General features: G+C 48.5%; 20 protein-coding genes across 20 annotated transcripts; 9 read left to right on the forward strand and 11 right to left on the reverse strand.

The window, feature by feature from the left end:
* Positions 1-1,247: 1,247 nt before the first annotated feature.
* On the forward strand, positions 1,248-2,526 carry EDB91DRAFT_1338455 (uncharacterized protein; the record flags this gene model as incomplete). Its single annotated transcript, XM_041325623.1, has 6 exons — positions 1,248-1,407; positions 1,494-1,518; positions 1,621-1,712; positions 1,767-1,847; positions 2,229-2,285; positions 2,424-2,526. Coding segments are annotated over 6 exons (518 nt in total), but the record flags the coding sequence as incomplete, so codon positions are not given.
* Positions 2,527-4,538: 2,012 nt separating this feature from the next.
* Positions 4,539-7,949, reverse strand: EDB91DRAFT_1058426 (CHAT domain-containing protein; the record flags this gene model as incomplete). The annotated part of the gene is made up of 2 exons (XM_041314161.1): positions 4,539-6,090; positions 6,235-7,949. The coding sequence occupies 2 exons, from the start codon at positions 7,947-7,949 to the stop codon at positions 4,539-4,541; spliced, it is 3,267 nt and encodes a 1,088-aa protein (XP_041173643.1).
* Positions 7,950-10,242: 2,293 nt separating this feature from the next.
* On the reverse strand, positions 10,243-11,070 carry EDB91DRAFT_1238863 (UbiA prenyltransferase family; the record flags this gene model as incomplete). The annotated part of the gene is made up of 3 exons (XM_041321772.1): positions 10,243-10,277; positions 10,430-10,632; positions 10,691-11,070. The coding sequence occupies 3 exons, from the start codon at positions 11,068-11,070 to the stop codon at positions 10,243-10,245; spliced, it is 618 nt and encodes a 205-aa protein (XP_041173644.1).
* A 785-nt stretch (positions 11,071-11,855) lies between these two features.
* On the forward strand, positions 11,856-13,471 carry EDB91DRAFT_1153051 (uncharacterized protein). Its single transcript, XM_041319504.1, has 7 exons — positions 11,856-12,001; positions 12,053-12,290; positions 12,350-12,558; positions 12,612-12,826; positions 12,882-13,095; positions 13,145-13,211; positions 13,264-13,471. Exons 2-7 carry the CDS (start codon positions 12,201-12,203, stop codon positions 13,336-13,338), a joined length of 870 nt encoding a protein of 289 aa, XP_041173645.1. The 5' UTR covers positions 11,856-12,001; positions 12,053-12,200; the 3' UTR covers positions 13,339-13,471.
* EDB91DRAFT_1153054 (uncharacterized protein) lies at positions 13,432-14,924 on the forward strand. Its single transcript, XM_041319505.1, has 6 exons — positions 13,432-13,715; positions 13,771-13,979; positions 14,045-14,262; positions 14,311-14,518; positions 14,577-14,643; positions 14,698-14,924. Exons 1-6 carry the CDS (start codon positions 13,626-13,628, stop codon positions 14,767-14,769), a joined length of 864 nt encoding a protein of 287 aa, XP_041173646.1. The 5' UTR covers positions 13,432-13,625; the 3' UTR covers positions 14,770-14,924.
* Positions 14,925-15,088: 164 nt separating this feature from the next.
* Positions 15,089-16,592, forward strand: EDB91DRAFT_1153062 (DHS-like NAD/FAD-binding domain-containing protein). The gene is given in 6 exon segments (XM_041319506.1): positions 15,089-15,210; positions 15,327-15,378; positions 15,494-15,573; positions 15,628-15,956; positions 16,008-16,429; positions 16,449-16,592. The coding sequence occupies 6 exon segments, from the start codon at positions 15,099-15,101 to the stop codon at positions 16,501-16,503; spliced, it is 1,050 nt and encodes a 349-aa protein (XP_041173647.1). The 5' UTR covers positions 15,089-15,098; the 3' UTR covers positions 16,504-16,592.
* A 1,306-nt stretch (positions 16,593-17,898) lies between these two features.
* EDB91DRAFT_1206295 (armadillo-type protein) lies at positions 17,899-21,679 on the forward strand. The gene is made up of 14 exons (XM_041320708.1): positions 17,899-18,168; positions 18,219-18,312; positions 18,368-18,772; positions 18,826-19,359; positions 19,414-19,611; positions 19,668-19,699; positions 19,751-19,813; positions 19,864-19,888; positions 19,941-20,014; positions 20,080-20,293; positions 20,351-20,456; positions 20,504-20,794; positions 20,842-21,079; positions 21,131-21,679. The coding sequence occupies exons 1-14, from the start codon at positions 18,080-18,082 to the stop codon at positions 21,576-21,578; spliced, it is 2,811 nt and encodes a 936-aa protein (XP_041173648.1). The 5' UTR covers positions 17,899-18,079; the 3' UTR covers positions 21,579-21,679.
* On the reverse strand, positions 21,680-23,872 carry EDB91DRAFT_1153078 (heterotrimeric G protein alpha subunit). Its single transcript, XM_041319507.1, has 9 exons — positions 23,442-23,872; positions 23,100-23,284; positions 22,891-23,051; positions 22,715-22,837; positions 22,530-22,665; positions 22,362-22,481; positions 22,194-22,312; positions 22,013-22,148; positions 21,680-21,963 (listed from the first exon to the last, which is right to left on the reverse strand). Exons 1-8 carry the CDS (start codon positions 23,557-23,559, stop codon positions 22,049-22,051), a joined length of 1,062 nt encoding a protein of 353 aa, XP_041173649.1. The 5' UTR covers positions 23,560-23,872; the 3' UTR covers positions 21,680-21,963; positions 22,013-22,048.
* Positions 23,873-24,467: 595 nt separating this feature from the next.
* On the reverse strand, positions 24,468-25,639 carry EDB91DRAFT_1153082 (uncharacterized protein). The gene is made up of 5 exons (XM_041319508.1): positions 25,240-25,639; positions 25,166-25,181; positions 25,053-25,137; positions 24,955-24,969; positions 24,468-24,896 (listed from the first exon to the last, which is right to left on the reverse strand). Exons 1-5 carry the CDS (start codon positions 25,365-25,367, stop codon positions 24,643-24,645), a joined length of 498 nt encoding a protein of 165 aa, XP_041173650.1. The 5' UTR covers positions 25,368-25,639; the 3' UTR covers positions 24,468-24,642.
* Positions 25,640-25,643: 4 nt separating this feature from the next.
* On the reverse strand, positions 25,644-26,829 carry EDB91DRAFT_707350 (uncharacterized protein). Its single transcript, XM_041328159.1, has 3 exons — positions 26,394-26,829; positions 26,205-26,332; positions 25,644-26,158 (listed from the first exon to the last, which is right to left on the reverse strand). Exons 1-3 carry the CDS (start codon positions 26,606-26,608, stop codon positions 25,905-25,907), a joined length of 597 nt encoding a protein of 198 aa, XP_041173651.1. The 5' UTR covers positions 26,609-26,829; the 3' UTR covers positions 25,644-25,904.
* A 2,782-nt stretch (positions 26,830-29,611) lies between these two features.
* Positions 29,612-31,252, forward strand: EDB91DRAFT_1084908 (Rho GTPase activation protein; the record flags this gene model as incomplete). The annotated part of the gene is made up of 3 exons (XM_041315825.1): positions 29,612-30,404; positions 30,445-30,567; positions 30,615-31,252. 3 exons carry the CDS (start codon positions 29,612-29,614, stop codon positions 31,250-31,252), a joined length of 1,554 nt encoding a protein of 517 aa, XP_041173652.1.
* A 929-nt stretch (positions 31,253-32,181) lies between these two features.
* On the reverse strand, positions 32,182-33,530 carry EDB91DRAFT_707621 (uncharacterized protein). Its single transcript, XM_041328161.1, has 5 exons — positions 33,441-33,530; positions 33,203-33,392; positions 33,062-33,137; positions 32,678-32,987; positions 32,182-32,624 (listed from the first exon to the last, which is right to left on the reverse strand). The coding sequence occupies exons 3-5, from the start codon at positions 33,070-33,072 to the stop codon at positions 32,346-32,348; spliced, it is 600 nt and encodes a 199-aa protein (XP_041173653.1). The 5' UTR covers positions 33,073-33,137; positions 33,203-33,392; positions 33,441-33,530; the 3' UTR covers positions 32,182-32,345.
* A 938-nt stretch (positions 33,531-34,468) lies between these two features.
* Positions 34,469-36,608, reverse strand: EDB91DRAFT_707800 (glycoside hydrolase family 16 protein). The gene is made up of 11 exons (XM_041328162.1): positions 36,164-36,608; positions 35,944-36,108; positions 35,826-35,877; positions 35,634-35,660; positions 35,519-35,588; positions 35,424-35,457; positions 35,252-35,365; positions 35,087-35,201; positions 34,949-35,036; positions 34,828-34,890; positions 34,469-34,773 (listed from the first exon to the last, which is right to left on the reverse strand). Exons 1-11 carry the CDS (start codon positions 36,313-36,315, stop codon positions 34,700-34,702), a joined length of 954 nt encoding a protein of 317 aa, XP_041173654.1. The 5' UTR covers positions 36,316-36,608; the 3' UTR covers positions 34,469-34,699.
* Positions 36,012-37,179, reverse strand: EDB91DRAFT_707539 (uncharacterized protein). Its single transcript, XM_041328160.1, has 4 exons — positions 37,100-37,179; positions 36,821-36,921; positions 36,164-36,754; positions 36,012-36,108 (listed from the first exon to the last, which is right to left on the reverse strand). Exons 2-3 carry the CDS (start codon positions 36,882-36,884, stop codon positions 36,351-36,353), a joined length of 468 nt encoding a protein of 155 aa, XP_041173655.1. The 5' UTR covers positions 36,885-36,921; positions 37,100-37,179; the 3' UTR covers positions 36,012-36,108; positions 36,164-36,350.
* A 119-nt stretch (positions 37,180-37,298) lies between these two features.
* Positions 37,299-38,057, forward strand: EDB91DRAFT_1153145 (uncharacterized protein). Its single transcript, XM_041319509.1, has 3 exons — positions 37,299-37,818; positions 37,840-37,931; positions 37,989-38,057. Exon 1 carries the CDS (start codon positions 37,528-37,530, stop codon positions 37,759-37,761), a length of 234 nt encoding a protein of 77 aa, XP_041173656.1. The 5' UTR covers positions 37,299-37,527; the 3' UTR covers positions 37,762-37,818; positions 37,840-37,931; positions 37,989-38,057.
* Positions 38,058-38,147: 90 nt separating this feature from the next.
* Positions 38,148-38,534, forward strand: EDB91DRAFT_1058460 (uncharacterized protein; the record flags this gene model as incomplete). Its single annotated transcript, XM_041314163.1, has 2 exons — positions 38,148-38,273; positions 38,328-38,534. Coding segments are annotated over 2 exons (333 nt in total), but the record flags the coding sequence as incomplete, so codon positions are not given.
* Positions 38,535-39,498: 964 nt separating this feature from the next.
* Positions 39,499-41,021, forward strand: EDB91DRAFT_707876 (Lactonase, 7-bladed beta-propeller-domain-containing protein). Its single transcript, XM_041328163.1, has 3 exons — positions 39,499-40,067; positions 40,146-40,449; positions 40,498-41,021. Exons 1-3 carry the CDS (start codon positions 39,744-39,746, stop codon positions 40,974-40,976), a joined length of 1,107 nt encoding a protein of 368 aa, XP_041173658.1. The 5' UTR covers positions 39,499-39,743; the 3' UTR covers positions 40,977-41,021.
* Positions 41,022-44,969: 3,948 nt separating this feature from the next.
* Positions 44,970-46,614, reverse strand: EDB91DRAFT_1153182 (CoA-transferase family III domain-containing protein). Its single transcript, XM_041319510.1, has 7 exons — positions 46,529-46,614; positions 46,321-46,482; positions 46,211-46,269; positions 45,900-46,159; positions 45,771-45,853; positions 45,675-45,726; positions 44,970-45,623 (listed from the first exon to the last, which is right to left on the reverse strand). Exons 4-7 carry the CDS (start codon positions 46,119-46,121, stop codon positions 45,063-45,065), a joined length of 918 nt encoding a protein of 305 aa, XP_041173659.1. The 5' UTR covers positions 46,122-46,159; positions 46,211-46,269; positions 46,321-46,482; positions 46,529-46,614; the 3' UTR covers positions 44,970-45,062.
* EDB91DRAFT_707957 (uncharacterized protein) lies at positions 46,265-46,925 on the reverse strand. Its single transcript, XM_041328164.1, has 5 exons — positions 46,892-46,925; positions 46,724-46,835; positions 46,529-46,660; positions 46,321-46,468; positions 46,265-46,269 (listed from the first exon to the last, which is right to left on the reverse strand). Exons 2-4 carry the CDS (start codon positions 46,816-46,818, stop codon positions 46,408-46,410), a joined length of 288 nt encoding a protein of 95 aa, XP_041173660.1. The 5' UTR covers positions 46,819-46,835; positions 46,892-46,925; the 3' UTR covers positions 46,265-46,269; positions 46,321-46,407.
* A 771-nt stretch (positions 46,926-47,696) lies between these two features.
* On the reverse strand, positions 47,697-48,995 carry EDB91DRAFT_1153200 (uncharacterized protein). The gene is made up of 5 exons (XM_041319511.1): positions 48,912-48,995; positions 48,825-48,853; positions 48,689-48,776; positions 48,579-48,643; positions 47,697-48,526 (listed from the first exon to the last, which is right to left on the reverse strand). Exons 2-5 carry the CDS (start codon positions 48,851-48,853, stop codon positions 48,040-48,042), a joined length of 669 nt encoding a protein of 222 aa, XP_041173661.1. The 5' UTR covers positions 48,912-48,995; the 3' UTR covers positions 47,697-48,039.
* Positions 48,996-63,812: the final 14,817 nt, after the last annotated feature.

Raw genomic sequence — 63,812 nt, forward strand, 5'->3', positions numbered from 1 at the left:
CCCCCTCTCTATTGCACACCGCAATGCTGGCTCACCCGTCCTGATTTCACCTGGTCAACCAACCTACCCATCTCTACTGCACCCCGTAGCCCCGGCCCACCTGTCTTGATTTCACCTGGTTGACCGGCCCCACCCGTCTCCACTGCACCCCATAGCCCCGGCCCACCCGGCTCAATTTCACCTCCTTTACCGGCCCACCCGTCTTGATTTCACCTGGTTGACCAGCCCACCCGTCCTGATTTCACCTGGTCCACCGGCCCACCCGTCTCCACTGCACCCCATAGCCCCGGCCCACCCAGCTCAATTTCACCTCCTTTACCGGCCCACCCGTCTTGATTTCACCTGTTCTACCGGCCCACCCGTCTGCACTGCACCCCGTAACCCCGGCCCACCCGGCTCGATTTCACCTCGTTTACCGGCCCACCCGTCTCCATTGCACCCCGTAACACCGGCCCACCCGTCTCAATTTCACCTCATTTACCGGCCTACCCGTCTCCACTGCACCCTGTAACACCGGCCCCCTCGTCTACATTACATTTCATCTTCCGGCCCACCTGTCTCCATTGCACCCTGTAACACCGGCCCACCCATCTCCATTGCACCCCATATGGCCGGCCCACCCGTCTCAATTTCACCTCATTCACCGGCCTACCCGTCTCCACTGCACCCCGTAACACCGGCCCCCTCGTCTACATTACATTTCATCTTCCGGCCCACCCGTCTCCATTGCACCCTGTAACACCGGCCCACCCATCTCCATTGCACCCCATACGGCTGGCCCACCCGTCTCCATTGCACCCTATTCCCCGGCCTCCTCGTCTCCATTGCACCCCATTCCCCGGCCCCCTCGTCTCCATTGCATCTCATCTACCGGCCCCCTCGTCTCCATTGTGCCTTATTTACCGGCCCACTCGCTATCACACACTGGATTCACCACCATTCATAATCACCTATATAGTACATTGCTATACTACCATGTATACTATATACCCCCGGCCCATCCGTTTGCCTCGGATACACCACACCCTCGGCCCACTCGTCTATCACGGTACAATTATTGCCACCGGCCCACACCGGATGGCTCGTCTCTATCGGTACATTGTCACGCCCGGCTGCCCGTCTCAGACGGGTGAATTCACTGAAGGGGCTCGCTAACTTGCCATTGCCGCTGTACAACCAACACATAACTTCGGCGAGTGCAGCAAGCAGCACTCAATATGTGGTGTCATCTTCAATACCTCCGTGCGTCATGCCTGTTCCATGCATTCCCCAGCGACATGACTCGCTCCAGACCTCTTCGCTCGCAAATGTTGGTAACAGATTCTCTTCCAATGCCCCCGGCATCACCCCCCATTTTGTGCCATTCGCTGCGAATGATGTTTCACGATACGATAATCGTCTTCTTGTGTACGTACAACACTTGATCTTAATTGTGGATGGCGTTGAGGAGTCGCTCTCCAGAGATAAATCTCGCAAGTGTGATAGAATTCCAGCGCTCATGAGGAAACTCCCCAACGAGTGAGTGAATCAGGTCATATTTAAATGGGGATGAGTCGATGACAAAAAGCGGCAAGTCATCATCATTACGTCCATCGCTACTATGCTAACTAGTCTACTTAGGCTGAATTCCTCTCAAATTTGACGGGTACATTTTTTGGAGTGAAAGCCCTCGCAACGGTTTACAGCCTGCCATACGTAACGCTTATGTGGGGGTAAGTGGATCGATACTCTTTAATCAGGCTAATGGTCACCTTACCCTTGACCAGGATGATCTACTTTGCAATCGCCCTTCTGTACAACGTGTTCAAATCTACGACGACGGCCATGCCAGCATCAGTTGCCAGCGGGTGCGTAGTCGTCACCATGTTCATATTATGGTTTATCTGGGCTGCAAGAGAGGCTCATATTTTCAGGCGACTGGCTAAGCTCATTCTTTCCTCCGTGTTTGTAAAAGATACCCAACCTTAGCGCTTTGGGATTTTATCACCGTCAACTTTCCATACAATGGTATTGGCAGGAGTCTTAAGATACACTGAATCTGTTATCTCCTTAGCACTGCATTTCGAGGGAGTATCTTAGTCATTACGCTCTTCGGTGTGCAAGCACTAGCAGATCAAACATATATCGAGGACAAGATCATGATGCACATGTTTCTCATCTGTAAACTTAGATGATTGTAATTCGTAACTCGGTGCACTACGTTTTCATCATTGATTTCTCCTATTCAGCAAAAGATATGGACAAGGATTTGTTGTGACTCCTGCGAGCCCTGATCAGCACGTACCGTATGTGATAGTGTGCATGAGGAAACATAATTGGAAGGAATTTTCAACCACGCTTGTAGTACTCGCCAGCAGCATGTAGCAGCAAGAAGAACTCGGGCACCATCATTTTCTGGGTCTTTGTCGTGCAAATCTGCGCAGGCTGCCGACTACAACTTCAGAGTCATTCTCGCACTATATGTCGACAGCAGGCAAAACTGCCGCGTGGACCGGTCGCGTGCCAGGATTAGATATCATGTATTAGTTATGCGAATGCCCTGCGACGCGAGAGGGAAACCCACAAAGTGCTGCATCAAGCACGGCAGATTCATCGGCATGTGGTGCGATCTCCATTGAAATATGGTAGACTCGGGCGCCAAGAAATGTAGAACACGGATGCTTACTCGCCAACAGCTGCTTAGCCACGGTTGACGTCGCGTCGGAGTTGGCACTGAGGACAGCCTTGAAGCGTCTGTGTACCATCCTTCCAAAATTTAATCATACTACGCCTTTCCTTGCTGAGAGGCTTTCGAGAGAGTCTTGTCTGCTGGTGAGCTGTTGAAGATTTAGGGTAAGGAGAGAACCGAATCTGTTTTGTATTCGTAATTAGACGTTCGTTATTACATTTCAATTTGAGGGCACGGTGAACGAGAAGAGAAAGTACCCAAGATTCCCCAGCCCTCACCGGCCTCTCTCGGTCTCGCACATCGATGACATGTGCTACGGCATGACAGCCGTCGTAGTATCTGTGGCAGAAGGACCGGATACTTGATGGGGGTGATATTGTGCCGACTGCATGTCAGTTTTAGCGAGAGTTTGATCAAAAGGCTGGGGGGACACGTACTGTTCTGCCCCACAGTCAACCCGATCTTGTGGGTCAATCCAGGGAGTCTCGTTACATAGACAAGCTCAACTAATCGCCTACGTACACAGCGTTGTGCACGCCTATGCGAGGTAAAACCGTTGGGGGGTGCAGCTCTGCGAGCGAGGCATGCAGTAGCAGCACCAGGGGCAAATTTATGAGGAATGACATGTATGAGCTGATGTAGGTCCTCGCGAGAACATGATTCGATTCAGGTGATGATGATGAGGAGTGAAGGTACCTTGCGGAGAGGAGAGTTGGCCCCTGGATAAGATGATGGAGTCATGAAGCGCTGTAGGGAGGATATGGCCAAAAGGTAGATGTAGATATACGCACGATAAAATCTGAAAGTCTGTAGACCTCTTCTAGCTCCTCAAGTCTCTCTCTTCCAGCTTATTATAATCAACTTCTCCACGTTTCTGGCGCTCGTCCTCCAATTGACTCTCGGGGCGAATGCTATGTAGGCCATGGCCAGGCCAAGACTGAGTAGCAGCCTGACAATCGGCAAGTGCCGAGACATTACTTCAGACAAGAATCTGTGTCAAATAGCTGATTCTATTTCCTCTGAGGACAAACTCTCCCTAAGAACTGGCCCGGATTTCCCTGTATTTGCGCATGGCTGAGAGCAACTTACTGCGATGCAATACCCATCTCCCAGACGATCAGACCCTGTTACCAGTACTTTCCATTCGCTCTTTTCTTCGTACACGATCAATGACATCTTGCTGGCAGGTCCATCTCTAATCGCAAACACGCACACATCCCCGCCATCGCACCGGTCGAGTCCCGTCTCAATGATTTAGCTTGTTGGTTGTGAGAAGCTCCCACCTCGCCGCCTGGTGACGCGAATCATCATCGACGTTCATCCAAACCTATGATGAATGACATGCTGAAGTACATTTCCACGCTTGTTGAAGCCGTGTTATATATGTGGTGAGTTGACAGTGTAGCGTGTCACTGACAATGCTAAGCATCTACCAGACAGTACGTGATTGTCTTGCGAATCCTCGAAGTCATCTCCTTCCGCCCTGCCGCACATGAGGCCCACGGGAATGCTACATACGTGGATGCTTTCAATACTGGTCGATCATGAGTCGCACAATTCAGAGACGCGATTATCAACTTCGTCATAATTATGTCTTGTCCCTATGTTCCAGATCTGTGTTCGAACCAATGATATAATTTCTTATCTACATGTTAGGAGCAGTCGCCTTGGGCTCTGAGTCAACACACTGAGAAATGCAATGCAAATGGAAGTCGAGATTAGGCGTAATACATATCAGCGAGTTATACAGTCCTACAGTCTGAAATATCATTCCTTGACCACAACCGGCGCGCAGTCATAGTTGGATGCTACATGCGAAGCCGTCAGATTGTCTCAAGAAAGAAAGTAGGGTAAGGACGCACAAAATTGATCATACGCCAATGTGCATGAACACGATGCGCTGGTCCAAGGGTAAGTCTTTCAACGACTGGACTGCTTTGTGCAGCGCTCGCGCAGCTCGTTTTGAATTCATCTTACCGTCTCCGCAAAACTCTTTGTAGAATGCCTCGACTAAGCGTTGCACGGTGCTGTCATTGACATTCCAAAATGTCCCAATGACACTCTTCACCCCAGAAAATTGCAGGCCAGCCGCCAAGTGAATCGCTTCGTCAGGAGTTTCGAAGTCACCGACTGCAGTCTGACAAGCAGAGAGAAATGCAAATTCGTGCCGAGACAGATCAGTGTGACTGATATCTAGAAGTCGAAGCGGTTCGTCGCGCATGAGAAATGCCGATTTGAAGGGTTCCACAAAGTCCTGTGTCCCGTGGCAGGAAAAATGAACCCAATGGTTATCGCGCAATATGCGCAGGGCGGCCGATTTCGTTGATTGATTGCTCGTGACTTTGGTGAAGGACACAGTCGGGGAAGGGGGGAGGAGACTCTTCACCAAGTCCAGTTCAGGTTCGACACACGGCAATGCAAATAAATATCCTGAAGGGCGGTTCTGACCAATGGCAGCGAAGGACACGGGCAGAGCCCTGTCACGGTGTCTGCGAGCCTTAATGAGCGCGGTAAGCGATGGAGTGTAGGAGGAAATGTATAGCTGCGAAAGGTTCGTTCCATTGGGTCTGTATTCGCCAGCGGCGTGCAAGGGCAAGAAGTTGAAGAATGAAGTGGGGCACCACCATATTCGCGACCCTGGCTTTGCGACTCCAGCGAGATTTTTAACCACAGGGTGCACTACCTCGACCCACAGCTGCCTCAAAGCTTCCACTAGCTTTGCTTGTTTCTCTCTCTGCGAGTTTTGAGGGCTGGAATCTTTTGCCACCGTCAACTGCAGTGCATTCACCAATCGCACGAGTCTTTCTACATCGATAGCGAGTTCTACACTGACTGGATGTCCCTTGTGTGGGACGATGATTGCATTGCAAGACGACTTGCTTGCAATGAGAACAATGATAGGGCCATCGCGAGCGGCGTCTTGAAGTTCAGAGAACAGGGGGGCGAGTAGGAAGCGGTCGAAGCCCTCGATCTTCCGGATACCTTTTAGAGCTGTGTTCCATTCCTCCACTAGACATCTGTACTTCGTAGCTCTTGCTTCTACGTCGACTCTTGATGTTCCTTCTAAATGATTCGAAGGAGGTCGATCAAGAATGGAGCTGAGGTCTCGGAATTTCTTCACCAACGCCTCTGCATGAGCGCCACGGTCCTGGAGGCTGTCAAGAGGCATGCGGAATCGCGCCATCTGGTTCCATATGAGAGTTCTGCCTTGTTCCAGCAGCTCTACAGCACGGCACACTTCGCCACGACGAAGAGCGCACGATGCAGCATTGACTGCGAGTGTGCTTTGGAACTCCTTCATGATATGATGACGTGATGACACTGAAGCTGTTGCAGACATGAAAGCATCCAGAAGTTGCATGGAAGTTGCATACGCCTCGAGCTCGGTGCCATGTGAATGTTGATCAGCATGGCGAACCCAGCTTAGACTTGTGCACAGGCGGGCTAGCAAACCACTAGAGACAGAACTTGCTGCTGCCTTGAGATGACGCATGGCAGCATTCAGACCCTCCGTGTCTTCGCCAAGGCCTGATTGATGGGCCAGCAGATATAGGGAGGCTAGTGACTGACGGACTAGTATTTGTCGAGGATCATGTTGCGTCAAGAGAGTCAAGGCACAGCGGAGATTCTCTAGCGACTCTTGGAGGTCTTGGTCGTTGCCTCGGTGCCGGAAACGGGTGGACAGTTGAGTTGCAAGGTTATTCAAGGACATGAACCGATATGTGTGACCGACCGGGCGCAAAGGCAGCGCTTCCCTGTGAAGCATGATAGCCTCATCCAAGTCTTGGTCATTGCCTCGGTGCTGGAAGCGGGTGGAGAGTTGACTTGCAAGGTTATCCAATGACGAGGACCGATCTGTGTGACCGACCGGGCGCAAAGCCAGCGCTTCCCTGTGAAGCATGACAGCCTCATCCAAGTCTTGGTCATTGCCTCGGTGCTCGAAGCGGGCGAAGAGTTGATTTGAAAGGTTATTCAATGACGAGGACCGATCTGTGTGACTGACTGGGCGCAAAGCCAGCGCTTCCCTGTGAAGCATGATAGCCTCATCCAAGTCTTGGTCATTGTATCGGTGCTGGAAGCGGGTGGAGAGTTGAGTTGCAAGGTTATTCAATGACCTAGACCGATACGCGTGACCGACTGGATTCAAAGCCAGCGCTTCCCTGTTCAGCACGGTAGCCTCATCCAAGTCTTGGTCATTGCCTCGGTGCTGGAAGCGGGTGGAGAGTTGACTTGCAAGGTTATTCAATGACGAGGACCGATCTATGTGACCGACCGGGCGCAAAGCCAGCGCTTCCCTGTGAAACATGACAGCCTCATCCAAGTCTTGGTCATTGCCTCGGTGCTGGAAGCGGGTGGAGAGTTGAATTGCAAGGTTATTCAATGACCTGGACCGATCCGCGTGACCGACCGGATGCAAAGCCAGTGCTTCCCTGTTCAGCACGATAGCCTCATCCAAGTCTTGGTCATTGCCTCGGTGCTGGAAGCGGGTGGAGAGTTGATTTGCAAGGTTATTCAATGACTCGGACCGAGCTGTGTGACCGATTGGGCGCAAAGCCAGCGCTTCCTTCTGAAGTGCAATGGCCTCGTCGAGGTCTTGACTATTGCCTCGACGCTCGAAGCGGGTGACTAGCATTATACTGAGATTACACAGCAATTGCCCTCGCCGATCATTCGCTGTGCTGTAGTATCCTAGTGCATCATAATGAAGGGATATCACTTCATCCATGGCATGGGGATCATATGTGTGCAAACACAACTCTGCTCGATCAGCAAGTTCGTTCGGGGACCACGGAAGCATGGATGCAATGGGCCCCTCCGCCCGAAGTGTATTTGCATCAGTGCTTCTGACCAAAGCAGAGGTTTCAATTGCAAGAAGAGCTGCTCTGGATAGATGGCTATCGGCAAGGGAGACATTGCGAACTTCATTCAGTAACTCTTTAGCCACATCAGCATCCGCTTGAAATCCCCGTTTCGCGCAACGAGACAGGAGAGCAAGGGCAAGATGGAGCTGGGTGAGAGGTCGGTCTGGATGACCTGTGGGACGCATATCAAGCGCATCTTGAAAGAGAGAGATGGGGATGTCGAGGTCGAGGTAGGTTCCATTAACCTGGCAACTGACGAACTTTGCGGTAGCTAGGTTGGACAGTGCCGCAGGGCGGTAGGGATGATCAACGGGGCAGAGATCAGAAGCGCGTTCGAAGTCTTTTATAGCGTGATCGAGATCCCCATGGTCTTGCGTCCTTTTGTAGCGCGCAAGAATACAATGTCCCGCATCTGTCATGAGTCTCAATGCGTGTGTGTCGTATGATGTCGACTGCATACTATAAGTTTTCAGGATATGCAGAATGCTTTGATCTACTCACAGGAGCAATCGGGCAAAAAGCCGGGGCATCGCCTTCATAAGAAACTCGCCACTTCACAGTGGCAAAGAGCGAAGTACACGAGGATACGACATCGCCCGCCTTGGGCTGAAAGTTGAAAGCTGGGTTGTTCTGTCAACATCCGACAGACATGATTCACGACAGCAGTTACGGACGACGTGAATTTTCACTGCGTTCTACCAATTCCCTTACGGAGACCTCGAATCCGCGGAGGCGTTCTCCATGACCGAGCATGGGACTCAATTCAAATGAGGCATACACAGTAACCCGAACTTTAGAAGACGGCTCGGATGGTCTAGAATCTTTTTAATGCCCGCAGGAAAGACGGGAAGAAGGACAACTTACAGAAGGATGTTTTCGTTCCATTCGACCACGACCTGGTCTACGTGTACAGGTTTGTGACTTGTCTGCCATTTAGTACCATCAGCCTCTACTGTCACGTAGAAGCCAGTGGGGATTCGTCGAAGACCAAGAGTGAGATCAGCCGCGAGAATGCCTTGGGAAAGATCGTCAATACGTGCTGAATGGAGATACATAGTACATACTAGTAATGACGACTTGTTGTATTCCACTGACTTGGGTATCTCCCGGGTCCTGGGGGTGTTCTGGGTGGCTTAGCTCCTCTCCCAAGGGCGGAGGGCAATCATCGTGAGGATCAGGCATGAAACCAGACATTTAGCTGATGGGTGGATTTAAACCAACGCTTGAGAGTAAGATGTGTTAGAGGTCACGAACTGCTGGCTGATGGATTATAAAGGAGGGAACCACAGCATGCACGTGGCACCCAGCGATGTGCAGCACTCGGATGTATTGGAATATTCGGGAGCTAGAATCAATGGACAGAAGCGGCTCGTAGTATATCCGGCTGCCCATAAGTAGATTCATTCATGGGCACGTTGTAGGGTGCGACTCGTTCGAATGAAATGAGTAGGCCGCAAAGCTCATGGCACGCAGGGCATTCTACGCTTTCGAACATTTCAAGGCACCACATGAATGTCACTGCCCTCAGGCCTCAACCTCATTCCATTGCTGTCGGACGTAAGTTACTAAATATGTCATGCAAGAACTCGCGGAAAAGAACTCACTATTTGCCATCACAAGTAGCTGCCTCGACTACCGCCCCTAGGCAATCATACACTCAAAAATGGTGTGAAGGCTGTTCTACAGCATGACCGGCGAGATGTTGGAATTCATGTCTTCAACACTCAGGACCTCTACACAGTTACTTTCTAAGTCGCGAAAAAAGCCACTCTCAGTTTCATCCTCGTTTTCCACCTGGCTCATGAGCATCTTGGATCAAGCACTTCATGACACGGAACAACGATGAGGGGAGGGCGATAATGTGCGTTGGTGAAGAAACCCCATATGCTGTGGTGTGTAGCATGACGACCTTCCAGCCGAACCCCATGCACTGGCACGCATTGAGAAGGTCCACCCTTCAGTCGTATTTATTACCACTCGGATCGCTGGAAACATTGAAAAGATCGTTAAACATCAAGCGAGGTTCCTTTCGTGATATCGTCGAACGTTGGTTCGGTATCTTCGGATCATTCCAGGGTAATGAAAAGAATTCAGACATGCTGGGCATCTGTGTGTATGATATCGTCAGTATACAACTGCCACCTGTGAAATGAATCATTGGTGTTGACCCGGTGAGTGACATGATTGGCTCACTGCAATCACCCCATTGTATTCATCGCCTTCATGACCTAGGTTGCAGTGATGATAAAAGGTGAAGCTTCCCAGTCAGAACCCACGACAGCCTGAGTCATGCAGAGCCACAGATATCCAGAGGGGAGCCAGGCAGATCCAGGCACAAACAGATTTTGGCTAAATTTTCCACGACTCGCCTATAGCTACAGTAGAAATACTCACACACCATAAATAAATTACTAAAGCAGGTTGAACGGAGGGGTCATCTGCTGGCAGTACAACAATATTAATGTATGAGCTAGAAAAATCTTGTTCAGAACTTCAAGAAGTAATGTAAGTCCTTCGACTGTGGAGATATCTTAGTGGCACTCCAAGGGATCGATGACAAGTGATCGAATGGAATGACAACAGCACATAAGAAAGATAAGTTGGGATGGAGGCTCTGTCTGCGTTAATAGCCCGTCAATACGATGTTTTCAAAAGATTGTACAGACATACCCAACAAGGTACCACTACCATGCCAATGCGTGAAAACGCTCATTAGCTGGCAAAATAAGGACGACCATGAGCCATACCTACAGGGAATGACAAACGTGAGGTGATAGAAAAGGTAATATGAATCGAGGATACGGACATTATACAGGCGGTAGTTTGCCTGGTCACGAATTTCGTCGCGGGAGAGAAAGTAGCGAATTGCGACCCAAGAACCCATAGAAACAAATAGAACGCTGCAGAGGCCCCAGGCTCCAAAATGAGGCCAGTGCAAAGGAAAGCAGTGGAAGAACACAAATCATATAGATGCGAGATCCTTCAGGCGCCACAATCGGCAGCGTTCGTCGTCCTGAATTACGGTCACCATTGACATCCGCGAAATCCTGTGCATGAACTGTCAGAAGTATGTCAAGCGCGCTGGAGTAAAGTGCTTTTATGCTCGTTTCATCAAGCGAAGATTTCCCCGCTAAAATATTATCTTCCGAGGGAGAATTACCTACACATGACTAGCGAAGAACCGAGTTCGAACGTCATATAAAATCCTATGTTGCACAAACTTTTGAAAATGGGATGGCAGCTGAGATTAAAGTCGTCGGGCGCCATCATCAGCACAGTGGCCACTACACTGGTTATAAACACGTTTGAGCTGAAAAGGGATGAAAGGCCCAAGCAAAAAATCAAGAGTCCCCAGCGTAAGGTACGAGAATCCTTGACGCTAATGCGCCCAGATGGCACAGGACGCCATGATTTATTCATGACATCTTCATGCACGGAGTAGGATTGGTTGAATTGGAAGAGATGGAACCAGAGCCAGCACAAAGAACAAGACAGGGCCAGCAGATTGTGACGGGGTGATACAACGGTTGCAAATGTCATCTATGACGGCAAAATCAGCGCTGCATACGACAATAGATATTTCCGGAATTAATACCCCTGGGAGGATTGTTGTCTGGAAGTCTGATCTTGTGAAAAGCCAAGCAGTCTCGACGTAGTGCAGCGCACTGCGCAAAGTGGTCGCTGAGAAGCTTGACATCGGTATTTTGGAGTCTGTTTCGCCGTTTAGCATTATTTGTATCGTTCAAAATTTCATGAGAGGTTCACATTAGTGATGACCTGCGAACGTGGAGCCTAACACCTGCAGGTAGTTTACTCTTATGGGTCCGGTAGTCATCCTCGGAGCAAATGTCACGAAGAATTCTAAATGTGACAAAAAGGACGTAACAGTTGCAAGATAGGAATGGAAGTAACTAGACATTGACGCAGTGCGCGAGTATCGAAGAATACGACATGGGCGCGCCACAAGAGAAATCGGTCCCTTGGTCGCCATCTGTCAGGACGACATCGTTAGCGGATCCTGTAGAATGGGCATACCCGCGTGATATGAAGGACTTTCTGCACGTCAATAAAAATGTGACCTGCGAAGAGTTCGGGTTCCTGCGTTAGAGTGTAAACCCGAGCACCTACATCAGTGTTGAGCAGCGGTCGAGGCCCTGAACTTGGGCGGAGGGTTTGTGGGTATCTTGCTTTAAACTGGCAGGTGTCTAACCTGTAACTCTACAACTTCCAAAATATATCCCCTCGCTCAAATGGTGATAGTGCAGTTGGTACTTCCAGGCTCTCGAATCTGGTTACTGGGTAGTGCTTATGGCCTGTTGAATAGTGTCGCGAAGGTATTTTTCATGTGCAGCGAACTGTTGAAGGTGCGGCAAGTGCCGGTCACGGGTATTTTTTGGCCCGTCGGGCCGCACAGCAAATTTGAGACCATTTGCGTTGTTGACCAGTGCTCAGACGATCGTCAGTGTCACTAGTTAAGTACAGTCTTTCCATCGAAATGATCATGTTCCTGATGGACTACTAGATAATCATGTATTTAGTCAAGATTTTTCAAATATGGTGCAGCGATTCGGAATCTATCACAAACCTTCTGAAGCCTTCTAACGCCCGTTTGAGGCGCCGGTTGATCTAAGTGCGCCACTGGGCGTCTTTCATGCTTACCCTCCGCCACGATGGTGAACGCAAGCCTCAAATACGTAGATCTTATACGCCAGTGCACTGCAAAGTGGGCAAATTGGTCTCCCGAGAAACAGGACATCAGAGTCCGTTTGACGTCACCCTTTTTGGAGACGTTATCTTACCGATGATTCACATGGTCTAGGTCGGTTCGTATGGTCGGTTCAACGCCCAGACAGGCAGATTCGATGTTAAGGGAAACGTGTACGATCCCGAGTTTCAGAAGTTGCTCGACGCTACCGATGGGAAGATGAAACTCTCTGATTATCCGCCAGTGCTCGATGATGAGGAGAAGGACTTTGCTGTTGGATCTATGGGCGTTAGGAAAAAGGATTTCAGTCCTGGATCAGATGTGTAAGCTTTTGACATAGTCATCACTTGGAGAACTTGCCTGATTGCCACTGTAGTAGCGTTGAGCGCATTGACCAAGCAAAATATAAGGAAGACTGGCAGTTTATAGACAGACGGGGTGCGATGCTCGTGATGCACAAGCCCCGTCAAGAGCACTTCCCTAAAGGACATGTCTTTGAAGCGCTCTACAAGGTCCCGGAGCTCAAGGACATGTACATCATCCCAATGGTGTACAAGTGTCGTGCTTATGTTGCTTATCTGTCTGACAAGAGTGCGTCTATTCTTATCCTCGCATAAACATATCGGATCTAAGTGTGAATGCCAAGGCGGCGAGAAGGTCTCTCTGGCGCTCCTCCCGAAATCAGGCGCGGAGAACGAGACAGAGCTCGACTGGTGGACAGATTCAAAGGCAGAATTCCTTCAATACAAAACGGATACAGACTACGCATTCACGCCGCTTTTCACTTGCAAGCGCAAGATTCCCCTGGTTCGTCGCCTCATGCGCGACTCACCTATTCCAGACCCTGAGGATGCCGCCTTGTAGGTCTCTTCGTTACATCTCTCGACCGCACTACTGATCGGGCAAAAGCTGGATGGATGTTTACCCATCTTGGGAGCCACTCGATGACGATGGAGAAATCGATCCGGTGTATGATGTGTGTACTTTACTTTCTTGCAACAGACATCGGAGACTTACATTGTGCCAAGGACACTGACTCCACCTACAACCCGAGATACTCTTTAACTCCTGTGGCCTCTCCAGCGCCGGAGGACGATGCCTAGGGCCTGATGACTGATTATGTTATTTTCTTTTTCTTATATCAAGTTGACGACGTTGTATGACATGTATAATATCAGTTTGATGCAAGTATTACCGTTGCTGAAGGATATGTGATACCCAGTTTTGTTCGTGTCATAATCTTCCCAGTGCACAGCAAGGCTGTGAGATTCAAATCCCATCATTTATTCATATGATCATATTTGATAAGTCTAAATCCGACCTGCGCCTCATGGCTCTGCTTGAGTAGCCAGCGCTCTTTCTTTACTCGACTGCTCATTGCATTATATTAATGCCACCAAACGCAGGTCGCAAGTTCATTGATCTCATCAGACAGTCCACTGCAAAGTGGGCTAACTGGGATCCACCTATACCCGTACAAGTATGCGATTTGCTTCTCGTCGGTCTTTGGCTGTGATTTATGATCTCGCTCGCAGGTCGGCGCATATGGCAAGCTGAATACCGAAACGGGCGAACTGGACGTCGAGGGCAACATCTATGATCCGGAGTTCCAGATGATGCTGGATAAGGTGGACGGGAAGCTGAAGCTAGCAAATTATCCTGCTCAGACTGGTGCTGTGGAAGAGGACTTCATAGTGTGTACGATGGGTGTGCGGCGGAACGATCTCAGGACTGATGGAGAACTGTGCGTTTTCTGCTGCAGTTTGTGCAAGGAAACCTAGCAGACTGATTGATGATTTGACGTGGCAGAAATGTCCCTGGTCTTGCCCAAGCATCTATCAAAGGAGAGTGGCAGTTTCAGAGGGGCAAGCGCGGTGCTCTGTTGATCATGCACAATCCGAGGCAGGAATATGTTCCGCGCGGCAGGGTTTTAGAGACGCTGTACAAGGTCCCAGAGCTCAGGGACATGCACATCGTCATCTCCATCTTCAAATGTCCTGCCTACACCATATACCTTTCCGACAAAAGTATGTTTGCATACTCTGTGTTCTCGTACTCCTCATTATAATGGTCAGGTGGAGAGAAGATTTCCTTGGCACTTACTCCCAACGAGAATCCAGCTGAACCCCAACAGTGGTGGTCGGATACGAATGCGAGTATGCTGCGGAAGGGGCAACACAAGGATTATATGTTCACACCGCTGTATGGGCTCAAACGCAAGTTACCATTGATCCGGCGTCTCATGCGAGACTCTCCGATACCTGATCCTGAGGGCGATGACTTGTCAGTATCATCATATTCGTTGTCCTTGTGCCTCCATCTGACATCCCCCTCTTTCTAGCTGGGTAGACGTGCATGTGCCATGGGATCCCCTAGATGAGGACGGTGACGAGGACTATTCATATGGGGTATGTTGTCACATCTGATCTTTTTTTTTTGGGAGATTGATGACTTCGGCACAGGACGAAGAGGAAGTGGATGAGTGGGCGGAAAACCCGGGGAGACAGGAGGATGATCCCGAATGGGACAGCTGATGATCTCCTCTTGCTTGTCATGAATTTTTTTAGGAATAGCTATTCCCCATTATGATTTCTTCACCCAGTCGATCTTATCATTGTTGTAGCATCGTCGCAATTTGTATTAGCATGACCATTATAACAATATTGGCCTTTGAGGCCATTTTTATCTAGCCACGTGCGGCCTGGAGTTAGGAATCCAGTGCGATCACTTCCTTGAGGCACCAGCGTCCTTTGTCTTCTTCCTTTCTTCTTCCCATCTCCTTCACTGAGCACCAGGTAATTATCTTTTCACCGCAAAGATGGACTCACTGTATGACTGGTGGAAGCGTACTTACAGGCGCAGCATGGCCAAGCCCGGTTCAGATAAGAGCCCACGGATCTTAGACGGCAATGATCTCAAGGGGCTTGCGAAATATATGAAGTCAGATAAGTGCCAGAAGGTCTTCCTTATGGTGAGTTCATATCTGGTGTGATTCATTTTGATGCCGACGCTATGACGAAACTAGCTTGGAGCTGGTGAGGCTCCTACCGTTATTGTCAAATTATAGTCTTCTCATGTATCGTGGCACCAGGCGTGAGTACATCCGCCGGTATACCCGACTTCAGATCCCCTGGTACAGGTAAGTCACTCGTATACGTCCTGTTCTGAGATACACATAGGAACGTATGTCCTAGGATTATACGTGAGTGTGCTTTGTGCAGTGCGGCACCGCAAGTGGGGAACGCTAATATGGCACAGGCCAACCTTGCACGGACTGAATCTCCCCTTTCCGGAGGCGGTATTCGAGATAGAGTTCTTTAGAAGAAATCCAGTACCTTGTGCGTCCGTTCGTATTTAGTTCAATTGAATAAACGCGTTAACCCGTTTGATAGTCTATACCCTAGCCAAGGAGCTTTACCCGGGGCGCTTCCGGCCCACACCCACGCACAGCTTCATAACACTCCTCCAATCGCATTCCCTCTTGCATACCTGTTTCACTCAGAACATAGACACACTCGAGCGGCGCGCAGGAGTACCGGCGGATAAGATCATCGAGGCACATGGGAGCTTCGCTACTCAGCGGTGCATTGAATGCCAGACGCCCTATGACGCTGAGAAGATAAAGAAGGCGGTGCTGAGCGAGGAGATAGAGATTCCGAAGTGTGAACAGAAACGGTGTCGGGGCCTGGTGAAACCAGACATTGTCTTTTTCGGGGAAGGGGTATGTTACAGCCTCATACGATCATACTGCGTGACTGATGGGTCAGAGTAGCTTCCCGATGAGTTCCACAGGTCTATCCGCAATCTGCGAGAAGCGGATCTATTGATTGTGTTGGGAACATCGCTGACTGTGCACCCATTTGCCTCTCTCGTGGACCGTGTGCCAAACGACTGCCCCCGGGTGCTGATTAATCTCGATGAGGTAGGCCACTTCAATAAGCCAGACGATGTGTTGCTTCTCGGAAAGTGTGATGAGGTTGTACGGGAGCTATGTAGAGAACTTGGGTGGGAGGAGGAGCTTGATGCCGCCTGGGAGAAGACGAAGGACAGCTTGGAAGATGGGGAGCAAGAGCCAGGAGCCGGAGGCAGACGGTGGAGGAAGAGTTGGAGAAGATTACGAAGGATTTGGAGCAGACTGCTCAATGTCAGTGACAAGAAGGATGAAGAAAGTCCTTTGGCGAAGAACGAAGGCCAGTGATTTGGTAGAACCGAGAGTTGAAGAGGGCAAGTCGAGCCCTACACAGTCCCCGACGGAGGGGAAACTTTAGTAGAGCTGATAGAGCTTAAATCACAGTTTAAGTTGCACGTTTTTGTGGATCTATGCTTCAAACATGAAATAAATGTGCGTGTTGTGGGTAGAACTACTAGGGGTTAGTCATGTTGTTCTAGTAGAACCAGAGCGACCGGTACTGTGGTAGAACCTGAAGGAAAATATCCTGTTGGGACGTTGATGACAGTCCCTAGTGGAGACATTAACGACATAGCATCCATAAAATCGTGGATTAATGTTGGTCCGCATGAGCGCATCCATCATTCTTGCCTTCATGATTCACGGCAGCTCAGCAAACACAGCTTTCCTCATCTTCGGGAAGATGCCTGTCAAATTCACCGCCGATGCACACATCAACGAGATGCCGTTTAAAACCATGGCTATGTCCACCATTCTCCGACCCAAGCCGCTCTACCTCAGCATGCATCCGGGTGCGTCCCGGTTAGCAAACTTTCCAATTCGATTAAACATAAGCTCGATGAACTCGCATTCCGCGGGCGAATTCGACTGGGTTCTTCCAGGTCTACGTAGGCACTGCAGAGGGCGTAGAGCTGATCAGAAACAAGGCTATCCCGATAAGCTAGTTCATCGAGTTACGCAATATACGTATTGCTCCTGATTGAAAACCGGTGTTGATACAGACTGCCTAATAAGCTTCACTCGCGGGAAGGCGAGCAACTAGCTGAATATGGGGTGATGGTGATTCCTTTGGATATATGACTGCTTCTCAGGGAGAGGCTACCAAATGCTCGTCTCGTCAATTGAATAGAGGAAATTGCAATTGGGTTCTCACTCGTAAATTTGTCACAATCGCATGCCGACCTTAATGGACTCCTGGTCAGCTAACCAGCCACCTGGTCGTGTGAAGCAAAGGTTGAGGACGTCTTGACATCGTCAACAATTCGAGTGCGCTCTGTGCTGTGCTCATTTGAAAGTCGTAATCAGTGTCGCAATGACCAGAAGCTGGTGGTCCACAATCCACTCCCGATCAGTATGGCATTTCGATCGGGAGAGCACAGCGGCACCATTCAAGTTCTCGCCCTGAGTAAGATTCGGAGAGCAGGTTATCGCTTGTCCCTGCACCAAACTTGAACATGTGAATTGATATCCCTGGAAAATGCGCCACTGGATGATGGCGTACGCCCATCAACTCTGCATTGAGATCTCTCAGATCAGGTGAACCTGGTCCGGTGTTTGAGATGATTGGCGTCCAAGTGATTGCGGATATAAAGAAGTAAGGGTTGTAGATGCAGGCTTGATGGAGGGTTGTATTTTGATAGAGGCTTATATTTTTTCGACAAGTCGTCATAATAAGATCAGTGCGTGTTCGAGAAAGTCAGTAGCAGATCATGAGGATAGTAAAAAAGCCGCTGAGCTTGAACTTGCGATAATTGAAGACTTCGTCTTATACTGATCAGAGGCATCTTCATTGCAGATCACTGGCAGTGAACAAGCATCAAATAAGTTGAATCGCTTGTTTGAACAGCCTGCCACGCTAAGCGGAATTCCCGTCTCATTGTCACTCCTGGACCCGCAACCTGAAAGCTTGATATCAAATTACCCACATACTCGCCATGGAGGCTGTCGTTCCTCACGAAATCACGACAGAACTCACCCAAATTCTTGCCAATCTCGTGCTGGGAGATAATAAGATACGCTCCAAGTGCGCGATCTTTTCAATAGTAGGCGGGGCTAATACTGAAAGACCCGCAGTGCAGAACAGGCGGTTAATGATCGACTGGCTCAGACACCAGAATTATACCTGCTCGCATTGGCGCAGTTCTCTGTTGCGGCTGATACTGAAGTGGCAAGTTGATATGTATTATGTTTCAATACCGCTGCCCTCACTCAATGAAGTGTAGATGCGATCCTTCTCCCTTGTCTTACTGCGTAGACTTCTCTTTCGTGCTGCACCAGGCCAGCAAAACAGAGAAGGACGTCTAACGCTTTACGACCAGCTCCCAGCGCATGCATTGACAACGCTCGAGCGTCTGCTACTTCACTCTCTGTCTCATGAACCATTGGACGCTGTTCGCCGGAAAACAGTCGACACAGTTTGCGATCTCGCAAACAATTCCATGACTCGGGGGCGTCCGTGGCACGCGCTTCAGGCACAGACATTCACCATGACACAGACAGGTGAAACTGGTTTCCGAGAGTGCGCCTATAGGTTATTTTCTGGTTGCCCCAATCTCGTAATGGATCTCCAGACGGATGCCGTTCTGACGGTTTTCCGAAAAGGTCTCCAAGACTCTCAAAGTGTCGAGGTACGTGCTCACTCCTCTAGTTAAATTGGCTGACATTGACGAATGCTGCTCAGGTCCGGCTTGCTGCTCTCAGAGCCTCTGTATCCTACCTCACTGCAAGTGATCAACATCAATTATCACAGTCGCTCTCGCTACTCTACCCAATGCTAGACACATTACCTTCCCTCCCAAATACTCACCTTAAATCTTTCCTCAGCTCGTTAACACCATTATGCTCGTCTCACCCAAATCTCTTTGCGCCTCATATGAACGCGCTGCTATCTTTCTTACGTGGCCTGATAATGCCAAGCGTCGACTCGGGCCCGACACCTACGGTTGCTAAGCCATTCCCTGGCACGACATCGAGCTTCACGTTCCCTCCCGGCGGGTCCGGTAGTCGAACTCCTGAAAACGGCGACGAAGTCACAGAAGATGAGGAGAAAGAGCTGGTCAGGAAAGCTGCACTAGAATTTATGGTAAGCCTTACCGAGGCTAAGCCCGCATTGGCGAAGCGTTCGGAAGGATGGACGGCAGCCATGGTGAGAGCGTCCTTGGAGGGTATGGGGGAGTTGCCAGAAGACACGTTGGAGGCCTGGCTCGATGCTGATGTAAGATTTTTGTTGCCCATAGCTCAAGTTTTACGCCAACTCAATCATCCTTAGCCCTCAGAGGACGCACAGGATGAGAGTTACCCTCATGTATATGAGCAATCCCTCGACAGAGTCGCCTGCGCGCTTGGAGGCAAAGCAGTGCTTCCTCCAGCATTCCAATACATTCCGTCAATGCTTGCCAACTACGACTGGAGACTGAGACACGCCGGCTTGATGGCTATCGCAGCCATAGCGGAAGGCACGAGCAAGGTTTATATGTCATGTTGGTTTATGACGTGGTTTAGGCCCACTCATTCGTCTATTAGGTGATGCAAATGGAACTTGGGAAGGTCGTGGAGTATGCATTTTCTCCCGTTCATTGTCCGTCCACTATTGACTGTATTCGCAGTCTTGTTACCCCAATGTTCAAGGACGCACATCCACGGGTGCGGTATGCTGCATGTCAATGCGTGTATGTTATTTTTTTGATTGATTGATGTCCTCGCTGAATTATGTATGTAGCGGTCAACTGTGTACTGATCTGGAGGTAAGTTGAGTATGCTTGTCATCGAGCTCCTTACCGACGCTTGCGCTGCAAGGAAATCATTCAAGATCGCTACCACGAGCAATTATTCGCCGCACTAATACCAACACTAGAAGCACCAGAACCTCGGTAACTATTGCCTGTCTAAACTCCCTCACTTGTTCTCTGACTAATCCTCCGACGGATCGACTTAGTGTGCACTCGCATGCCGCTGCAGCCCTGATTAATTTCTGTGAAGGTGTCGAGTGCAATACCCTTGTTCCATATTTGGATCCGATCGTTGAGCGTCTGCTCAAGATGCTCAATCCGGGAGCTGAGGACGGCAAAGTAGTCAAAGGCTACGTTCAAGAACAAGCCATTACGACTCTCGCTATGGTTGCTGACGCTAGCGAGACAACGTTTGCTAAGGTATTATTGTGTAGTCTCACGCGTTGCTTGCTGATCTGACGGTTACACATATATTAGCACTATGCTTCGATAATGCCTCTCCTTTTGAATGTCCTCCGGAACGCTAACACCTCCGACCATTTCAAATTGCGCGCCAAAGCCATGGAATGTGCTGGTTTGATAGGTAAGATAGGGCTATTGGCGCACGTTTCCTTGACTGATCCTTGTCAGCGATTGCCGTTGGACGTAACGTTTTCCGCGCCGACGCCAATACGCTCATCGAGCTTTTAATTAAAATACAAAGTTCGTCCCTGACTGTTCCCGAATCGAATCTCGGCAATCGCTCATCATGTATCGTAGATTCCCCTGTCGACCCCTCCGACACCATGCTGCCCAACTTTTTGATCGCTACTTGGGCCAAAATTTGCCAAGCTCTTGGCACAGAATTCGAGCCTTTCCTTCCGGTGGTCATGCCTCCACTACTGAACGCAGCTAGCGCAAAAGCTGACGTTTCTATCTACAGTAAGCTCAGTCCTTCGGGTCACGATAACTTTTACCTTGCCACACAGGTGACGACGACGATATCGGCGAGACTCGAGAAGGTTGGGAGACTATCTCGATGGACGGTCAGATCGTCGGTATCCGTACTTCAACTATCGACGAAAAGTGTCAAGCATTTGACACGCTCGTTGTCTATTGCGCGACACTCGGAGGTCGGTTCGCTCCGTATCTCACCCAGAGCTTGGAGCTCTCCCTTCCCGCCTTAAAATTCTACTTCCATGACGGCGTTCGCGAAGCTGCGAGTAGGTGGGTGCTCCTCAGCGTCGTTACTGTTACTGCTAATAACCATGTGCATAGACTGATTCCTTTGCTTTTCGCTTGCGGGAAGCAGAGCGGAACGCTGACATCACAGATGGTCGCTGCTTCCTTCCTCCAGCTCATCCGCAGTATTCGGGCCGAAACAGACCCTTCGTTCCTCTCATCATTGTATAGAGCCCTAGCCGATGGGCTCCGCGTCGTCGGCATTCCAGCGCTCACGCCAGATTTACAAGCTGCCCTCATAGAAGCCACGAAACATCAACTCCAGACGCTCGCAGACAAACGTAAGCGGCGTGCGGAGTCTCCAGAGGACGATCGCGAAGAGATTGCACTGTTAGAAGAGGTGGAAGAGTTTGCGTTGGAGGATATGGAGAAGTTACTCAAGATGACGGATGGTCAGCATCCACTTCTTGTGGCGATCGGGAGTGTGAGAGATTTAGGATTTAACCAGTGGGACAGTGAGGATGAGCGGGATAGCGATAGTTAGCGCACGGGATGCGTTGTACTGTGGAGTGGAGCAGATGCTCTCCACAAGTTGTGTCCCCTTGTATTAATCAGGTGATCATGCTATAATTCTGCCTTGTAAATTTGCCCGGCATGATCGTAGTATCGCACACTACAGAATAGATGTACAGAAGATGCTTTCTCGTACCGCGATGCTCTCGAGCACGCCAGTGTACAGAATCGCAGGCAAGCGAGGGCAACCGCTACAAGGTAAAAACAAACGCTGTGCGGTATGTAACAGATAGGCGAAAAGGTGCATGATGCAAATCATTCTCGGGACAGCCAGGTAATGATGAATAATTGATGGTATGCTAGATAGGATGATAACATGCTAGGGAATAACCAGGCGTTCCAGATATATATGCGAGCTGCTCCCTCGTTAATACACATTAACCACGGGGATATGGAGGCGCATACGGATAGATAGGACCAAGAAACCGGGGAAGGAAGAAGTCACAGTATACCCGAATCTTTGAGGGCGTTCTGTAGAATTGTCTCTTTGACTGCAGCGAAAACGAGACGGATATTTGTTGTATCGGTAGCTTGTGTCAGGCTACAAGGGGTGAGTGATGAACCAAGCATAATAAATCACGCTTACTGGGGATATACGCTCAAACGCGCTCTGTTGGCTTGCATGAACTTCCATAGGATATATTTTGCCGCCTTGTTGATATCTGCGCCACCCGTATATTCTGGGAAGTATTTCTCGATTGGTACCTGCAAAGCATCGGTGAATCTGCACGCACTCGCAACAATGATTGCATACCTTCGGAAGTTTGTTCTTGAACACGTCAATCTTGTTCAAGAATAAGATGATGGAAGTCCGCAAAAACCAGCGGGAGTTGATGACAGACTCGAATAGGATTAATGATTCAGCCATGCGATTCTATTGATAAAATTAGTCATAACCGATCTCCTCGTACACATGACCTACCTGGCTTTTCTCTTCTAATAGCACTTGGTCGTACTCGGACAACGCGGTGCAGAAGATGATGCTAGTGACAGATTCGAAACAATGTATCCACTTCTTGCGTTCTGAACGCTGGCCGCCGACGTCGAACATGTGAATACTGGAAGACCCCGATCAAAAACAGAATTTTGACATGCCGGTGCACTCACGAAAGCTGTCCCATGTTAAATCGTGTCTCCGTGATGCCGGTTGTCTTCGCTCGAGCTCGCAGCACATCATTCTCCGTCGGCGTATAGTCGGGAGTGCCTATCCGGAGCACTTCCGTAAAGAAACTGCGAACGGAAACCGTGAGCATTTACAATTAAAGTGGGATATAATTACGCACTAGCCTGCCGAGTCCATAAGATAGAACTCGCTCGAACAATCCATTACCTTGGGAATTATGGGATCCTGCCATAATTCGTGGATGGCTTGTGCGATATCTTCCGAGAAAACAAAAGTGGGATTGTTTTCAACCCTGTATTCAATTATACGTTCGGCGAATTGCTGTGAAAGGCGATGAGTTGATATGGGAGGGACGTAGAAAGAACGTACCCGGTTAGCAGGCGTTACACATTCCACGTTCATATTGCGCATCTGCAGGACAATGGCCTGCGCTGAGTCGAGTGTGTTGCGATATATCGTTGGGCGGAAAGTCATGAGTTCGTTCTTCGTGAAGCCATTTTGATGAATGATTTTCATCTGTTTGACAATTGTCGACTTTCCCGATTCGCCGGACCCTGAGGTTAGATATGAGGAGTAAGAACAAAGAGAGGGGGAGTTGAAACAAAGGAAACGGATAAAGGGAGTAGAGAGATTAAATGTAACTCCGGCCGGAGATGCATGTCTCGATTACAAAGGAAGAATGAAATGTACATAGGGAAAGAAGATACATACCTAGTAGAAGTATCTTGCACTCCTTCCTAAACTTTCTAGAGTCCTCTTCTATTTGACGGTCGATAGCGTCTGAGTGCGCCTTCTCTTCTCTGCCCTGTGCTGAGACGCAGTTGCCCATGACGAAGGAAGAGTCGGACGGGGTTCTAAGAGAAAAACAGTCGGGGAGAGGGATGTGATCTGGCCAGCGTGTACGGCGAGGTATTAACAGTTGATTATGATGATATTGAAGAACACGCCGTCCAAGGTAAAGGGGATCTTCTCCTGAGACGTAGTGGGTCGATTGCTTTCAGGGAGGAACAAGTTGAGAACTTGGAAGGAGCTTGGCTACCCGCGGGCGGGCGGCTTTGTTTGTGGTGACTGTGATGTCACATGTCACATATAACGTGTGACATTCACATTGCGTTCTTAATCAATCATAAGAATCTTTGACATGCTAACCAACTAGTACTGCTTTAGTTTCATGGATCATGATATTATCATCTATCAGGTCGGCTGTAACTGCGTGACTCGGACCACATGATCTATCTGTATGGTTAACTAAATGCCAGCGCTTTCAACTGTGACCATCCCCTTGTTCCAAATCAGACTCGTGGTTAAGCACTGCCAAACTGCACCGACCTCTACGTAACCTCTATTAATTCGTTGTGCCAGGGATGATTAATACGTTGAACAAAGAGACTGACGATATATTAGGGACTACATCGGCTGCTAGGTCCCTTCAGGACTCTGACATACGTACGATGTGTCGCACTTCCTTGTCAATGTCATCCCTTGCCTTCTTGGCTTTCTACACCGGGTCGGGTCTAACCGGACTATCTGAAACCCCATGCCCGGCTCATGTGTAAACTTTCTTCGATCCCGACGGATACCTTGAAGGTTGACATAGAGTGTTGGGTGACCACAAAAATAACTCAGTGGACTTGCAGTGGACTGAATTATTACATACTTATTCTACTTATCCATTTACAGACTCAGTTCCCGCCGGCTCTTTACTCTTTTAATTTATCCCCTCAGCTCTTACTATGTATTAGGATGCATCAGGCTTGTATTAAAAAAGTCCAAGAATTAGGCTTGCCGCGGTCTTCCAACGGTTTATATACTTATATATCCGTCCCCCGTGTCCAACTCAACATCTTCCCCCACTACTTAACGTTCTCCAGAATTCAATACAAATAATCCCGCGGAGCAATATATGATATCATCACAGGATGAGAACTCCACCGGCAACAACCGCCATGATCATGATGCCACGTAGCTTCATCATGACATCAGTCCCAAGTGCTCCAGATTTTGACGTTGGCGTTTGGCTTGCAGAAGTTGTAGTATTTGAAATATTCGTCGACGCGCTTGATGACACTGAGGACGTTGGGGCTGACGATGCATGCGAGGTTGTAGATGTATGCGAGGTTGTAGATACAGGTTCCGGTGAAGTGCTTTTGATGGTTGTAGTCTTGCCTGCTCGTGACCGTCAACATTCAGAAATTCTCCGTTACCGTATGACTGCTGATCATACCTGAGGTAGACTTGGCTGCGCCAGAACCAATCAACTGAGGGGCCTGAGGCTTGTATAAGAAGAAACGCTCAGATTTTTAACTCAACACAAGGACCCACCACCAGTGCATAAGTTGCTGTAATACTGCCAGGCACTCCCTTGCGTTGTTGTATTACAATTTGTATTGAAGCATGTCTGAATAGGCTGACTGAAACGGCTCGGAGGCACACACACATGTGGCGTTCGAGCTATACAATCGAATTTTCCTTGGTGACCTTGGCATTGTATAATGGTTGAAAAACTCACTATGAATAGCAACCAGCAGCCGTCGCAGCCGTCCCCGCACAGACCTCCGCACATTGAGGAAGGGTGTAATTCTGGGCCACACAGAAACCAGAGACAAGCAGACAGACGAAAATGAGTGAACAGTGCATGCGGCTCAGGAGCGAGGTCTAGTACGAAGAGTTTTGGGCGCTAATAGTTGAAGCGGGTGATCAAAATGGAACCGTGACCATCGACCACGTTCCCCTTCGTGTGTATGCACATTGCACTCGCGGTGACCAGGTTCTAATAATCAGCACTGCACGACCTAAACCGCAAGGCAATCAGCATTTCGGGCCAAGTCATGGCGCAGTGCATAGCTTGAACTTGGTGCCCAGCTCCACCTCACAGGCTCACACGGCTTTGAGGGTTATTTACATTCTTAGTACACCCACGATATTTACCGATAAGTCAAATCGAGGATGCTGGTGGCAGGCTGGCCAAGGATAAGATATCTAATTATTATATGTTGCATTTGGTTTGAATGGTACCTCAGGGCCTCAAGAGTAATGTCAAATAATAAAGGTACACATTCAATAATCCAATAAGTCCTTGTCAACGCCCTTGCTCAAGACTTTAAAAAATCATAAGCAAATGTCCGCGACCGGAGTGAAAATAAGAAGAGATATCGAGGTCGAGTCAATGCCACGTCATTCCATAGTTGTGCCATTTACTAATGGAATCAAAGGACGAACGCTGCTCCCACTAAGGGCACCAGCAAGGGCAACGAGCCCGCCAAATGGACTGTTGAGAGCAAATGAAGGTACGAGACCCGCGGCAGCACCAGATGTGGCAGCTCCAGATGTTTTGGTAGACGAAGCAGACGACGTGGTAGATGACGTGGCAGATGTCGTGGGCGACGTGGCGCTCGGCGTTGCGGACGAAGTCGTCGCATTCCCGGAAACTAGTTTCATCAGCTCCAGCACACATTTGGAAGAGAAATGACGTACGCGATGAACACTCAGATATCTGGGCCTGGTCGGCCGCAGCGATCTCGGCAGTAGTGCAGTTAGCCTGCAAGCACGCGGCAGCAGCATCCTGGAATGCAGTCGAGGTACAAACACAAGCAAGGTCGGTGCTAAAATCGAAGACGTAAGATTCACATTGCTCAAGTGCTATCTGAAAGTTAGCCAACTTACTAGCTGGAACAGCCTCCAGCGGAGGCTGCTTGGGCCGAGCACGAAATGATGCATTCTGTGAGACCGCTTGGAACTGCAGCAGGAGATGTTGTGGCCGATGTTTGGGCGTTGACAGCCAGAGCTGCTGCAGCAACGATGACGAGGGACTTGAAAATCATGATCGATGCAAGTTGGCAACAGGTGTCTGACAAGGTATGTCCTTGCAGGTGCTGCATTTAAGGCGCAAGCGTGGGAAGGATGTCAGACAAGCTGGCACCCGCTGGCACTCGCTGATATTCCGTCCATCGATCGGTAGGTACAGACTAGGCCCTGAGACTGCTTGCCAAGTTGCCAAGCAGCCAGGCAGGATAAATTTTTCGACGGTCATCCGAGGCCCCTTTGGGCTAGGGATGGGGTCGGTCAAGGCACATTGGTACTGGTTACGAAAATCATGACATGATATTTTCCTATATGATCATGCGGCATGTAGGAACTTTGAGCAAGTATGTTGTCGAACATCAAACAGACGTGGACTGACATATAAACGCCACAGCGCCACACGTGGCAAAAGCGTGGAAAAATCATGCCAAGTCTAACGTCCGAAATTGAATTGGTCTGAAACACATGCTCGGAGCCTTTCGGAGCCCTGGGCAGGGCTGATGGAGTTTTTGAACGAATCATACACTCGTCGAGAGAACTGGTGCATAAAGGATGTGCGTCAGGTAGACTGTACTTCAGTAGCTGATTAGTACCTCCAGAATTGGATCAAGGTTCTTGCGAGTAGATACATCAGTTTTATATCCCAATGTATTTTCGTTCATTTCCGATTTATTGGTTCATCGGCGCGAACGCACGGAAATCGGTGAATTTCGACTCCGAGTGCCACAAGGGGTCACAATATAGAATACATAGTACCCCCGAAGAGTTCCGTAGTGTCGGCCCGAAACCTAGTCAAAGCAGCGCGCCACCACTGGGCATTTGTAACAGTGGTGCCGACCTGGCCCGAGCAACTCGTGGCTCCGAGGTAAGAAAACGAGGTCAGCGCATGCACGAACAGACACCCGCTTCCCCGCTTCGATGAATTCTTCGGTGTAGCGATATGTTGTGCTCACCCGCCTTCTTCGTTACAGGCAGACCTAAAATTTTAGCCAATAGCATCTGGCGCAAGAACGGCAGAACAGTGTTCGTCGGTGCGAGAATAGTTTTCCCTGTCGCGGATGCAGGAACGATGGTGGTTGATCGACAATGACGTTGGTTTGAATGCCGAAGACGGAGTTTAGTTGATGTGGTCCATTCCGCAGTAGCATTCCCGCGGAACGTAAAAAATCATTTGTGCACATCCGCCACAGGGCCTGTAATGAGCATACTACTGTGGAAATCGGTCAGTGACTAGAACGATAATATGACAGCGTGAGGGTGATGTCTCACCGTGACTTTGCTTATGACATCTCTTTATCCGCTATGTGGCATTCCCAGTCATCTGCCAAATCCACCATGTCAGACTTTCACGTTAAATAGCCTACATTTGAGTATGAGCAGACCATTGATCGTACTTCAAAACCTAGGTTCTGACCAGCGCAGCTCGGATATGAGAGTTTCCATCTTCTTCGGCCTCTTGGAAGTTGCCATGTCCTACATGCTATACTGTATTTCCGAATCATCAGCGTTCATAACTGGATGAAATTCCCGCCGAGTCGTATTCAATGAGAATCGAAAGCAAGCCTCTCCGAGTCTTTTCGAGTTCAAATCCGCTACGTTGAAGTGGCGGCATGGGTTCCGCGTAGACTGTTTACATCGTTTGGAATCTTTGGATGCAAGCAGTAGTGTGCAACCATACCATTATGAGAGGTATTCAATGATTGCGAATGAACAGACATCAAAGGGATCCTGAAGTTCAAGCTGGAAGAGGCTGGAAGACGTTGACAGACTCGGATGGCATGCGAAATGAAACCAGACAGAGCAGGCCTAAGGGAATCGGGATGGAATGAATATGAACATGCGATTTTGGATACGGGCTTACACATACCGTTAACCATTATAATATTTTGCCTCTATCCCAATAACTTGGCGGTCCGCACTCCGAATAGAGGAAGATTGTTTTATTATGCATCTGATATAGGATGATTAAGAGTGTCGTTCGCTACTAAACTCAAGCAAGCCCAACTCGTGGGCCACGTCGCTGCTTAGTAAACTCGACCGCCTAATGGGCTGATACATATAGACAACTGGCAGAACAGTACTGGGCCACTGTGGCGAGAATAATTATAAGGTAGAACGAGAAGCTGCGCAGTGCGGTCACAGGTTAGAACGTAGAACTGCCCGCGGGCAGGCTATTACCGGGACTACATGGAACTCCGAGTGGGCGCACTGATTCGGATGCTGCGGTCCTGGTCAGGAACTTCCGTCGACTTTCTACTCGAATTTAGTAAGCTGCAATAAGTCTTCCAGGGATTCGGTTTCATGCAGAGAAGACATTCTGCCACTCACACTTCTAGTTCTTATCAGTCCCATGGAGCTTGCTCGGATTCTCTCCGAAGCTTTATAATTCTTCGCGGAACTTTGCCAGAGTCCAGTGAGTCCGCGAGGGATCATCTGAGATTATCTGCGGTCTGGAGTCTGGACCTGGCTGGACCTGACTAGATGTTCTTTCATTGGTCATTGAGGGTCCTGACTCAACTCTAATACCTTTTAGGCTGGTCTAGTTTTCGAGACTCACGGTTGGTCAAGGTACAGGACACTATCAGATTTTGTTTGTACAACCAGACACGTAACCCTCACCTCTTTCTCAAGATTTATCACAGATTCCTGATTGTCCCACCCAGACATGCTGTGAGCTTTCTCTCTCGGTTCTCTCACCGTGTAATTCCCATTTCTAGAATAGGCGCTTTCTACCATAGAGTCGGTCTGAAATGAAATACTGCAGCCAGCTTAACAGGCCCCCACATTATACATGCGGCGTCTCAGCCTCGACCGGTCTGAATACTTAGAGCCACCTGAGACGGACTCAGACCGACCAAGCTAGCTTAAAAGAGTCTTCCTCGCACGGCACCGGAAGTCAATTTCTCTTTCTCAACCCACGTTGACCCTTCGTAGTAAGGTCCATTTGTGTTGATAGGTGCATTATATTTCCAGGGTTATATTTCCTTCCTACTGGCCTCGGGATGCGATCTGCCTCGTATGCTCATTATCCGCCGTCTTACTCGGGCGACCGACCGAATGACGGCAACGATAGCCCGAGAATGCCTGGCGCCCATCCACCCAATGACACTCTGCGTCCGCGCAGCATACTGCGCAAACCAAATCTTCTACATACTCATCACCCTTCAGACTCCTCCTTCCAGCAACCTCCTCGAACATCACATGCTCTTCCCTCAGTGCCTCGCGTAGATATGTATCCGCCGCATCAAACCCCCAGTTCACTGTACTCCTCGTACAATGACTCTCCCCGTTCGCCCACCACCCCATATAGTCGTGGTCAGGCTCCGTGGATGCCTCGTGGATATGATAAACGCCAGCAATATAATGCTTCACATCATGCTAATTACCAACGAACACCTCGCGATCTTGATGACCATCAGAAACGTAGTTCTTTGCCACCGCATGCCTTCCAGCAGCAACAGAGCATGCCAGACATCAGGCGCATACCAAGACCATCGTCCGCGGAAATAGAGAGGGACAGGCAGGCTCGGGCGTGCGGCCTTCAACTGGATTATATGTCACATCAGAACACTATCTCTTCCTCGTACGACCACCTGCCACGAGGCAGCAGGCGCATCGAAGAAGATCAACGCCAGCGCGATCCGAAGATGCTGGTAGAGCGGGGCAAACCTCAAGCACCTCGACCGAAACCGCACATTCTGTATCCTAGGCTCGACAAGCTCGTTCGACGTGAGAAACATCGTGCGATGGATCACATCTCTTTTGATGAGGATGTATTGGAGTTGTACAGAGAGGAAGGAGAATTACGAGAGAAGCTCCGTGAAAAGCGTAGAGGTAAAGCTGAGAAGAGAGATCCAAAATTCCGTCTGTTCTGTTCGTATGCTGTTTTCGCTTGACGCTAACATTACGACAGACGTCATAGGAGCGCCATTACGTGACGTCTTGATTCATGCCTCATCCATGATCACTATGGGCGAACATCAGCACGACATACCGACCCTTGTCGTTGCCTGTGTAGAAGAGCTGACAAGAACAGGTAACTTCTTTCCTTCCTCAAGTCGATTCATCATTTACGCCCATCAGGTATCTACCAACAAGGGTTGTTCCGCACGTTACCTAGCCGCGATCGACACATACAGTTAATCGACATCTACGACTCCAGCGCCGATTATGGGGCAAAATTCAGCATGCACGGACAGACTATGCCGGACATTTGCGCAGTCTTATCCACATTCATCTCCGGTCTCCCCCAGCCTCTCCTTGATCCTAGACTTTACAGCGGATTCTGGCACTGGTGCGTTAAACCCAGCGTGAAGCGCGAAGATGTAAGGCGAAGTCAGCAGGACGCGGAAGAAGAGGAGAAACGTGCTAGAGGCGAGCTGCCGCTCTTGCTTCCCATGTCAGCCAAACAGCATCAAAAGCAATCTAAGGATCATGATGACCTTCATCTTGGGAACGACGGTGACATCGAACGTCACCAGATCATGGTCGCACAAGTAATTCTACGCTTCCTGCCTATAGGCCAACTCTCTCTACTGATCTATCTCTGCGGATTTTTCACTCAACTTCCCCTTTGTCCGGAGAACGGCATACAATTTGAGGACATCGCGCGGATCTTTGGGCCTAGGATTCCTGGGTACGACGGCGAAGGTGTCGTCGCAGAAGATGATGGTTTGGTTATTATCGAGGTGGCACAAGATCTCAGAAGGTCTCCTCACTGATGCGTGCGGAATGTCGCGGCCATCTACCCCCACCACCAATCAAGAGGAACTGCCGAATGTGGAAGGCAAGGATGGTAGCCCACTTCTGAAGACCCCTAGTTCACGTCGCAGTCGTTCGTCGGACAGTGACCGTTCCTCGTACTCGTCTTCTCCCCACTGATCAAGCGGAGTCCAGTACCACCCGGCATCGTAAGAAGCGGAGCATAGAATCCACGCCAGAGTCAGGTGAGGAAGTATCGCCGAGATCTTCCCGGCCTTCGAGGCGAAAACAACCAGGTTTGTTTATGCGATCTTCCAATCACATTCTTACCCCAATAAATATGCACAGGTCGCCGGCATAGTGCGTTCACTTCGCATCTAAGGAAGACTTCTAGGGAGGACCTTCCAGACGTATTCTCGAAGGGTGAGCGTTCTGTAGATGTGCTCGGAATATGATTCTTATTTATTCCCAGCATTCGCGAATGCGCGGGTTAGCCCTGGTACATCATCGGATTCGAAGCTTCCTGAACGCACTTTAAGGGATCCACCAGAAAGCCTACTTCTCGATGCTCGAGTACGCATCGCACGCCTGGAAAACGATCTCCGGCGCAATACTTTGGTCGTTGTCGATGCCATAAATGAAACCTTCAAGGCCAATGATGAAGCGCACTTACTTTCTGAAAAGGTTGAGCAGCTGGAGAGGACGTTTGGGGAGAGGAAGTCACACAATCTAAACGTACCTGACAGTACAAGGGATTCGCTGCAGGTCAGCACCAAGGCAGAGTGACGGAGCACACCAGATTATACACGACGGTACAGGCGTAGTTATCACATCACATCACCTCTAATAGTAGCTTAGGCCATAATACACGATTCTGGCAGTACTACTCCGTACTACTACATAGTAGTTCCAGTGGAGTTGGACTCGAGACTGTAATGTGGCCATGTTAAACGTGCACACGTTCTCGGAAAAAGTTCCATGTACAAGGTAAGTGTTGCAAGTCGCTGGATCGTCATACTGCATGTACAGAAAACGTAGTAGAAAAAGCGAATGTTGCGAAACGAATTCAAAAGGAGGACAGCCCCAGCCATTGGTCTGGGCTACTAAATACGTTCAGTCACCTCCTGCCGCCGCCTTTGCGGCCTTCTGTTTCTTCTTCCTTTCTTTTCTCTTCGAGCTCCCATTCCTGCGTTTCCCGTGGTACGTGTTTATAATTTCTCTCAGCAACTCCTTCAGTAACCCGCCTTCATACGCATTGTGTTTCGGAAAGAATTTTTTCGTCTGGAGAGTATATGCAGTCAGTTCCCCCAGGGATGCAAACAGCTCTACAGGCGTCCCATTCCTCGCTGTATCAACCAGGTCTACAAGGTTGACATGCGTATCCCAAACGCGCTGCACAACCAGCTCAGCGCCACGGTAACTCGCCACAATAATCATCCACAAACCTGGCGACACTCCTGGATCGTATCTGGAACAGGAACGATTCGTAGCACACAGCATAAATTCTGCCAGGCAGCAATATCGTTCCCGTCAGTTCCGAAACGTTCATTGAACTCCAGAACGAGCGCGTCTTTAAATCCCTCCCGTGCCGCACGCCTCTGCGGGTCGTTGGGTCCAAAATTGAGGACCTTGATCAGGCGATCGAAGTTCTTGTTTGAGGACTGATTGGCATTGAATGAGAAGGATTGAAATTGAGCGAAAAACGCGGCGAGGGGCATGTCGTCGGCGGCGGGTGGAGTAGGCGTGCGCCTTGCACTGGCGCGTTCGCGCATTCTTCGCTATCAATATTTTGTGTTCAAAACAAGTATAGGAGATGTGTCGGAGCTTACCTCTTTGGCATCAGAGGGCATAATACTGGTGGGGGGATGGGCTTATGGGGACACAGAAGATGGGAGAACCCCTGTGCTATGCCACATCGCGAACAGACTCTTATGTAAGTCACGACAGCGGAGCATTCATTCATTAATCACCTCGTGGCTTACTCGAATTCCCGTACGCGCCCACGAAGAACCCTGCGAAGAGGATTATCGTCAGCTAGATATGGCAACTGACCCACAAATGATGAAGACAGGGCATTCAATAGTTGTGGGTTCATGTGAAGTCAAGGTGAACATTACGTTAGTACTCTTCCCGGAAGCCGAATACATGAATAACGGCCTGCTGCATTTTGTAATTGGATGACATTACTTGCATATATAACATACTTACATACGATTCTCTACCGAGAAAGCCACACGCACACCAAAACTCATCAAACGCGGACCGCTTGGCTATTCGTACTATACCTACATCCCTCACCCTGTTACAACACTCCCCAGCACAGCCCTAACAGGGCACCGCGTCTTAACAGCTCACTTTGTTTGTTGCGGTATATAAATATAGAATTTCTCTCTCTCTCTCTACCGAGAAAGTCATCAAATCAGTATCGCGGTTTGGGGCAGTACTAATGCAACATACCATAACTTGTATCGAGTAGCCGATAGGTGAACTGATACAGCATAGGCACGCACGACCATGCACAAGTTCCTCTAGATCTACAGGAATTTAAGGCACACCAGAATTGCGCCAGTGTCCATTTGCAGAAAACCTCGTGTTAAGAGTGGCCGTAACAATTGAGGATACACCTTCTGTGCTGCGACTGCACGGATGCCGTGAGGCAACCAGAATTATGTAGTCCTTCTGATAAAGAATAGTCCTAGGATCAAGTGACCGGGGAATGGACCCTTGTTTCGAGGGCACACACCCAAGAACAACGATCGACTCTATACCGGATAGATCTGGCGCGGGTCTTCTGTAGGAGTGCCGGAGGTCCTGGTGCAGTCGCTGGGGTTTTGTTTCTTAGTAGGGTCAGATGATAGATCCTATCCATCACCACTTGTCGAGGTAAATTGAGGTAGGCCTTGCCGTCCTGCGGGGGAGAGCAGTGTCTGAGCATGTCCCCGTCCATTGCGCATATCCAGCTCTAGATGTGAAGGATCCAATATGGTTAGCTTTACAAATGGAAGAAACCAGAAGCTAACAAGCCAAGAGAAACACTCCGTGTGCCGAGTCTCGTCTTTCTTGTGACTTCAACGCATGACGACCAGCCTGGCAGCGATGTACACAGCATCATATCCCACCTCGATGTACGTGATCTTTGGGGAGACATAGTATAAGAAATTTAATATTGGTGAGATGAGTCCAAGTGAAATATGACGAGACCTCCGCAGCCAAGGTCTGCCAAGGTTATGCGTTTGCCGTTTCTGTCTACAGGACACCAACGCCGCGAGGTTGCCGGACTTAATGCGTTCACCACTACAAGTTGCATCATTGCCAGCTCGCCATAGGCAGGATTCATCTCCATATCACACCCAGAGATCAAAACTGCTTGTAAGCATTTACTTAGCCCCTGATTTCTGGGTATACAATGTTAATACAATTTAATACTTCGTAACTGCTAGCACGGCATTTCATACAAAAGGCTCGCCTCACTGGTAGATGTTCAACGAGTTGAACTCGAAATAAGCGTTGCTGAATGCTGACGGGTTGTTGTTTACGTAGTCTGACAGAATAGGATGAGGTTTTCGAGATGCTCACTAGAGGAGTTGATACTCACCGACGCATGTAGACGGACAACCGGACGCGGAGTAAGCTGAGCTGCTACCTGCCCAATCTCCACCTGGTAAGCCATGTTTATCAGTTCACGTTAAAGGTCAAAAACGACGATGACTACACACAGAATGTAAGGTTGATTATGATGTTGTGTGCTCCAAAGTAAGTAGAAAAGTTGCAATCAGTACTGGGAAAATATGCGACGGGTGTCCCCTTTAGAAATATATTGATTAGGGTTGTCAGGGGCTGCGGGAAGGGCGTACCCAATTGCTAGTATTGATGCTTGACCCGGGAGACTTGACGTCGCTTGGAACGGAACCACTCGTCCTCTCCCAAAAGAAAACTTTGATGTAGCTTGAACTCCGTTCTACCGCGTACCTGGTTTTGTGTAATTCTGGTGGAGCTAATGACCGAGATGGCATACATACCAGCCACCCCCGTTGTTGTTAAAATTCGGGCCATAGCTCAGGTTGTCATTGAACTCGACCCCACATCCTGCATTGTAGTTATCGTATGCGCTGCAATCTGTACCATCGACAGTACTAAATTCAATTTGTGTCAGATATCACCAAATAACGAAGACTCGACAAATGCCCTGACCCCGTCATTGAGCGAGAAGAGGGCATTGTGCAACCTGAAAACTAATTTCAGTACCCGTAGCTTGTACTTCTATAGGACCCAAAACATGATCTCACCGGAACTTGTGTGTAGACTGCATCTGTTAGGCGTTTGATCGTTGACACCTTCTACGATATCCACTTCGCCCTGTAACCATGAGTTATCACAGAAACCGACATACTCTGAACATACTTCATTAGGCCAGTTTCCCCCGACTTCCTGTGATTAATATTAATGAAAGAAATCATCCTACAAAGGGACATACCCTATCAAATTAATGGCATTGCGATGCACTCGTCAGGCGGGAAAACACTGAGACGTTGAGTCGCACTAACCCTAACTTGTAGTTAGATTCAAGCCAATCAACCATAAGAGATTGCACGCACAAACAGCCGGCCATGTCCCACAACCTTGTGGCATATGCGCAATGTCGAAACTGAATTAAGATTAGTATGATTCTTCTTAGGCTTTGCACCCATGCTACGGGTCCGCCTAGACGTACATTGCCACATGAGTTGTATACTGGGAATTTGACTGGATTCGAAAAGATTTTCTTCCTGGGTCGGAAGAAGACAGCCGCGTAGTATAGTCTGCTCGGAGAGTGAGTTTGTTATTAGCCACTGAAACGAGTCCATCCGCTTGGGCGGTACTCTCGTCGACATAGGTCCTGGGGTAGTGACTTGAATCAGCCTTCAAGTAATGCGATTCAGATAATGTCTTACACTCTGCCGTTGGTAGGGTCCGAGATGGCTTGGAAATTAAACGCGTCAAGGAAGCTCTGGCCTGCGAGTTGGCTCGTCCTGTAATACGTCGCACCCAATGTCGTGTGCACAGCGCGGGTCAAGATAACGAAAAAAAGATAGTTGATACGCATGATGTAGAAAGACTCGAGAGATAAGCGAGGAGTGGTCAACCGGTGGTTGAGCAAGCAATTTCTGGCCCATGTCTTACCTCTGAAAGGTCTTTATAGCAATGAAAGCCAATAGCTGATTTAATCACGTTCCCCGTTCCTCTTACCTCCAGATAAAGAAAATATTTGACAACCCACAGCCAACGCAGCAACGATATGGAATGGTCAGAAGCATGTGCTCCATACCACAAAACGCCACTCAGTCTGGTGCTTTTCCAGAACGATATGCTCCTAGACTGAACATGGACAATTATCGTCAGCCCGAAAGGATAGGCTGAAGTCAAAGTTCGCCAAGCTTCAAAGACCCGGGCCCGGGCTAAGCGGAGTGGGAGCCCCTGTGCTAACCGATAGTATAATAGTCTATCGAAACGGGTGCGTACCTTCGATTTGCGTAATTTCTGTGCTCCAAAAATAAATCAGCTCGGACGATTGCACTATGGGGTATCAGAGCATTGGAAAGATCACTTACAGTTGAACTTGAGCTTCAAATCTTTTCGCGAGTTCTTGCAAAAATTAAAAGAGAGCGTACACATTTGAGTTTAATAGTACCAATGAAGTCACGCTAGTGGCCTATAACGGCGAATGGTGATGAGTATGCATACCTCAAGCTCCGAGAGTGCACATGGACTGTTCTCAGGTGCGGTCCTTGACTCCGAGCTTGCCTTATGCTCTCCTTCTGACTACAGGCAACTGGGGAGTAGTACTGCCACGGAAGAACGATTTAAGGAGCACATGTTCGAAAACGCACATCACGGTAGTCGTCCTGGTTCTGCCAGATTTGACCGTATCACTGGAATTCCCCGGACCAAATAAACTCGACCTCACATGCGCAATCGTTACGGTGTGGTACAAGTTGCATGTGAATTTTCAGTTCAATGTGGTGGGTTTGGAGCAAGATGTTTGGGCATATTTGTTCTGCATACAAAAGTTTAGATGGTTTTGTTTATGGATGCTTGCATTGAACGTTGTTTTCAAGAACACCTTGCTCTCTTCTCATGCTTAATGACACTATGTAGCCTGGACTGCTCTCCGTATCCCTTACTTTCGGGTGAATGGCATGAACAAATTCTGGTGCGGAGTCGCAGCAACAAGGAAAATGCGGATTGCCGCTACGAACAGTGAACACTTGTTACTCATGACGTGATGTGATCCCGTTATCTGGTCGACGTTGGGTACATGTGCTGTACTACTTACACACGTTACCCGGCTCTTCTGCTTTCCTTGATGCGGTGTCACCTACTGTGGGCTCGCCTGTCTCCCACATTCACGTCTAGAAGCTGGCTTTGCACGGGAAGTTTTTGTCAATTGTGGGTCTGCCGCTATATGTGGCGTCCCAACTCCATATCGACTAGTGAGGCGCAAGGATACCGTGATCTAGGAAACAACACAATGCGTTCAACCGCTCCGTGATATAAAGGTCCCCACTGGTTATATTCTGGACGAGTGCGATGTGTAGCACTGGTTACTACGACATGTCATTGTCCCCTAGGGTGTGCTACGGTTATGCACAGACTGGTAGTTGTCGATTCGCCTCCCATTGCAAGTTTGCGCATGTCGAAGGGGACGATTTCACCATTGATGTAGGCCAATAGGGTTGCCTTCAATTTCGTATATATGCTAAGATATCGTGTATCTAGAGCAACACCGGGCATGAGCGCTCCTAGACATATACACAGACACCTCTAGACGATTTTTTTCGCAAGATGATATCCCAAGTTCGAATACGACGCATCCGCGTCAGCTTCACTGGAGTTTTACTGGGATAGGGAGGACAAAGAGAGAGAGAAAGCCTCGGGGACGCCCTTGTTCAGCAGTTCAACTACATCTACGGCACAGACGCGGATGATCTTGCCTCATGGCGCACTTTATGTCAGCTCGTCCACGTTTCGCCGATTCCTGATACCCTCAAATCATGCCGCGAGGTAGAAGCTCAACTAGTCTCCATCCGCGGCACAATGACCTTCCATATATTCCAGGCGGTTAAGGCCACTCATGTCAATATTGTTGACTTGGTCGATACGAAGGTGACCGGAACAACAGTGACAGTATTCGTCTCAGAGGTGCAACTGAGCGAGTGCACCATAAAAACGGGAAAGTTCTTTCCAAGAGACGATGCATACGCTGGTGGTCTTTTAAGGTACCTGCTCCGCCGTATCATAAACCCCAGAATGGAGCAGGCGTAGGCATCACTAAAATCACTTCACGATTCTTATGCTATTATTGCACATGTAGGTATCGTTAGAAAGTTTCCAGTTGACTTTAACTCAGTTTTGTGGTGCATGAGCACATTTCCGGATAATTTCTCAGACCAGCGACGGCAACGACTATCTAGAGGCTTCATGCGTGACGTACAAGTTGATATCTCACGTACAGGAGGTTTATCAACCGATTGATGCGGGATGAAACTGAGGTCGCACCACGCTTGCGTCCAGGCAAAACTGTGCTCCAGAAACACGCGACTAGTCACCTCCTGCCGCTGCAGCCATCCTGTTTCCCTTCTCCCTTTTTCTTCGCGCACCCATTCCTTCCCGAAGTAAGGGTTCAGTGATTCCCTCAGCAAAATCTCCCAGGTCGACATGCGTATCGCAGACATGCTGCACAAGTGGCTCAGTTCCATAGTGAGTTGACGATGACGATGACGATCATACACAGGCCAGGCGACACTCCAATATCCTATCTGGAATAGGAACAATTGGCAGCCCACGGCATACATTCTGCCAGGCATTACGAGACCGTTCTTGCCAGTCCAGAATGAATCAGGTGCACGTCTTGCGTGCCGCATACCTTCTCACGTCAATTGATGTTGAATGGAAACGACTCAAATTGGGCGCTGCAAAGCACGCCAAGGGGCGTGTTGTCGACGGGAGGTGGATTGAGCGTGTGCTTTGTACGCGACCAGATGATCGCTCAAAAAGCAGTTTCGAGATATATCACAGCTTACCTCTACACCAGATGGCGCAGTGGATGAAGAAGTGTATAGGATGCAGAATATGAGGGAGACGGCTAGCTGGATTCTTCCTGTGCATCGTACCTCCTTTCGTGTTGGCAGTTAAGTACCCTCAAAGAGATTGGTATGTGCTTTTAATTGAGGACGGACTCCTAGTAGTCTCCCTACAGATTATAGATAACAGAGCAGCTTCGAAAGAAGTGCTCCCGGACGCCTATGATCAGTTCCACATAGGTGGCCGGTGACGCGACCACTCGTGACTAGCACCATTTCCCCCTGGAGAATTGTCGGCCTCCGAGCATCACCCCGGTCGGGCGGCAAAAGACGTATCACATTGATGTAGCCGTGTTTTAAGCACACGAAATCAAACGAAATCCCACAGTCTTTCAACGCTCAACCCCTCTATCAACGATCAACATTTTTACGTGCATTCAACGAGACCGTGATGGCACCGCTGACGATTCTTGTCGCTTCATACACCGACTCGATCTACACGCTGTCCTTTGATCCAGCACCATCGACAGGACCTCCGACGCTTAATCTCCTCGCTCAGACCCCTGTTGGATACCGTCCGTCATGGATCGTATCTCACCCATCCAATAACTCTCTCATATTTACCGGGCTCGAACAGGTAGATGGAGAGATCGTCGCGATCAAGTATGGAAGTGGTGAAACTATTAAGGGAGGAGAAGTAGTGGCCAGGGCTAAGAGTGGTGGCACGGATCCCTGCAGCCTTCTTGTCATGGAGGACGAGCTTATCATTGCAAATGTGAGTCCCCACGATGTCGACTTCACCAGCTCTAAGCAATGGATCTATTCTGTTTCTTGCACTCACATCTGCACGTAGTACTCATCGGGCACAATCGCGACCCTTCCGATCTCAACATCCGCCCCTTACATACTCTCACCGAACCCGTGGACGCTTTCGATGCCATTTGAACATGTGGGCACAGACAAAGCTCGTCAATCGTCATCCCACCCCCATCAAACCATCTTCAATCCACTGAACGAGGAGGAGAATGAGCTCCTTGTCCCAGATCTGGGTGCAGATAAGGTCTGGAGACTCACCAAACGAAGCGATGGCAAGTGGGCAATTTGTGGTCATGTTGACATTGAAGCAGGGGGCGGCCCACGACATGTTGTAGCTCGAGGTGTGTCATTCACCTCTATTCCTGAAATCATATTGATCGTTACGACAGGAACTACGCTTTACACGTTGCTGGAGCTTACCTCAAAGCTTGCTGTTCACACCCTCCCTCCTCTCCCGGCATCCCCTACTCCTCTCACATCTCTGCCCACGCTTTCTGCACCGTTACCGATACCGAACAACATGTACGCGGCGGAAATTCTACTACCCGAACCTAATACATCCTTCCCTGCAACATTCATCTATGCATCCAATAGAAATGACCCTAATCCAGAGGGTGACACAATTGCCATATTCTCTCTCGCCGCCGGAGAGGGCCAGCCAGAACTAGTGAACGAAGTGCGTACGGGGTTAAACCATGTCAGGGCGATGACGTTTGGAGGTGACAAAGATCAGTATCTGGTTGTGGGCGGTGTAGAAGGTGGTGGAGTGAAGGTGTTTGAGAGGGTTGATGGTGGCAAGGGACTCCAAGAAATCGCGAAGCTTGGAGCAGAGGTTGTGGGATGTCCCACTGGCTTCTTGTGGTATTGAGAGAGCATTGTCGAGTCACGGCGTAAACTCGTGGACATAAGTCCCCTCGCATGCTGGATAGATTCTAGAGGAGTTTAGTGTAAGATAAACTATGGTGTCTGCAACAGGTTCAGGATCCCAGTTGTGCAGTACATTATCGAAGAGGCGAGTATGGGCTTGTATATTGCTCGTGAAGAAAGCCGATATGATTTATAACAATCATGATTACTAGCATTGAATTCAGAGTGTCGAAGAGAATCCTCAAGGGCGGAACACCCGGTCAGCATAGTCTGTAGAGCAAGGTCGGCAAAGTACCGGACCCGGTGGGTGTTATCAACCCCCTTGAAGTAAACGAGGTTACTGTCATTGCGATCATCGGAGTGTGCCGGCTGCCCCCCAGGATTCCTAGTGAAAAAATAGCGCATTGGAAGCGCGGGTTCTGTACTCCGTCTTGCATTTCTTGCTGGCCACAGGAGTAGCTCCACGATGACAACCGAGAGGCAGATCGAGTGGAATCAAGGCGAGCGCGAGATGCTGAGCTGGGTGGTGTGATTGAGGTGTATAACCCTTGGTCGTCCTTTTTTAAGGCCTGGAGGAAGGGACTGGCACTGGTAGTTACCGTTGATAGCTGGAAAGACGAGGTTGACTGGGGTGAGAGACGAGCTCGAGCATGAGTTGGAGTCTGAATGAGGAGATAATTCGGATGGCAAACCTGATTTGAATAGACCCGATGAGAGGCTTGAGACGGGAAACTAAAGAGAAGGCATGAAAATGATTCGAAGGTCGGAGGGGACAGCTGGATATCTCCGACTCCTAGATCCCGAGCGAATGTAGCCCAATGAAACCTCGCAAACTCGACCTCCTCTTCGTTGATGTCACCCAACTGGATACGTCAAAAATCTCACCATCTCAAATTGACGTATAGTCAGACTGGTAACGAGTCTAAGTAGGACTATAAGTGAGAGAGTCTGCAGCGGGAAGGAAGGGAAACCTGGCCCTTACATAGCGCTTGAACAGTGAACACAGACTCTGATATCCAGCCGCACCGAGCTCACCGTATATACGCGTCGTCCATTGGGAAAGACTGCGGATACATGTTATTATCATCTTCAAGTGCCCGAATGGGTTTGGTCACTGGTGCCTGGCCCACCACAATGATTTGAACTACGCTACCTTGTCCGCCATTCCAGTCGAGGCTGATAGTTTTGAGCACGTGTCTTGCTAGAGGCCCTGCGACGCTGCACTGTACTAGTGCGTTTTTACGCTGCTTCACAGCACCAGCCCGCCTCGTATCAGGACGCGATGGTGGTTCGCCACCACACCTCCATTATGTACTCCAGCAAGGATGATCTCTGCGTCTTCCTCGATGGTGTAACTCCCTGCGCTCTGCACATACTAGGCCCAGCTTTTTTTTCTCCAAAATCTTCCAAAAACGCATCACCCGGGCAAGTAAAGTTGCTATCAGCACCCGGTTCCCGTCTTTCGCATTTGCTACCTCCCTTCTTAAATCCATCCTCGTTGGAATTCTGCACGTAATGGTCCAAGAGCTGGTGAACTGCCATTGTAACTCAAGTACTCACCACCTCGTGGTCAACCATTCTAAGGAGCTATAATCTATTTCGCTTACAAAGATGGAATCTCGCTTCCGAGGAATGTTTGCCGTGAGGATTTTTCTAGAAATCAGTGACTAGCCTGGTACTAGTCTGGCCCCGGCACTTTCATCACGCAGAACAGTGTAAGACCGCCGCATCCCTCGACAGCGAGGAGTGTTTGAACTTTGGGGGGTACGTTCAGTTACTTGATCGATCAGAAATCAACCGACCGATAGAAAAACCCGATTCTGTTAATTAGCCTAATGACAAACATTCTTCGGTACCCGAAACCGAGGGTTGCGTCATCTGATGCTGCGCAATGGAAGTGCAGGCAAGTGCCAGAGCCAAGTCTTGAAGTAGTCACTGTTAACAACTCCTCCTGTCAGCTTAGCAATCAATGTCTCAGATTCGTAATTACTAATACTTACCGCCATTGCACAACGTCTACTACCGTATTATTGCTCGTCCGAAAATCCTCGCTTCCCCAGTTGTTATCAGCTGATTGATGACCGGCGCTTGACTGGACGCTACGACCTCTTTTGCTTTCGTAGATCATTGGCTCATGCAGCCCGTACTGGCAGCACTTGAGACGTAATCCCTTTCAGGTTTCCATTCAGGATGCTACCGGGACCCGACCGCATTACCGGAGCTGCATTTGACGCGAAAGGTCCGCAGGACTCGCCCAAATTATGTTACTTACGATGACAGTGTCTCATCAGTAGAACGGCGTAATACGGTAAGACCAGTGACCAGTCATCCCCCTTGATTTCACATGTGGGGAATGTCACTTACGACGCGACAGCGAAAATGATGGTATCACCCGTTGTTTTTCGCACCCGGACCACGAGGATCTAATTGATTGGCTTCGCTAGGCCCATCAATTAATTCATTTTCTCGCCCATAACGTCTGCTATTCAGTTACTTGACAGCAGGCACGAACAACTTACATGATTGAAGCATCCAATGACAAATCAGGCGATTCAGGAGCTGGTCGCTTGGCGGTTTCTTCAGGAATATTTTTGAATCTGAGCTCAGAAGAAAGTCTTTCGTGCATATAAATACCGGACGTCTTGAAGGTAGCTGCTCATCGCTCCTTCAATTGCTCCGAGTGAGTCCCTCGGAGATCTAGCGTGGTTTTTCTCGTCTAACCCATCCTCAGCAGATATATTTACCTGTTCGTTGAAATCTTGTTTCAAATCTTTCTGCTATACTCAAAGGTACGCTCAGAGGTTTTAAGCCCACTAAGTACGTATATTAACTATTCTGGTCACACGAACAGGCACTATGGCGGACATAACCATTGTCAACAAAAGCGACAATGTCCCAATGGTAGTGCGCGTGACTACTAACAACGAACCCGGCCGATTCTTTGTCATTATGCCAGGGGAATCTGGGACCTTTGCGCGAGATGAGCCGCAAGTGGCCTTCATACAGAGGGACAGCTTGCAGATGATTTATGTGGTCCCTGGAGAGACTTACAATTTGCAGTAGAATCTACTCTTGTCCTTGAACCTTGCGTTCGTTTTCGACCAACGGATATGCCTTGTACCGTTTTCTTTGAGTTGTGTTTTTACAGTGTTTAACAGCCAATATGAAATTTATATCACAGATTAACACATCTCTGATCAAGAAGCAACGCAACACTAGAGGGAGCCTGTATTCAAGTGAATCCCACATCACGGAGATCATCGTTTCATTCCGAGCTGTTGTTTGTCTAGCGAGTGACTGTCCATCTCATTTATTTCAAAGGGTCCGTATGAACGAACCCGTTGTTGGATTCTCTCTCTGAACTTACGGTGAAGAAGGACAACCAGAATTCTACTTACATCTCAATCTGGCACACCACCCGGCCCAGATGGTTGTTGCTTCTTAATGATTCAACTTACTATCGTCTGCGTCTAGGATACAAATCGACAAGCGATTACCTGCGGTCGGGAGATTACCCGCAGTTTGTCAGATTTACGCTGGTGAGCCAAGGCACGCAGACATCTGGGATGTCCGATGGGTTGTAGTCTCACTGCTCGCGCATCCATCAAATAAATTTGATGTCCTTCAACGACATGCACGGACGTTACTCCAGGCCCCGTGTTACTGTTTGTAAATATGTGGACAGATGAGGAATAGCAGTTCGAATCTGCAGCAAACCATGACACGTGCACGCACCCGCGCGAAATAGAGACAAAGGCGCAACATGATCAGATACACGGCAAATCGATGACGTGATGGACAGTGCACGGTCGACAACGAGCCGGCGGATGTGTGCTTACATTCTTTCGATACCACAGGATCAGAAAATTGAAGGAGATATAATTATACAGCAGAAGATGCTATCGGTTACGGTCTACTCGTGATGAACCTCTATTTCGTGAGTCACACTTTTGGGCATGGAAACGTGATGGCTTGTCACATGGTGTAACGGTATGTCACGAAATTCACCGCGAAAAAGCGTGACTCACGAAATGACGGTCCATCACGAATAGATGGTAAGGGATAGTAGCTGGACTAAGTAACTCCTTCATCCAATAACGCCCTCTTCTCTCAGCCGGGTAATATTTTCAACGCTCACCCCTAATTCCCCTAAGACCTCATCTGTATGTGCGCCCAGATCAGGCCCTGCCCACTTAGTCTTCGCATCGCAGCCTTCAAGCACAGGAAACACTCTAGGCATCTTTACGTTCCAACCCTCTCCCTCTTTACCAACCCACACGTCCTCCACTGCTCCTCTCGCTTTTACTTGTTCGCCGTCCACAATCTCTTTCACGCCGACGACACGTCCGACAGGTACTCCAGCACCCTCGAGAACAATTAGGACTTCTTCGACGTGCTTCTGGCTGGTCCACGCTGAAATTGCTTCTTCGATCTCCACTTGCCGTGCGACGCGATGGTGATTGTGAGCGTACGACGGTCCTATGAGGTCTTCACGGCCAATGGCACGCATAAGTCGCGCGTAGAGGGTATCTCCATTTGCGCCGATGATTATGTATGTTGGCGAAGCGGGTGTTGATGGTGATGGGAGGCAGGGGTATGCGTTAGTGGGTACTATACCCGTCACCGATGAACCCGATGGCCCACGGACCTAGGACGAACATGAGGAATCATGATTAAACAAGGCGCGGTAAGTTCTTACTTTGCCTTTACGGTCATACTCCGGAACGATGCCTTCCATCAGGTTCAACATGCTGCAAAATGTCCAGTTGACGTCAAAAACAGGGTAGATGTTTACCTTTCCATGATGCTCACATCCACCGTCTCACCAACTTGCTTCCCTCGTGAAGCTTTTTTCTGCTTCGACAACAACGCAAGCACCTGGAAAATGTCAAGGTACGTATATGTAGGATTACTAGCCCCTTACGGTGCCGAACGCTGCATGTAATCCAGCGATAGAGTCACCAAGACTGATATTGGGTCTCGTTGGAGGTCCCGAAAGCAATCCGGTATGCGGGTCTGGCTGTCCATTGATAAAGCGAAATCCTGACTCAGCTTCACATACGGACGCATATCCTGGTCGCGAAGCCCATGGACCTGTTTGGCCATATCCGCTGACACGGGTGAAGATCAGGGATGGATTCTCCATGTGTAACTCCTGTGGCCCAAGACCCCATTTCTCCAGGGCTAATGGTGCATTTATGAGATTGGTACGAATATGCGAACCATAAGACTCACTTCCCGGCTTGAAGTTTTCGATTATGACGTCGCTCTTGACAGCTAACCGTTTTACGAGTCTGTGATATGACATGAAACTCGAGAGAACAGAACCTTTATATTGAACGTACTGTCTTCCTTCCTGTTTCCTCAGGTCAATAGCAACGCTCTTCTTGTTCCTTGCAAGACTTCGGAACCAAGGGCTCGTCCCGTCAATGTCAAGTTCGCGCCATACCCGTAGTGGGTCTCCGGTTGAAGGTGGTTCGACCTTGATGATCTCTGCACCAAAATGTCTATTACAGTCCTACATGATATCAAGCCGCGCAATTGAGAGCTTACCCCAGCAATTGGCCACAGAAGGGGCCAGCAATGAGTTGTCCAAGCTCAAGAACCCGGATTCCTGACAATGGGAGATCGCCTGAAGGGGCGGGCGGCAGGTCTGTAGGAACGGTAAACATTCTGCGCGCAGACCTAATAGCCCTTTAAATCAGCAACCTTATGATTAACGAAATGCGTAATGCATTGAAAGCTCACTGGCGGCCGAATATGTTGTGGGACATAACACATCTACCGGCGCTTGTCATAGGAACCAACATGCTCGACCAGCTGGGTGCTTTCATATGAGCCATACTTAGTATTGCCAATCCTTGATTTGAATGTCGTGGCCCGATTTACGAAATTTGAACGCGAGTGACTACTTACTCGCAGCGCGTAAAGTCAGGACCAGACGTGTAGAGTTGAACGGAAGGAGTGGTTCCATTCCGTCCAGAACACGAACCTTCTCGAAGCGGGCCGGCGGCTTCCGAGTGTCGTTATTAGGCACGGTACTGCAGTCTGCAGGCGATGACGACAGGATGCGCTTGAAATTTGAAATTCCACATCCCTACACAGTACACCGCGTCCGAGAGAAAGAGTGGTTTTCCCAAGAAACTCTTCAGGATCGCCCATAGACGCAGAACTGGACTCCTGGTAAAGTTCTCTTCCCAGCTCTTCCCAGTCCGAGTCTCTAATATTCTATACATATTTACTACTACTAAGCTGAGTTGCAGGCACCGAGTCAGTCACCAAACACACGGACTTGCCGCGGACGTTCAAAATTATTGGCATATGTTGAACATTAACTTTGAGAAATTAGAGTATGTGGTACCATATACAAATCGTGTAGGTAGCAGATCTCCACGCTCCTGTGTCTAGTTTCTTGGCGAGCTTTGCAGTTTCTTCAAAACACAGTGCAAGTGCAAGTCACCTTCAGGACGTCTTCTTTGGTGACAAACCATCGTCTTTTGATCCCAGGAGATCGGGAAGTACGAATAACTGCAGATCGCCTCATAATGACTTCGAAGCTCAGTCATTGCACTGCCAGTGCTGTGATTGCCTTGTAGGATGCACCCGCAATGTATCAGATCCATGGAGAATTCGTAACATCAAGTTTTGACACTACACCCCGCTCCAGACCTGCAATGTCGGGCGGAGATTCCATAATGTCTCGCAATGGGCGATGGTTTTCGTGTAAAGTCTCTCTTTTTTCAAATGCGGACGCAATACTGCTAAGTGCAGACCACATGAAAGCCCAGCAGGTAGCACGGACAGACAGATATAATATCAAAGAATTGAGGCAACGAGCGACTGCTCCCGATTATAAAGTAGACCAGAAAACATAGTAAGGGACCGTTTAAAAGCTATGAAACGTGAGACTTAGTGAATCCATGGCGAATGATGAACAAAAGCAAAGAGCGAGTGACCATAGCAGATCTAACACAGCACAAGAAAGCATGGCACGGCTAGCGGTGGTGTACCGTAAGGAATGCGAAAATAAGACCAAAATGAATATGCAAAGCAGGTATGTAAGCCTAGGTACCCCTCTTCAACCTCAGGTGGGCCTCACGGGTGTGGCGCCATATGCAATCACGTCGCATGACATGAACTGTTCTGTCGCCGCGCTTGCGGTAGTTGCAGCCATCCCACTGGCATCCTATCTTCGCATCTTTTTGTCCAGAAAAATGATCGCTTTGACAGTGTGCCCTCAACTCCTCCAGTGTCCCTGTAAATTCGCAGAGTATGTCATCATTTACCCATCGACAGGACAGATGGAGGAGAGATGAGGGATGGCTCTGTAGCGGGATTGGGTACGGCTGGTTGGTGGCATGCGATGTGAATATCAATTGCGAAGACTCCGCAGCTGAAGGTGGAGCGTTTGGGTGGGGGATGGCAAAATGAAGGAAGTCGATCTGTGGCGGGGATCCACAAGTACGTGAAGAGGGCCCAGAGTAGTTGGTTCCCATTTCAAGGGAACTAGAGTGGCTGGCGCTGGCGCCTCGGAACAAAGGGAACTGGGAACTGCTGGCAAGATAATAATTGCCTGTAGTAGGGAAGAGAAGGAGTGACTAACTTTGAATTTGAAAGGATAGGCGTCGTGAACGCATGATTGACGTGTGTTGTTGAGCTCGGAGACGTCTTTTGATTGATCAGTATCAGGAAGGACCATCAAGGTATTCTTACCATGTTGGTATCGTAGGGGAGATTGCTGGGTAGCCCGACAAAGGAGCGATCCACTTCGTCGACTATAAGTTGGCGTGGTATGGTTGTACTATAAAAGAACGGTGAGGCAAGCAATGATGAATGTTGTGGGGCCTACAAGTTCCAAGTATTTATGGGGGGGTCCATGTTGGATGTGCTGGGGGAGACTAGATACCCCGCAGTCCTTAAATATTCGACATGCAGTAGCCTCGAACAATATACCTTCGGAGCAGAATATATGTCATGGCCAAGTAGCCAACGTTAGCCGCCGCCGGCAAATAACGAGATGATGAGGAATGAACCCCTATGAAAAATTCGAACCTGAGAGAAACCCTCATGCAGGGCGAGGTGATCGCTACAGGGCTGGCTGTGATACGGGAATAAACGAACCATACATGAACCATAAACGAGGCTCTCGTTATTGGCCCTTGACTTCCCACAGTGATTAGGGGTGATGCCTCAGCGAAAATAGGTCCTTTTGCCGGAGATTGGTGGCAATCGGATCAAATCAATGGGTGCACCTTGTTCCTTGTGCTTAAGGTTGCGAGGAATCATTATTGTGTCGTTCCATATATTTTCAGGCTGTACTAGTGTCGCTGGACGCTATGATCTATGCAACATGTAGTTGAATTTCTGTAGATTTCAATTCGGTATCGGTGTATTAGCTTGTTGCCGATCAGGCCTCCTGCGTACTTCTCGGGATTAGGATCGATCGAATTGAGTGCTAGCTTGGCAGCCGGCGGAACTTCTCAATAAGTAGCAGGGTGGATGCATAGGACCTGGCGGTAAAGGGTTGCTGTAATGGTTGGTCGTGAATGATGCCGCGACATGGGAATTGGCTTTTACGAGGTTTTATTTCACCCAGCCAAGGACATTGGCATATTGTGATGATTTGTCTGTGGGATAGTGTGTTGTGATTCGTGATTGCGTATTTCTGTTACAGCCAAGTTACACGTATTGATTCGAGAAATCTAATGATTTCATTTTGCTACCTATATCCTAGCAATACTTGCTATGAGCCTGGATCTTCGTCGATGGATGCATGAGTTACTTACTTTTAAAGTTTAACTGCGTCAAAGAATCTTCCCAGCGCACATTTTGAATATCGATGCCCACCGCCAACGCCCACTGAGCTTGAATGAAAATAAAAATAAAAACTTAGTCGGCGGGAACTGCTGTAGGAATTGGAGGGATTGAGTGAGATACGGAAAAGTATTTATTAGTCCAACTTGAGTGTGCCACGGAAGTTTGAACTTCGCTTCCATCGCGTGGCGGGCAGCTCGGAGGGTCTGGCTCCGCCACATGTCTCGATCTGTGCCGTCCGGAGCAAAGCGCTCGAGATAACTAGTAGGCTGTAGTCTAGACTGACATTGAAAACTCAAATAAACGCGGGATTGATTTTGTTTTACAAAAAAAACTATTCGGGATCGGGCACTTTGCACCACAAGACGCCGGAGACTGCGGTATAACAAACCCTCCTGAGCGTGGCGGAGACGCGTCTTGGGTTGCGGGGAGAAGGGGACCGCCAAGAAACGAGACCAGACCAGAACACGCGCTGGTGAGAACGGGAGGCGCTGATTCCCGAATGAATTGCCTACGGATGGGGCATGAGGCACAGATTTTCGAGAAATATGCTGAGATATGGCGCATCAACTAATAGGTAGATCAAGTGTGGGACTTGTCGTACTTGTGTGTTTCAGAAGCTTGCGATCGTCCAGTCGAGTTAAGTAAACAAAGTATCATAGTTACGGTGCTGGGGGGTGGCCAGACGTACGTACGTACTAAGGGCTTGTGTATGTGCGAAATAACCGCAAGAGCATTTACCCTCATTTACCGTAGTTTCGGATCAGGGAAGGGCGAGGAGTTAAATTGAAGCTTTTTGAATGTGAAGCTGAATCATTACTATATATCATTCCGGGTAATCTGCAACTTTTTCAGTAAATCTTTTGTAGCCACTTCATATTATCTTCTACGAATTTAGAGTGATCTATAAAAGCCGAGAAAATTCAGGGTCTGACTGCTAATGAGTTGAAAATATGGTCACGTCGTGTCACACCTCGGCACAGCACCGGCACCGTCAACGAACTTGAACAATAATGAATACAGCAATATATTATTATTAAGTATGGTGATTGTACTGGTGATCTGATCCTGAATAGAGTTGACGGCCTGCATTTACGATATCCCTTATGTGCCCCCTTCTTTTCAAGATCCCGGTCAACTCACACCGCGAAGGAAAAGCGCGACAGGCCCCGGGTTCTTCTTCCTCGGTCCAACACAGACCAAGAAGGAAATACTAGTGTAAGTCTGCTGCATGTTGTAGTGACAAGGCTGCGAGTTCAAACGCCGTGAGAGAGAGGGTGACAATTCTCTGTAGAACTACTACATAAAATTGTACTTTTTATATGTAGCGTGAACTATGGAAGACCTAAGAAGGGAAGTGACACCATCAAGGGTTCCATCGCCAAGGGAATACAATTCCTTACACTAGCCATTCTTCTACGGTATATGGTCTGCCTGCTAGGGTGATTAGCGAACATGACTGAGGTTTTCGGTGTTCTTTTGCCGCGTCAGGTACGGTAAAGCGCCAGGTTTTACTATGATAGGCTCCGGCTGAGGGCTTTCAGCGCTGGGAAGTCATTGGTCTCAGGTCTGGCGCTGCAAACAACTTTCCTGCTTGATGCAACTTGCACAGGCAGAGTCTCACCTGCTCGGATATTTCTAGGTACACAGTACATCAGTCCCTCTTGAACACTTTCGCTTGACATATACTGTCGACTCAGAGTATTTGAGTACTTACACTTTACCAAAGGTAATGTAGTCCTGGGATGTCTACTGCCAACGTTGCACACTAAGTATTAGTCCATACACGTAAACCGTCAGTCATCTAAGTATGGTGAGACTAGGAGAGGTGACTCACCTTCAGGCTCGCGGTAACGGACTGAGGTAGGTTCACCACAATTGCCCTGATATCCGTCGGGCATCGTGTTTGAAGGCAAGAGCCTTGTGCGGCATTGGTGTGGATTTTTCTGCAGTAACTTCCATGTTCCGTTGCGGAGGAATCTGCAGCAGAGATGCACTTCATATCTTCCTTGACAACCAACCATCGTCCCCCGCTATCCAAGGAAATCAAACAGTACGGACTGTAAGGCTAGTTGTGAGTTCGAAGGGGAAATGTAACGAGACGAAGTAGATAAGTGACGAGCGCAACGGCGAACGAGACGAATAGAGAAAATGTATAAGACGAGGACTTTTCTGCGATAGTTTTCGATCGAGCTTGGAGCGGGGAATCAGCGTCTGGGATTCTGCTATAGGTATGAGTGTACATGGGCGGTTTATATACGTTTTCGAGTACTTGGCTAGACCTGAATGAGAATACGAAGCATATGGAGAGGTGAAAATACTTCGGTGAAGCAAGGAGATCGTGGAGTGTGAGCACAAGGTGAGATAACGAAAGAAAGTGAAAAGGAGATGTAAAGGAATGTATCCGCGTGACTCGGATGCGAAGAGTGACGCTCTTCGCATCAGTGTGTCACATGGACGAGTTCGAACGCGTGGCGATTCGATCGTCTTCATTTTGAAGCGCGGTCGGGGCATAAAGGATATTGAATCCTTACATCCCCTTCCAACTTCGAATATCGACCGTCCTCGGTCGATCTTCCAACAAATAAACTAAAAGGAAAATCGTACTGTATAGTAGAGAATAGAAATGCAGATTAGGTAGAGAGGGAGAGATAAACAACGCATCTAGTTTTGTTCATTGTCGATACCTGCGAGAGCTTGAGGGTTGATAAACTGCATGACTTCAAGTGAGGTGGGAGAGCGTGGGTGATAAGGGATAATTCGGAAAGCTGCAAACTTCAGTTTGGAGACGGAGCCATCGACTTCTGCGAGGCGATAAGAGCCGCCTGCGGAGCGCGAGACTACAATCATTGGTCCAAAGTATCGTGGCTTGCACTTAGCATTTGCAGCTGCCTCGATCTTTTTGTTGAGGACTAGTACTAGATCTCCAGGCTTGAATGCATAATCGTGGATGGTGTTGGCGAAGCGATGCTTGAAATCCTTGATTGATGCGAGACGGCTGTTAAGAAGTCGGGTCGTGAGCGAGTGCGAGATCTTCATCTCGCTTAGCGAGTTGAAGGGCCCGGGCGGCAATTAGGTCATTAGTCGAGAGAAGGGATGTGACATCGGGGAAGGTGAAGGTAGCGTTGACGAAATCAAATGGAAGTAATGGCTCAATACCGTGGGCTAAATAATAAGGGGAATAGCCAGTAGATCTTCGAGTAGTGACACGATCAGCCCAAAAGATATGGTGTGTGAGGGTAGGCCATTGAGTGATGTCTCTGTTGCATGCTTTTACAAGAGAGTCGCGAATAGAACGATGAGAGCGTTCAACGAGGCCGTTGGCTTTGGAGTTATAGGCAGAAATACGAATGTGCCGGATATGATACTTTTGGGCGATCCAATCGAGTGCAGCAACGAACGGGGTGCCATTATCTGTTACTATTTCTTCTATGGTGCCCCATTGGCAAAGAATCTCTTCGAATAGGAACGCTCCCAGTGTTCTTCCGGTTTCCTTTCTCAACATTCTAAACTCTGGCCAATTAGACAGCGAGCAGCGTGCTTGAACGATGTAAGAATATCCATGCGCTGTGGGCATGTACATTGAATCTGTGAAGGCTTTTTGGAAGAGTGTTGATGGGATAGCGACTGTGTGTGGAATGACAACCTTCTCGACGGACCGGATTTGACATTGGTGGCACGTTTTAAGGTACCAGGTGAGATCTTTGTCAAGTGCTGGCCACCAGAAGCGGTTGGTGATGGTGCATTGTGTAGAATAGAAACCTTTGTGACCAAGGTTATTGTGGGCTTCGTGCAGAATACGAGCACGGTCCGAGCTGAAAAGTACCAGCTGATGACGTCCCACCGAGTCTTTACGCCAGAGATGACTGCCTTGAGCGAAAAATTGATGTGCGCATTTGTGGAGGCGGAGTCAGTCTGAGTCTGGAATAGAGGATGGGAAAGAGAGGGTTTCCAGGTAGGTCTTGATTAACTGCAGATCGTTGTCGTGGCGAAGGGATATGTTATTAGAGGGGAGGTTCGGCTCGGAGTCGTCACGGTGCAGGGTCCTGGTAGTCGTGAGGATGAGAGTGCTGTGGGTCTTTCCAGGCCATGCATCATCTAACTCTTTTGCCACCCATAGTCCACATCCCAAAATCTCATCTATCTCCTCTTCAACCTCTTCTGTTGCCTCATCTGGGTATTCTTCGTCTTCAGGTGCTGAGGGTCGTCGAGACAAACCATCTGGACCAGCATGTTGTTTCCCTGGTATGTGGCAGAGTTTGAAATCAAAGAGGGAAATCCCAGCGATCCATCTGTTAACTGCCGCGTTGGGTTGAATGTCTGGGTTGCTCAACATTCCCTTAATGTATTTGGCGTCTACCTCCACCGTGAATGCCTTTAGTCTGATGAGCCAGACCTTGGCTGCTCGAAGAGCACAAAATAAGCCATAAAGCTCGATCTTGGCCTGTGAGTAGCGAGACTCTCGCTCGTTCCAAGTGATAGAGCCAAAACGGGCTGGGTGGCAACGTCCGTCGTTGTCGAGCTGAAGTAGTATCCAGCCGCATGCGATATACGAGGAGTCAACTGATAAAATGACCTCTTTTCCAGAAGAATAATCAATGGGTCGAATAGCTGGGGAAGTGACAATAGCATCCTTTAGCTCATTCATGGCGTTCTGGGCTTGGTTATCCCAATTGAAGGTAACATTACTGCAGGTGAGGTTTGTGAGCGGGCGAGCGATGGATGCGTAGTCCTTGATCCAGTTGCGGACAGTTCCTGCGGTACCTAAGAATCCGCGGACCTTGGTTTGAGTTGAGCAGGGTGGCCAACTTTTGATTTTAGCTACCTTTGAATCATCCGGAATTTGACCTTCGTACGTGCAGAGTTGTCCGACGACTAGAACTTCTGGTACACATAGGAAGAGCTTTTTTGCCAAGATGGTGGCACCAGCATGTTTCAACCTATGGAGGATGCGATTAGCATCTGAGCAGTGTTCCCATACGAATCTACGGATTCCAGGGTTGCTGGGAAGAACTTCATAAGTGCTGTCCGGTAATTCATAGCGAGTGTGAGGTCCGAGTACGTTTACGTCGTCTTGGAAGTTCAGGGCTATCTCTGTCTCTGCTTGCAGGATGAATGCTACGTCATTCTGGAAAACTGCTGGTGAGTCGGTCCATCCTTGTGGTAGGACTGTGAGGCAATAGGTGCCGAGGGGTGTCTGAAATGTAGTGATATCACGTGACTCTTCAGCAAGGGCTCGATGATCGAATCCGACAAACAAATCCATCATAGAATAGATGGACCGTCCTGCGCATTGCTCCGCAAACAGTTCAACATAAGGCATGGTGGCGGCATCTTTGACGGTGATGGAATTGAGCTGTTGGAGGTCATGGACAATGCGGACTGCACCACTCTTCTTGGCAACGCAAAACCAGCGTGATTGATAAGACAAATTTGATGGCTCATACACGCCGGAGGCTATCTTCGATTTGATGAGTTTAATGACTTCATCCTTGATACCCGGTGGAATAGGAGGCTGACGATGTACCCAAGGTACGTGCTCGATGGTTGGTATGATAACCGGCGGGAAATAGTCGTCGCGGAATCGTCCTTTCTCGGTTTCATCCCAGGGAAGGGCAAGCTCATTGTTTGTTAGAACATGCGCAGCAAGTTTTCGCTCTTCTGGGAGCAGGAACTCATTCTTGAAGACTCCGAGTTCATCCATGCGAGTTTGGGTGAGGTGAGTACTGGGTATGAAGGCAGGAGGTGTGGGGGAAAGGAATGGTAGGGATGCGAGAGGGTCCTCTGGAAATCGGCGGACGATGCGTGCATGCGCCGGCATTGTGGTGGCGACGGGTTTCACCTTATTGGCGACCTTTTTGTAGGCGAAAGTGCGGCGTAGTGGGTTAATATCGAAGGAGCCTTTCAAAAGGTTTTGGGCGGCGGCTGATGCTGTGAGGGATGAAGTGGGAGCATTACATTTAAAATCAGGTGCTTCGAGAGATTTGATAGCGCGACCTTCCTCCTTGTCAAGTTTGTCGCCCATGTTCTTGGAGAGCTTAAAAACCTTGAGGGGTTGGGCTGAAAAAACGGCCATGGTGAGGGCAAGTGAAGGATGTGGCCAAGGTCGGGGTATAGTGGTGACTGTTTGGGCCTTGCTATGGTCTGTAGGATCGTGGACGGAGACATGTACTCCGTTAGTGTCCTCAACTTTTGACAGATGCACGAGCCGCTGCCAGGGTCGCCCTAAGAGCAGGCGATAAGGTGCATCAGGCACCACATAAGCATGGGCCCAGGTTTTGATGCCCTCGACATCTATTTCCAACATTTCCAGACATCCTGCCATCTCTTGTGATCCTCCGTTGGCCATCTGCATGCGCATTCGCACGTCTTGGTTGATGGGTGCGTTTGTCTTCTGCCAGATGTCTTCTCGAATTACGACTATTTCGGATCCTTTGTCCAGCAGCGCGAGTTCTGAATGGGAGCCGTTCAGCATTACACGAATTTCGCGTAATGGTGTGGCATGCTCGATCTGCAAGGGGGTGGTGCTGGTTGCTGCAACAAGGGCTTTTGCTGGGGGTATGGTGGAAGGTGCTGATATTCGCTGGGTGCAGGAATGCTCAACCGCCTCTTTCCTCAAGTCTGGGCTGATCGATAAGAGGTCGGATATCATTAAATGGGGAATGGGGGTGTTAAGGATGGCCTCGTAGAGCCGTTTAGCTGCATCAGGTGAGTTTGCCTTCGACTCATACCGAAAGGCAGGTTCTTTCTTCGTTTCGATAGTGGCTGGTTTGATGGCTTCGGAAGGAGCAGGAATTGAGACGGTTTGCACAGGAAAGGCACTATCTGGAGTGTTCGCCTTGGACTTGGACCGAGTGACAGCAAGTGCCTCAGCCGTCTGCTCATCCTCCTCTTCTTCGACCGTCACCATTACTGCGCAATTTTCTACGACTGGGTCACACTGCAGAAAGTACGATTCAGAAATGAAAGCAGAACTGGGAATGTCCGATGGATTAGGCTGCGAGCTAGGCTCCTGACAAGGATTTTCGATGGGGATAGAGTTTGATCCAGTGGCAGGCGTTGAAGGGGCGGCTGACACATATCTAGTGTCAATGACCTGTTTGAACGTCTCATTTCTGAGTCGTCTTATGCGTGATCGGTCCGGATACGCGAAGTACTGTCCATCTCGAATAATTCGTCCCGCCCGTAGGTATTCTCCAGCTGTCGAGCAGGTTCGCATGACGTGAGGTCCTCCACAAAAGAAACACGTAGGACCAGATGACTGTCCTGCAGAGGACGCAAGGGGAGGAAGAGGGAGGTAAGGTAATGGGTTGTGAGGGGAAACAGTGTTGACGAGCTGACGTGATTTTGGAGGTGCCCATGCTTGAGCAGCTGCGGGAGCTAAGCAGACGAGTCGGGTGTAACACCCCGAATATGCGATGTCGCCAATGTCGAGTCCATGCATTTTGCATGCTAGAGCTTCTACTTTGTCAATGGTGGTTTTGACTGGCACTGATGGGGGTGGTGTGAATGCTACTCGCTTAGTCTGAACCTCCCTTCGTACATCCCTTTTCTCTTCTTCTTCATCTGAGTCCCACGGGACAGTAGCTTTGACTTTGTTGGTACGTCCTTCCCGTATTGTCCAGATTCTGGTTGCAATGGGTTCATTGAGGTCCGCGTTGAAGGCATCGTCCGAAAATACAAAATGTCCTGCCTTGAGGACTTCCTCGAAGTCAGTGGCTTCTGTTCTTGAGTAGTTGGGGTCCTTGAGTTCGAGTCTTCTATCAATGGTGCGTCGAGTAACAGCCGGCAGTCCTTGCCAGAAATAACGATCCCGCTCTCGCGTTGAGATTTTACTGTTGGCAACGAGCCAATGGGCAATAGGACGAAATTGTCGGTAGTATTGTAGCAGCTCGGTCTCCGTTGATATATCATTCTCGACATTGCCAATAACAACTCGTTCGAGATTGTGAATGGAATAATGCTGTCCCTTGGCCGCTCCGGAGTATTGCACTAAGATATTGGTTTTGAATACCGTGAAGTCTTTGCTTTCGTATCCCGTTAATGTTACCCAGAATCGTTTTGTTTCAATATCGACGTAGCGGACAATCAACTTGCATTTATCAGCGTCTGTGAGTGCACACGCCGTTGCTAAATCTTCGAATAGCTCGAAGAACTCAAGGAGTTCGGAGGTTTCGCCATTGAAGGATGGCGCTTTGGTAGAGTTCGCGCCGGGCATCACATTGATGCCTTTAGACGCGTTGGACATGGCGGTTGGCAGTTGAGGAGGGGCTAGAGGGGCTGCAAATGAAGGTGAGGGCACAATAGATGGATTGGGAATTGAGCCCATTCAGTCACATACCCTGTATAAAACAGGCAGCCGAGGGTGAAAATTCCCTGTTCCAAACAGGCCAGCGGACCTCGGCCGACCGAAAATATTTTCCCGTGTCTAATGTTTGGCCGGTGGTCTCAATGGGAGTCGATTTTAACAGGTGGGCCCATATGTAGTGATACTTGATATTATCATGTTGGCTGATGGCCAGGGAAAAATGGTGGAGTGTGTGATGTTATCAGCTGGGCCGATGTGGAATATAGCAGCTGTGTGTACCAGTCGGCCGATGATGGGTGTGAAGCCATCGTATGGGCCGACTGATGAAAATGATTATCTGATGCCATCATGTGGGCTGATGGAAGTGAATGCCTGATGCAATCAGATGGGCTGACAGCATGTGTTGGCTGATGCAATCAGGTGGGCCGATAGGAGCTGATACTATTGAATGGGCCAATGGCAATGAATTCCCAATACTATTGTGTGGGCCGAGAGAATGTGTTGGCCGATGTAATCAGGTGGGCCGATAGGAGCTGATACCATCAAATGGGCCGATGGCAACAAATTCCCGATGTTATCAGATGGGCCGATAGAATGTGGTGACTGATGCAATCAGGTCGGCTGATAGCAGCTGATAACATCAAATGGGCCGATGGCAATGAATACCTGATGCTATCAGATGGGCCGATAGAATGTGGTGGCTGATGCAATCAGGTCGGCCGATGGGAGCTGATACCATGAAATGGGCCGATGGCAACAGATAATGACAAAAATGAAAAACATCGGTCGGGATATGACCGAAATCCAAAACATCGACCGGGATATGACTGAAGTCAAAAACATCGGTAAAGATATGGCCAAAATCCAAAACATCAGCCAAGACATGATTGAAATGGTGAAGTCAAAAACATTGGTCTAGATATGGACGAGATTGAAAACATCGGCCGAGGCATGACTGAAAAGGCCGAGATATGACAAAAATCAAAAACATTGGTCGGGATATGACTGAAATCAAAAACATCGGTCTAGATATGGCCGAGAGTGAAAACATCGGCCAAGGCATGACTGAAATGGCCGAGATATGACAAAAATCAAAAACATCGGTCAGGATATGACTGAAATCAAAAACATCAGTCTAGATATGGCCGAGATTGAAAACATCGGCCGAGGCATGACTGAAATGGCCGAGATATGACAAAAATCAAAAACATCAGTCTAGATATGGCTGGGATTGAAAACATTGCCCGAGGCATGACTGAAATGGCCAAAGTATGACAAAAATCAAAAACATCGGCCGAGGCATGACTGAAATGGCCAAAGTATGAAAAAAATCAAAAACATCGGCCGAGGCATGACTGAAATGGCCGAGATATGACAAAAATCAAAAACATCGGTCGGGATATAACCAAAATCCAAAACATCGGTCGGGATATGACTGAAATCCAAAACATCAGCCAAGACATGACTGAAATGGCCGAGATATGACTGAAATCAAAAACATCGGTCAAGATATGGCCGAAATTGAAAACATCAGCCGAGGCATGACTGAAATGGCCGAAGTATGACAAAAATCAAAAACATCGGTCAGGATATGACCAAAATCCAAAACATTGGCCAAGATATGACTGAAGTCAAAAACATCGGTCAAGATATGAAATTCAAAACATTGGCCAAGACATGATTGTCGGGATATGACTGAAATCAAAAACATCGGTCTAGATGTGGCCGGGATTGAAAATATCGGCCGAGGCATGACTGAAATGGCCGAAGTATGACAAAAATCAAAAACATCAGTCGGGATATGGCCAAAATCAAAAACATTGGTCTAGATATGGCTGAGATTGAAAACATTGCCTGAGGCATGACTGAAATGGCCGAAGTATGACAAAAATCAAAAACATCGGTCTAGATATGGCTGAGATTGAAAACATCAGCTGAGGCATGACTGAAATGGCCTAAGTATGACAAAAATCCAAAACATCGGCCGAGACATGATTGAAATGGCCGAGATATGACTGAAGTCAAAAACATCGGTTGGGATATGACCAAAATCAAAAACATTGGCTGAGACATGACTGAAGTCAAAAACATCGGTCAAGATCTAAGTAGTATGACCGAGATCCAAAATATTGGCTGGCCAAAAGTTGTTTTTATGCTTCACATTGTTAACAACAGTTGTAGCCCCAGTAAAGGCGATCATATCCATAGTCTTATTATGTCAATCGGTTATCATCTGACCGAGATATAAGCTAAATAAATGCAAGACATTGGCTGGCTGAGATGTGACTGAAATCTGAATTATGGCTCATAACTTTCTCAGATCTGAACCATTGTTGAAGATTAGACAACCAAGGTGTTTGCCTAGATGAGTACTACCCATTTGAAGGCAACTGGGTCCAAAATGATCAGTTGAAATTGATCCTGGAGTGGTCTTTTGGTTTTTGCAACAGGTAGACAACTGCACAAAGTCACATTTATATATAATTCAAGTTGAAGATTTCATTAAAAATATGTAGGATAGACCGTAAACTACCTAAGGAACCCATACTACGAACTGCCCTGAGGGTAGGGGGTGAGTGGAAGGGATGTAGTGTAAATGTGTGTTGACCTAGCATTAAAGCCCTACTATTGCTCAACTGACCATTTTCGATGTTTTGGGTCCTTGAGCTTTCTCACACTCAATTTCTTATCTATTTCACTTCCTCAGCATTCAATTCTTGTTGGATTGTTCTGTAAATTTATACATATGATACTGAATATATTGTGAATGTACTCCAAGTTTCTGATTATTAAATTTTGATGATTTGAAGGTATTGATCTCTTATCAGTAGAAATAGCAAGCATATGCAGTATCTCAAACCAACAACCTATTTTGAACTGATCTTCATCATGAAAGGAGGTATATATACTATTCTCATGATATATGAACAGGGTTGATCAGATGTGCAAGGGTAAGATACTGAAAAACATCAAAAATGCCAAAAATGCGATTTTCTATCATTTTGTTCCTGTAGAAGGATCCTATGTGTGTCCTGGGCTGGCTATATAATATATACACTCCAAATAAGCTTAGGAATGGATTTCAGTCATATCTCGGCTGTTTCAATCATGCCTCGGCCGATGTTTTTGATTTCAGTCATATCTTGACTGATGTGTTTGATTTCGGACATATCTTGGCCATTTCAGTCATACCTCGGCCGATGTTTTCAATCCCGGCCATATCTAGACCGATGTTTTTGATTTCAGTCATATCCCGACCGATGTTTTTGATTTTGGCCATATCCCGACCGATGTTTTTGATTTTTGTCATATCTCGGCCATTTAAGTCATGCCTCGGCCGATGTTTTCAATCTCGGCCATATCTAGACCGATGTTTTGGATTTTGGTCAGTCATATCCCAACCGATGTTTTTGACTTCAGTCATATCTTGGCCATTTCAATCATGTCTTGGCCGATGTTTTGGATTTCGGCCATATCTTGACCGATGTTTTTGACTTCAGTCATATCCCGACCAATGTTTTTGATTTTGGTCATACCTTGGCCGTTTTAGTCATGCCTCGGCCGATGTGTTCAATTTCGGCCATATCTCAACTGATGTTTTTGACTTCAGTCATATCTCGGCCATTTCAATCATGTCTTGGCTGATGTTTTCAATTTTGGCCATATCTTGACTGATGTTTTTGATTTCGGTCATACCTCGGCCGTTTCAGTCATACCTCGGCCAATTTTTTCAATTTCGGCCATATCTTGACTGATTTTTTTGACTTCAGTCATATCTCAACCGATGTTTTTGTGACCGACTGACCCATTGACTTACCAACCCATTGACCAACCGACCCCCATTGACCAACCGACCCAATGACCTACTGACCCCCATTAACCTACCCCCATTGACCAACCGACCCCCATTAACATACCCCCATTGACCGACCCCCATTGACCTACCAAATTGACCTACTGACCCCCATTGACCGACCCCCATTGACCAACCGACCCCATTGACCGACCGACCCCCATTGACTGACCAGTATCCTCGGCCCATCTGATATATCAGATCCCTGACCCACTTGGCCCACCTGTTGGTATCACAAACACACCTTGACCAGCCCACCTGTTTGTATCAGGTACATATTTCATACACTACCTACCATACACTATCAACCAAAATCAATAGAAATATCTATGCTTATCTATTACACCCTACACCGCATACCATAGGCCCACCTGTTGCTATCACAAACACACATTGACCGGCCCACCTGTTTGTATCAGGTACATATTTCATATACTAACAACCACACTATCTACCAAATTCAATAGAAAAGTGTACACTTATTTCCTATACCACATACTATGGGCCCACCTGTTGGTATCAGATAAACACTTGACGTCGGCCCACCTGTATTTAACAGAACAGTACATTGATGGGCCCACATCAGCTGGCCTGTTTGGAACAGGGAATTTTCACCCTCAGCTGGCTGTTAGTATCAAGGGTAAAGTGACTGCAGTATGTGGAGACAATTCTGTCGGTCCATCCATTGCGTCTTGGAAAGGTCTGGTGCGTTGATCTAATCTATAGCGAGCTGGGGTAAAGGCCGGGGTGTCGAGGAATGGTTTTGTTGTGTCAGGAGGGGAGGTACTAAGGGCATTGTAGGTGTTGGCACGGCTTCGGCGTTTCTTGGTTGAGGTGTTCTTCGAGGTGGCCAGTGCAGATGGCTCGTTCTGTTGGAGGTGTAGCTGCGCGTTAGGGTGGTAGTACTTAGTAATTGCGAGAATTCTAAGTTGGTCAAAAGACCGGGTTCTAGAAGAGAACGATCAGCAGATCAAGGAAGAGATCAGCGGATCAAACTTGGGGTGCAAGGGGTTGCTTGAGAACAATTCCCCTCGTGGTGGGCTCCAAATTTGTAAGGCTAGTTGTGAGTTCGAAGGGGAAATGTAATGAGACGAAGTAGATAAGTGACGAGCGCAACGGCGAACGAGACGAATAGAGAAAATGTATAAGACGAGGACTTTTCTGCGATAGTTTTCGATCGAGCTTGGAGCGGGGAATCAGCGTCTGGGATTCTGCTATAGGTATGAGTGTACATGGGCGGTTTATATACGTTTTCGAGTACTTGGCTAGACCTGAATGAGAATATGAAGCATATGGAGAGGTGAAAATACTTCAGTGAAGCAAGGAGATCGTGGAGTGTGAGCACAAGGTGAGATAACGAAAGAAAGTGAAAAGGAGATGTAAAGGAATGTATCCGCGTGACTCGGATGTGAAGAGTGACGCTCTTCGCATCAGTGTGTCACATGGACGAGTTCGAACACGTGGCGATTCGATCGTCTTCATTTTGAAGCGCGGTCGGGGCATAAAGGATATTGAATCCTTACAGGACAACCGGAGATTGCAACCCTTAATTCAGATTCACCGCCCCTACATTCTCTCAAGCCTAATCATCATACCTTTCCTTCAAATTCATAATTCATCACCCTACTCGCCCACTCTGAATCCCATCACCCCACCTGGCTTCAGTCAGTCAGTTCCGGACACCACGCTCAGCGCCAATCGCAGCATATATCCACTTTTACCTACTGCATCCACATAGATCCCTACCTCAAATCGCACCTGTGCGATTGAGTACACGTTCAGACAATCTCATCTGGCTTAGATATCATTACACGCGCGTACCTATAAAGTCGCTTCTCTGATAGATTGCATGTCTATAATGG

Source organism: Suillus paluster, assembly GCF_016628075.1.
Source record: "Suillus paluster strain FC165 chromosome Unknown EDB91scaffold_61, whole genome shotgun sequence".
NCBI lineage: Eukaryota > Fungi > Basidiomycota > Agaricomycetes > Boletales > Suillaceae > Suillus > Suillus paluster.

Coding starts and splice junctions, on each gene's coding strand:
- EDB91DRAFT_1153051 (XM_041319504.1), top strand. CDS start 12,201: ATGGTGAACGCAAGCCTCAAATACGTAGATCTTATACGCCAGTGCACT. Junction 12,291..12,349: donor CCGAGAAACAGGACATCAGA/GTCCGTTTGACG, acceptor CACATGGTCTAG/GTCGGTTCGTATGGTCGGTT. Junction 12,827..12,881: donor TGCTTATCTGTCTGACAAGA/GTGCGTCTATTC, acceptor GTGAATGCCAAG/GCGGCGAGAAGGTCTCTCTG.
- EDB91DRAFT_1153054 (XM_041319505.1), top strand. CDS start 13,626: ATGCCACCAAACGCAGGTCGCAAGTTCATTGATCTCATCAGACAGTCC. Junction 13,980..14,044: donor CTCAGGACTGATGGAGAACT/GTGCGTTTTCTG, acceptor TTGACGTGGCAG/AAATGTCCCTGGTCTTGCCC. Junction 14,519..14,576: donor GATCCTGAGGGCGATGACTT/GTCAGTATCATC, acceptor CCCTCTTTCTAG/CTGGGTAGACGTGCATGTGC.
- EDB91DRAFT_1153062 (XM_041319506.1), top strand. CDS start 15,099: ATGGCCAAGCCCGGTTCAGATAAGAGCCCACGGATCTTAGACGGCAAT. Junction 15,379..15,493: donor AGATCCCCTGGTACAGGTAA/GTCACTCGTATA, acceptor AATATGGCACAG/GCCAACCTTGCACGGACTGA. Junction 15,957..16,007: donor TTGTCTTTTTCGGGGAAGGG/GTATGTTACAGC, acceptor GGGTCAGAGTAG/CTTCCCGATGAGTTCCACAG.
- EDB91DRAFT_1206295 (XM_041320708.1), top strand. CDS start 18,080: ATGGAGGCTGTCGTTCCTCACGAAATCACGACAGAACTCACCCAAATT. Junction 18,313..18,367: donor TTGCGGCTGATACTGAAGTG/GCAAGTTGATAT, acceptor AATGAAGTGTAG/ATGCGATCCTTCTCCCTTGT. Junction 19,700..19,750: donor GAACTTGGGAAGGTCGTGGA/GTATGCATTTTC, acceptor CTGTATTCGCAG/TCTTGTTACCCCAATGTTCA.
- EDB91DRAFT_1153078 (XM_041319507.1), bottom strand. CDS start 23,559: ATGGGCAACTGCGTCTCAGCACAGGGCAGAGAAGAGAAGGCGCACTCA. Junction 23,285..23,441: donor GTGCAAGATACTTCTACTAG/GTATGTATCTTC, acceptor ATCTAACCTCAG/GGTCCGGCGAATCGGGAAAG. Junction 22,313..22,361: donor TCAAGAACAAACTTCCGAAG/GTATGCAATCAT, acceptor GATGCTTTGCAG/GTACCAATCGAGAAATACTT.
- EDB91DRAFT_1153082 (XM_041319508.1), bottom strand. CDS start 25,367: ATGCACTGTTCACTCATTTTCGTCTGTCTGCTTGTCTCTGGTTTCTGT.
- EDB91DRAFT_707350 (XM_041328159.1), bottom strand. CDS start 26,608: ATGCAGCACCTGCAAGGACATACCTTGTCAGACACCTGTTGCCAACTT. Junction 26,333..26,393: donor GCTGGAGGCTGTTCCAGCTA/GTAAGTTGGCTA, acceptor CTTCGATTTTAG/CACCGACCTTGCTTGTGTTT. Junction 26,159..26,204: donor GATATCTGAGTGTTCATCGC/GTACGTCATTTC, acceptor TGATGAAACTAG/TTTCCGGGAATGCGACGACT.
- EDB91DRAFT_707621 (XM_041328161.1), bottom strand. Junction 32,625..32,677: donor CGATCCAGGAGTGTCGCCAG/GTTTGTGGATGA, acceptor CTGGTTGTGCAG/CGCGTTTGGGATACGCATGT.
- EDB91DRAFT_707800 (XM_041328162.1), bottom strand. CDS start 36,315: ATGCGTATCAACTATCTTTTTTTCGTTATCTTGACCCGCGCTGTGCAC. Junction 35,661..35,825: donor GGACATGGCCGGCTGTTTGT/GCGTGCAATCTC, acceptor TATTAATCACAG/GAAGTCGGGGGAAACTGGCC. Junction 35,458..35,518: donor CAGTCTACACACAAGTTCCG/GTGAGATCATGT, acceptor ATTAGTTTTCAG/GTTGCACAATGCCCTCTTCT.
- EDB91DRAFT_707539 (XM_041328160.1), bottom strand. CDS start 36,884: ATGTGTACGCTCTCTTTTAATTTTTGCAAGAACTCGCGAAAAGATTTG. Junction 36,755..36,820: donor TTTGAAGCTCAAGTTCAACT/GTAAGTGATCTT, acceptor TTATTTTTGGAG/CACAGAAATTACGCAAATCG.
- EDB91DRAFT_1153145 (XM_041319509.1), top strand. CDS start 37,528: ATGTGCTGTACTACTTACACACGTTACCCGGCTCTTCTGCTTTCCTTG.
- EDB91DRAFT_707876 (XM_041328163.1), top strand. CDS start 39,744: ATGGCACCGCTGACGATTCTTGTCGCTTCATACACCGACTCGATCTAC. Junction 40,068..40,145: donor ACGAGCTTATCATTGCAAAT/GTGAGTCCCCAC, acceptor ATCTGCACGTAG/TACTCATCGGGCACAATCGC. Junction 40,450..40,497: donor ACGACATGTTGTAGCTCGAG/GTGTGTCATTCA, acceptor TCGTTACGACAG/GAACTACGCTTTACACGTTG.
- EDB91DRAFT_1153182 (XM_041319510.1), bottom strand. CDS start 46,121: ATGGAGAATCCATCCCTGATCTTCACCCGTGTCAGCGGATATGGCCAA. Junction 45,854..45,899: donor TACATGCAGCGTTCGGCACC/GTAAGGGGCTAG, acceptor GACATTTTCCAG/GTGCTTGCGTTGTTGTCGAA. Junction 45,727..45,770: donor GATGTGAGCATCATGGAAAG/GTAAACATCTAC, acceptor GACATTTTGCAG/CATGTTGAACCTGATGGAAG.
- EDB91DRAFT_707957 (XM_041328164.1), bottom strand. CDS start 46,818: ATGGCTCATATGAAAGCACCCAGCTGGTCGAGCATGTTGGTTCCTATG. Junction 46,661..46,723: donor CACAACATATTCGGCCGCCA/GTGAGCTTTCAA, acceptor AAGGGCTATTAG/GTCTGCGCGCAGAATGTTTA. Junction 46,469..46,528: donor TTCTGTGGCCAATTGCTGGG/GTAAGCTCTCAA, acceptor ATTTTGGTGCAG/AGATCATCAAGGTCGAACCA.
- EDB91DRAFT_1153200 (XM_041319511.1), bottom strand. CDS start 48,853: ATGGACCCCCCCATAAATACTTGGAACTT. Junction 48,777..48,824: donor CCCATAAATACTTGGAACTT/GTAGGCCCCACA, acceptor GTTCTTTTATAG/TACAACCATACCACGCCAAC. Junction 48,644..48,688: donor TCCCCTACGATACCAACATG/GTAAGAATACCT, acceptor ATCAATCAAAAG/ACGTCTCCGAGCTCAACAAC.